The sequence below is a fragment of the Apodemus sylvaticus genome, chromosome 5 (assembly GCF_947179515.1).
Source record: "Apodemus sylvaticus chromosome 5, mApoSyl1.1, whole genome shotgun sequence".
Classification (NCBI taxonomy): Eukaryota; Metazoa; Chordata; class Mammalia; order Rodentia; family Muridae; genus Apodemus; species Apodemus sylvaticus.
In genome coordinates this window covers 78,782,243-78,854,331 of record NC_067476.1, presented here as the reverse complement: position 1 = coordinate 78,854,331, position 72,089 = coordinate 78,782,243, and the positions used below count along the sequence as shown (strand labels likewise).

The 72,089-nt window shown below is 36.4% G+C and overlaps 1 protein-coding gene across 1 annotated transcript; it reads right to left on the bottom strand.

Moving 5' to 3' along the window:
- Positions 1-50,649: 50,649 nt before the first annotated feature.
- LOC127684865 (vomeronasal type-1 receptor 90-like) lies at positions 50,650-55,891 on the bottom strand. Its single transcript, XM_052181663.1, has 2 exons — positions 55,805-55,891; positions 50,650-51,411 (listed from the first exon to the last, which is right to left on the bottom strand). The coding sequence occupies exons 1-2, from the start codon at positions 55,889-55,891 to the stop codon at positions 50,650-50,652; spliced, it is 849 nt and encodes a 282-aa protein (XP_052037623.1).
- Between the last annotated feature and the right edge of the window lie 16,198 nt (positions 55,892-72,089).

Sequence of the window (72,089 nt, the reverse complement as noted above, 5' to 3'; positions counted from 1 at the left end):
AAGGGAGGCTTTCCTTTTAGAAATATTTGAAAAACAAAATTATTACTAGAAATAATCAAGCATTTACCAGAATGATAATATTAATTAATAATATTGGTATGTGTCCCTATTATAAAAATGCTCATGTATTATTTACATAATATCTTATCTTCTGAAATACAAATAATTAACTTTAGCTTACAGATGAAGAAATAGTCACAGTTCTATCAATTATGAGGTCTATGTATTTACTGAATAACACTGTACTAAATCTAGGATATATTTTTTCAGATAATTTTCACATTCACTATTTTCTAACTATAAAATATATTCTCTTGCTTAAAATTAAGATTGCAAAACTATTTAAAAACTTAGGACAATAAGTCTCTTAGTGTTTGAAGCACTTAAAAAGTCTACACACATATGATTTTTCTGTTTGTTTCTCTTAAGCTATAAAGATACACATGGTCAAGTTCTGAAAATGAGATCAATTTAAAAATTATGTCCATTAATGGAATTTTCCTTTACATTTTCTTAATAAATTTGTATGAAATCAAGTATCTCATTTGAAGAAAAAAAGAGAGAGATTCAGAGAATAATGCAAGAACATCTAAGAAGCCAATCTAAATATACTTTCTATGCTTTTTTTTTTAATCATTTTTGGAATAACAATAACTTTCTGCATACAAAGTACTCACCAGAAGTGACCTGGGACCTGTTAGCAGCAATGTGTCTGTCTTTTATCTCTATGTGAAGTGCATATTGTTTCTCCCTCATAAATGGTAATGTCAAAAGGTACTAGCAGTTATTCTATACTACTTGTGGAGAGCCTCTACTGCTCAAAATTCAGGAATGCCCCTGAATCAAGAGATAATGAAAGTCTAGATAATTACTTCACATCAGTTTGCAGTAGGAAGCATGGCTATAGAAAATCAGTGACTGCTCATACAGGTTCTTGCTTGAGTATACACAAAATGAACATCCCCTGCTGATGGCAGTGATAGATTACTTTTGATCAGTTGGCATACATCTCTAAAAAAATAGTTACTAGATGCCAGGGTATTTATAACTGACTCTTGGAAAATAAAATATTCTGTCATGTTTGCAAAATCTACAGTAAGAGATAGAACAATACTATACAATTTGAATGTCAGATAGGGATGGAGATGTCAAATTTGTAGTGTTTAGTATGTGGTACTTGGTATTTCACATGTTTACCTACAAGAATGAGTCAGCAGAAGTCAATGTTTTCCCATATTCTCTACAACTAGATGCTTTGTACATAATTCATTGGAACAAAAAATTAGACTACATTGACTCAAGACTGTCAATGAATCATGGAGGTCCATTCCTCTTAAAACATAGGTTCTGTCTTCAGAAGAATGTAATAGGGTTTTGCAACACCATAGGAAGAACAACAGTATCAACCAACCAGACCCCTCAGAGTTCCCAGGGATTAAACCACCAACCAAAGAGTACACATGGAGGTATCCATGGCTCCAGCTGAATATGTAGTGGAGGATGGAATAGTCTGGAATCAATAAAAGGAAAGGCCCATGGTCCTGGGAAGGCTTGATTCCCCAGTGTAGGGGAATGCCAGTATGGTGAGGTGGGAGGGTTTGGGAGGGAGTCAGAGCACCCTCATAGAAGCAGGAACTGGTAGGATGGGATAGGGTAGTTTCAGAGGGAAAACCAGGAAAGAGTATAACATTTAAAATGTAAGCACATAAAATTACATAATTAAAATATAAATTATATATATTATAATTAAAATATAAATTATTTTTTAAAAAAGGAAATTCTTGGGGACAGGAAGTCATACTGACCTGAAGCTAAATTTTGAATAACTCTCTTATTAGCATATAATGCCTAGGTATTTACAATATTGAAAGTGTTGGTTGTTGTTTTGTTTTGATTTTGAGACAGGGTCTTACTATGTATCTCACCTTGTCTTGGGGTATACTATGCAGTCTACACTGGTGTCAAACTAGGAAACTTAACTCAGTTTCCTAATGTTTGGATTCTAAATATTTTCTACTGTGCCTGGTTTACATTAATAAAATTTAGTGATCCAAACATAATGGGTCTTTTGTTCCACATTGTTGATAGAACAAACTGTAATACATGTAATTTACCTAATTCATAAACAGTAAGAAATAATTGCTACAATTATAATTATTTTCTTTCTGTATTCATTTAATACTGTCTTTACTAGATTGCAGCACATGGTATTGGGATTTGTTTTTCCTTGATAAATTCTGTATATATATTCATTATAACATATATACTTTCACAAGCTCAAACCAGTGAGAAGTCTGGCATGAAGTAAGAAAGGGTTCATAACCCTCTATTTCTTAGGAACTATGAACAGTTCATGACTTTTGGAGGAAGAGAAAATCAGTTTTCTTTAATAGTAACTCATGATAGAATGATCACATTCAAGTAAATTGTCCCACATTGTCCCAAAGTTATATGAATGGTGCTGATAAAATACATAAAGTTCAAAAAGATGGCTTGGAATTTGAAGGAGGATCTGGGAGAAATAAGGTAAAGATCTGCAGTTAAAATGGACAAAAAACATTGTATGAATTTCTAAAAAGAATAAAATAAAAATATATTATTCATTGGTATTGATAGAACTCACTGTTTAAAACCAAAGCTATGGCAAATTCATCGTTTATATAAGTTTGTACATTGACAATCAGGAAAGACATACATGACCAGGAGATAGTAACAAAATATTTAAGCATTTGTGGTATACAAAATAATTTTTTTTCTAATAGAGAATAATATAACTTTGATTCAGTTTAGGACTAATGAAAGAGGCAATGACTAAAACTAATTGTGCTGACTTTGATAAAAATAATAACCCAAGAAAGAAAAAGTAACAAAATGTTTTTGTAGCATGCAATTCAGATATAAAGTAATTTCAATAGAGAGATCCATTAGGGGAGAAATATCATATAATAGTGAAAACAATGAGTCAGTTAATATTTTTAATGAAAAGCAATATATAAAAGTATCAATTTGGCAATTCATTGAAGGTTCCTTGCTTTGAGTCTTGAATGTCCCTCACCTCCAACAGTGGGGAGAGGGAACTCGTAGAGTCTACCTCCAGTAGAAAGACAGGGTATTAAGTGGAGGGATGAGGTTGCCATCCGACAGTCAAATACTGTGATCCAGTATTGTTCCTGTCTAAAAGAATGGCAGGAACAAAAATGAAGAAGAGAATGAGGGAAAGGAAGTCCAGTGACTGCCCCAAATTGGGGTCCAGCTCAAGGGGTGGTTCCAGGACCTGACACTATTACTGATGCTATGGTGTGCTTACAGACAAGAGACATGGCTGCCCTCTGAGATACCCAACAAGCAGCTGAAAGAGTCAGATTCATATAATTACCCCCAACCAGTAGATAGAACCCGAGACCCCTGTGGTTGAATTAGGGAAAGGCTGGAAGAAGCTGAGAGAGAGGGTTATGCCATAGGAAGAGCAGCAGTCTCAACTAACCTGGACCCCGAGATCTCTCAGACACCGAGCCACCAACCAGGCAGCATACACCCACTGATATGAAGCCTCTGACAGCAAAGGACTGGCCTCAGTGAGAGAAGACATGCCTAACCCTTGAAACCCTTGAGGCCCCAGGGAGTGGGGAGGACTGGTGGGATTGGTGGGTGAGATCCTCTTGTAGATTGGAGAGAAGGATGGGATGAGGACCTGTTGAGGGCAGACCAAGGGGGGGATAATGACTAGACTGTAAAAAAAGATTAAAGATTTTTTTAAAAAAAAAATGTCAGTTTAGAACAATCTGCTATTTTGAATGTTATAATGCTAGAAATGCTTCCTACTCAAGTTGATATTCACCATACATATTAGATTCATTTTTTATTCCTTACTTACTGACTTTGAGCTCTCAGCTATGCCCACAGACAATGAAGCTCATTTATGGTTTCAAGACCTAAAAAATGTACAGTGTAGGAGAAGACCATAAGCCAGCCATTAAAATAATGTGATATTTTAACATTATGGTCAACTTTTTATAGGAAATAAAATATGTGCTGTACAGTGAGTAGTGGAAGGAGTTAGGATGAAGAGCAAATGGAGGTTCATCTTAAAAGATTTGTTAGTGTTGATTACTTCAGGATGCACAGTAACAAGGCATGTGAAACATACATGTTAGATCCCAGTTGTGAGGGAGAAAAGTCACATTATGAGAGTTAACACTGGTATAAAAAAGAGTAGTACTAAACTAATGGGAGATCATGGGGATCTGATGTGTTTTTAAAGAGATGAGCAAATCTTTGAATGTTTGTGGAGAAATAACTTTGACAGGATCCTGGCAAAGGGGAGAAATTTTTCTTGAACTGAAAAGTGTTCAAGAAACAGATGATGGTAAGGTAAACTGAGAAAGAGTAGTGTAGGTAGTGTGTGCATGTGCATGTGTGTGCGTATGTGTGTGTGTTTATGTGTGCACATATGTGTTTATGTGTGTGTACATGTGTATGCATGAGTGTTTCTTAGAATGATGCTTTTTCAAAATATTTGCACTTTGAATATATGCTGGTGTTTAAAATATTTTTGATACAGTTCAGCTTTGGATAGTGATTATTTTCTAATCTCAAAAAAATAAAATAATATTTCTAATATTGTCTTAAACCCTAGAGTACATGTATTAATGATTGGTCAGAATGCCAATACAGTTTTTAATTTCATTCATAGAATTATTTATAAAAACAATTAATCAGACACAGGCACACAGATTTGCCTGGCATAAGAGAAAACTCATAATAAAGCCAGAAGTCACTATTCCTGCTGGCAACAATAGAAGCTGCTGATTACTATAAAAATAAATTACTAGATTAAAATAAAAACATTTGGATTGAGTTTATGTGTTTTTCACTTAGGAGAGCCATAATTCTTCAGCTGTGGTGTGTTTATGTTTTAAACTATGTCCATTTGTATTTTGTGGGTTTGTTTTGATGATTAAGTGAGGTAATGCTGTGCAAGCATGTAAAATATTAAAGTATAAACACATCTAAGATGATGTACTAGACCAACATCACCACTGTGGTTGTATTAAATTTTCATGTGGCCATGAAAAGAGTGTTTCTGCATTATCTTTTTAATTTTCTTTGCAATATGATCTTAATTACCATTTTTGTCATTTCAAAGCAAATACTAAACCACAAATCTCTTTTTTTCCATTCTGAACTCTACTGATTTCAAAGTTCTGATGAATTGATAATTATTCTGTATTAGCAGTTATTTATTAAATTGTGCATATTCCTTATCCAAAGTGATTCCTCAGGAGGACAACTTCCTAGGATGGCTTCAGAGCATGGCATAAAGAAGATGACCCATCATAATGGCTGCAGCCCTTTCATAGAAACTCATGATAATATAATGGTATGATCAGACGGTAAGCATAGGTATTAAAAAAAAGACAGAACTAATAGTGGTACTTGGTATATGTATATGTATGTGTATATGTATATGTTTATATGTGTAAAGTATAGTATAAAGGACTTACCACTTCCAATTGGCTGGGGATGATAACCAGTTTTCATTGTTAAGTTGACTATATTTAGGATAACAATGAAAACACTTCTATGGGAATGACCATGAAGATGTTTACAAAACATTTTAACTGCAGTGATACTAATTCTAAATTTGAAAAGTACCTTTATATGGCATGAAAAGGAGCAAACGAGTTGAGTATCAACACGCATCTGATGTTTGATTGGAGATACAAGGTAAGAAGTTGCCTGAGACTCCTGACATCATACCTTTGCCAACACAGTGGGATATATATCCTTTCAGATTGTATACCCAAATAAATGCTAGCTTCTTTCGGTGGATTTGTCAGCTATTTTGCCACAGTAATGGTGAATGTCACTAGTGCCTATAGTGTTTCTATGTGAATGGTGAGTGCCCTGCTCATCTCAGCTTACAAAATGCCATTTTTACACTGTTCCTCAGTGTTCTGGCCACTCCAAGATCTCTCCCATGTGAGACTTACACAAAGAGTATTTCTATGCATTAGATTTTTCTATTCCTTTAGGATTAACAATATCCCTAGTTACATTCTGGGTCACCGTATCTGCAGTGTATTTCCCTTTGTGGGTCTCTAGCTCTGTAATGGTTGTCACCATTGTCCTCCTTTTATTAAAGAGCTGCTTACGTGGCTACTACTTGCTTTGTTCCTGCATGTTTTCCTCACATCCAGGTAATTAGCTCTTAAAACTCACTTATTCAGTGCTTAATTCCCAAAATCTGACAGAGTTCCTAATGGATAAAGAATCATTTCATAAATGTCTGTTAGGGTGAGAAAAGCAGGCAAGTTGTTAGCATTCCATTTATTTATGCAGAGCTTCCTCTAATAATATTCATAAGCTTACTTACCTTGACTCTCACATGAATCTTGTCAGTATACTCATATTAATAAGTATTTCTTAGTATGAATGAAAATATTAGTGTCATTATTGTTACATTCATATTTAATTACTAAATTTATAATATCAGTTTTTCTTATAACTAGATTTTAAAATCTTAAATACTTTTAAGGATTGGATATTGGGATTTCTCTCACTTTTTTTATAGGGACATGTAACATAAACCTTATGTTTATATGATCATTCTGAGATATAAAATTCTCCAGCCATAGCTATCTTCAGATTGTATGAGCAGCACAGATATATACTCACCTCTAGGTTGTTTATATCTAGACTATTTCATAGTGCTCCCAATAGACACTAATTTCCCATTTCTTCTGTTCCATGCTGCCAGATAATACCACTTTACATTCTTTCTTTGATAATTTGGCTTCTCTAAGGACCTCATATAAGAATAATTCATAATATAAAGCTTCCTAATAGGACTGGTCTTTGTTGTCTCATCTAATACTGTTATTTCATCGAATTAAAATACTTGCTAGTTTTCCTAAATTCTAAATATTGAATAATATCCCCTTGTGTCTACTAGCCTCTCTCTCTTCATATGTTCACACAGTGTTAGTGTAAATGGATGTACAGCCACCCACTGTAGCATGACAACCTAGGAAGGACCACCTTCCTAAAAATAACTGACTCTCTTTCCACCACATAGATGTTACAAAACATTGATAGTTGGACACTGCATCAAAAGTATATATACATTTTTCAAAGTGTATACAAGTACAGTGAGGTTTATGAAAGAAAACACCCACTTTACTTATATTTGAGACCCTTACATGTGTTTCCCTCATCGATCTGAGTCTCCTTTGCTTGTGTTTTATTTCTCCCTTTGGAAAAAGGACTGATAGCCAGATTGATGGGGTTGTAATGAACAAGTACCCGTCACTTCTTTTGAGTGAATAATTTACAAGCCTTATGGAGTTCATTCCCTACTCTGCTCCTATATTCAGTGACTCTCATGTTCGAGGAAACAAAGTTCCCAATATTAATATTTTAACCGTATGCTGGTCTTGTCCTAGGGAAGTTCTAAGAGGAATCATTTGTCATGGCATACAAACAGAAGTTTTGTGCCTAGGTTTAATGGCAGTAAAGTTGATACTTTAATCCCTAACTGACGATGCTTTTTGTTTCTTGCTTGATTCAGAATGCAGATGGGAAAGGGATGTGATTAATTATAACTCTCAAAAGCCCAGCGAGTAGCACTGAAGTCAGGGATTTCTCCTGTACCTCCTCATTATCTTTGTCTCTTTGTTGCTGATGCTTTTGTTGCAAAGCTTTGCTCATCCAACTCCAGCTTCATTGTCATCCACATTGGCCAGATCATAGCAGATAATTCTTGCCATGCCAAATGTTTAATGTCAGTATTTATGATTTTATTCCACAGAATATATCAGCATAAATAGAATCACAGACCAACTGACTGATGAAAGAGAGGTGTTAGAACAAAGTTGTATATACAACTGCTTCCTTTATGAAAAGGTAATTCCCACCTCAAAAAACACAGAGCCATGTCTTCCCCAAGTAATATATCACTTCTATTTACTTGAATTTTATATATTCCTTACATAAAAATAAATTTATAAGGTAGTTTGAATATGTATTTTTTAAAAGAAAACAAAATAAACATTAGAAGAACATATATATGGCTTGCTTCATTTTAGATAATTGAATGTTTCTTAAAAACACAATACCACTGATTATAACAACTTTTAAATCAGATTATGATTAAAAAATGATTTGGTCCAGCAAGAGATCTTAGCAGGTAATGGCATTATACTTTAGCATATGATGAAAAGGATATTTTGGAATACAGGTAGTACCAGAACTTTTAACTTAACAATTGCCAAGTTTCTGGGAGGGAGTTATGTGATTATATTTGAAAAAAACCTAAAGAAGAAGTATTATTAAATGACCTAAATATATGAGTATTAAATAGATTAGTTTATGAATCTATAGCATGAAAACCAAAATAAGACTAGAAATAAAAATTCATAAAGTATCTGTCTGTAGAAAGAGTAAAATTACATATGAAGAATGTATATTACTTGAAGAAAGTTCATTTCTTGGGTATGCCGTAAGAGTTATGAGCAACAGAACAAAGAAAAATGAGTAAATATTAATTCAAGTGAACAAGTTTCAACACAACTGAGCATAGGCTTAACAAAATGTAAAGGAAACCCTGGAATCTGAGAACGTACTTACAAACTGTGTGTCTGAAAAGGGATTGATGTTCAAAATATGTGATAGACTCTTATAACTGAAATGCACACAAGTAGCATAGCCTTACGATGACACTGTGGCAAAGCACAATTTCCTGTGTTCTTGGAAACCATAGAGTCTGTGCTTTGATATTTGTTTTAGAATTTTGAGTTGTGTGTGCCTGTGTATGTGTATGTATATATTGTAGGAATGTGAACATGAGTGAGCAAGGACCAACAAATCTCACATAATGTGTCAGACCCTGGAGCTTGAGTTATGGTGATTCTTAGCTGTCTCATTTGAGTGCTAGGATCTGAATCTGTGTACTCTGTAGTATTCATGAAGGTTTTTAATTACTAAGCCATCTCTCTAGCTCCCATGGGAGACAAATTTTTAAGTGTCTCCTTGAAAAAACAAAAAAGTATGTGATACAATATCCCTATTAATTATTTTAATTTACCCAGTCTATCACATATGCATATTTTAAAACAATGTATTATACACAATAGCTTTCATAATATTTTTCCAATTAAATATTAAAATAAATATTAAATTTGAAGAAAACAAAAAGGCAAAGAACTTGAATCAATATTTCTTATGTAAAAGCCATTTAAATCCCTAAGTCCAGGTACTTGTTCCAGTCAGGGTTACTATTTTATGATGAAACACCATGAACAAAAACAATTGGCAATCAAAAGGATTAAGTCTTAGACCTCTACATCACTGTTCATCATTGGAGGAAGTCAGAGCAGCAACCTAGGTCAGCAGGAGCTGATTGAAAGGTCATGGAGATGTGTTATTACTGGCTTGTTCTTCCTGGTTTGGTCAGTCTGCCTTCTTGTGAAAACTAGAACCCCAACTACAGTGTTGGCATCCTCAGTGTCTGGGTCCTCTCCTACCAATCACTAATTAAGAAAGTGCTCCCAACAACTTGAGCAGGCTGATCCCTAAAACTGTTGCCTCTCTGTGGACTATGCCTCCTTACTGGGTTGCCTTGTCTGACCTCAGTGGGAGAGGAAGTGCCAGTCTCTGTAGACACCGAATGTGCCACGCTAGAGAGGGTGCCTCCACCCTCTCAAAGGAGAAGGGGGAGGGTGGGAGGAACTTTTGAGGGGGGACCAGGAGGGGGATAGGAATCAAATTTAAAGTGAATAAATAAATAAATAAATAAATAAATAAATAAATAACTCTCCTCCCCCTAAAAATGCCCTGTGAGCTTTCTTTTTTTTTTTAATTTTTTTTTATTATTCGATATAATTTATTTACATTTCAAATGATTTCCCCTCTTCTAGCCCCCCCACTCCCCGAAAGTCCCGCAAGCCCCCTTCTCTTCCCCTGGCCTCCCACCCACCCCTTCCCACTTCCCCGTTCCAGTTTTGCTGAATACTGTTTCACTGAGTCTTTCCAGAACCAGGGGCCACTCCTCCTTTCTTCTTGTACCTCATTTAATGTGTGGATTATGTTTTGGGTATTCCAGTTTTCTAGGTTAATATCCACTTATTAGTGAGTGCATACCATGATTCACCTTTTGAGTCTGGGTTACCTCACTTAGTATGATATTCTCTAGCTCCATCCATTTGCCTAAGAATTTCATGAATTCATTGTTTCTAATGGCTGAATAGTACTCCATTGTGTAGATATACCACATTTTTTGCATCCACTCTTCTGTTGAGGGATACCTGGGTTCTTTCCAGCATCTGGCAATTACAAATAGGGCTGCTATGAACATAGTAGAACATGTATCCTTATTACATGGTGGGGAGTCTTCTGGGTATATGCCCAGGAGTGGTATAGCAGGATCTTCTGGAAGTAAGGTGCCCAGTTTTCGGAGGAACCGCCAGACTGATTTCCAGAGTGGTTGTACCAATTTGCAACCCCACCAGCAGTGGAGGAGTGTTCCTCTTTCTCCACACCCTCTCCAACACCTGCTGTCTCCTGAATTTTTAATCTTAGCCATTCTGACTGGTGTAAGATGAAATCTCAGGGTTGTTTTGATTTGCATTTCCCTAATGACTAATGAAGTTGAGCATTTTTTAAGATGTTTCTCCGCCATCCGAAGTTCTTCAGGTGAGAATTCTTTGTTTAACTCTGTACCCCATTTTTTAATAGGGTTGTTTGGTTTTCTGGAGTCTAACTTCTTGAGTTCTTTATATATATTGGATATTAGCCCTCTATCTGATGTAGGATTGGTGAAGATCTTTTCCCAATTTGTTGGTTGCCGATTTGTCCTCTTGATGGTGTCCTTTGCCTTACAGAAACTTTGTAATTTTATGAGGTCCCATTTGTCAATTCTTGCTCTTAGAGCATACGCTATTGGTGTTCTGTTCAGAAACTTTCTCCCTGTACCGATGTCCTCAAGGGTCTTCCCCAGTTTTTTTTTCTATTAGCTTCAGAGTGTCTGGCTTTATGTGGAGGTCCTTGATCCATTTGGATTTGAGCTTAGTACAAGGAGACAAGGATGGATCAATTCGCATTCTTCTGCATGCTGACCTCCAGTTGAACCAGCACCATTTGTTGAAAAGGCTATTATAGACAAGTTTTAGGAGACATTTTCTCAGTTGAGGAATTTGAGGTTCTTTCCTCTTTAATGGCTACAGCTTATGTCAGGCTGTCATAAAATTAGCACAATAATCAACACCACTAATCAGGAAAATGCATCTCACAATCAAGGCAATATGGTAAACTGTGCACCAGTCTAGATGTCTACTGCTAATGAATGAATAAATAAATAAATAAATAAACACAAAACCAAAATAAGCACACACACACACACACACACACAAACAAACAAAAACAGCAAGAAGGGAAAAGCTTGCAAAGTATGCAAAAGAATCAGAATCTTTGTACACTATTGATAGGAAGGCAAAATAATGTAAAAGCCATGTAAAATACAATTTGTGTGTGTGTGTGTGTGTGTGTGTGTGCGTGCGCGCGTGTGTATGTGCGTGTGTGTGTGTGTGTACAATGTGATCTTATGATCTAGAATTCAAATATAGATATCTCTCTAAATGTATGAAATAAGGACTGTGAAGAGCTATACTCTATGTTCATTGCATCAATATATACGCACAACACACATGATGGGAACAATCTAAGTATATGTTGGAGGAATAAAGAGAATGTGTTGTGCTTTTAGATATAACATTAATCTTAAAAGGAGAAATTGGCCTTTCATGGAGCTTTTGACAAATGTCAGTATGCTGTGAGCTTAAACAAATCAATGCAAGACAAACACTGAATCATTTGTATTTGGTGAGGTAAAGGAAGTAGAGTCAGAGTAGAGAGGAGACTAGCACTGAGGAGAATTCTGGGAGAAAGGGAATGAGGAGCTGTTTAGTTGGCACACAGTCTAAGATATTGAAGGTGACTTAGTTTTAGAAGTCAGCCACAGCCACATAGTCTGGTTTCTACAGTAGCTCTACTTCATAATCAACTGAAAAATATAACCAAGTCACAAAAGAACTCACATGATATGCACTCAACAATAAGTGGATATTAGCCCAAAAGCTCAGAATACCCAAGACACAATTCACAGACCACATGAAGTTCAAGGAGGAAGACCAAAGTGTGGATGCTTCAGTCCTTCTTAGAATTTGAGAATAAAATACTCACAGGAGGAAATATGGAGACAAAGTGTAGCGTGAGACTGAAGGAAATGCAGGGTTTCTAGAGGGGAAACCAGAAAAGGAGATAACATTTGAAATGTACATAAAGAAAATATACAAGAATAGAAAAAAAGAAAAGAAAAGAAAAGAAAAGAAAAGAAAAGAAAAGAAAAGAAAAGAAAAAAGAAAAATATGTGTATATTATGATCTGGCTTTAGGTGAAATATTTTTCTCCTCTGTTCTCAATGCCCTATCTGGAATGAATCGATGTTTGTCCATATCTCCCTAGGAAAAGTAACACAACAATCATTTTGCACATTAATAAGCTAAAACAAAGTCTAGGTTTGTGCCATTAAAAATAGGGATATGTTCTTGTTGTTGTTAGATGCACCTCATTAAGTGGGAAAAACCAGCAAATGAGGTCTTTGGAGGAAAGTAAACATTCTGGGTCCCCAAGCTCAGAACAACTTGGAATATTTATCAACATCATTACCAATAAAGAATGACTACCAGGAAAGTTAAATGTGCTATGCATTGATTGATACATTTAAAACTTGTTTCTAAAGAGTAAGCTAATCCCCAATTCCCCACAGTGGGTTCTATGAAAAATACTGTTACAAATAATACATTGCACACCTAGTAAAATGTGTTTTAGGATGAATAATGTGAGACACAACAGTAAGAAAATTTCCACTAGAAGCCTTGGACTGATACACATAGGCAAGTGGAAGAAAGTTTGTTGAGTTTCAGAGCCAACTATCCTTTAGTGTGATGCTGTAGAAATTATTTCAACTTTTATAATTCAGTGTTACCATCTGCAATTAATGGATTCTAACAGAATACATAAGCACCAGTGTTGAGCTATTAACTATTTACTAGTTAACTGCATATTTTATGCAAGAGTAAACACTCTGTGAATGTATTATATACAATATAATTTTTGGTATCACTTATTTTCCTCATATTTGATTTTATTTTACCTTTTCCATTCATTAATTTATTTTGTATATATTAGATTTCAATTTTTAGACAAGTCTTTGCTTCACAATAAAATTGAGAGCAGTACTTACACATACCCTGATATTTGTACACAGACATTTGCATACACTCTTCAAATATCCATTGAATCTATAATCTAGGATGGTCCAACCTGATTCACCTCCTCCACTGCCCAAATATGTGCTGAGTTGAGTAGGGGGAATATTTTAAAACTGTTGTAATTGTGACTGAGGAAGAGTACTGATGCCATCTTAAGGTACAAAAGAACTGGCAGCTGTAGGAAGAATATCTGTTCAATCTATTAAGTAGCAGATACAAAGGTCAGAAAGAAATCAGAATTAAGGAAATTTGAAATGAAGAGGAGGCAGAAAATCTCATTGCTCTTTCTACTTGAGATGTAGTACTTCTCTTGCGGCAACGTCACTCCTTCAACTAAAATTGTTTGTTTTTGTTCAAAGAGCAATAAGAATTATATTTTACTAATAACAATCAGTGAGACAACTAACTTGGGACAGGATATGAACTATTTGTGGAATGGTATGGCAGATCATATTGAGATGATGTAATGATGGGGAAGTACTAGAATATGTAACAGCTCAGTCATCTTGATCCTTATGTATAACTCATTTTGGTTTGGTGTTAGAGTATGGTAAAATAAAAACAAAAGGAGGAAAGTGAGAGAAAGGAAGTTACAGAAGCCATCATCTCACAAGAGTCTGAAAGAGCAGGGTCAAATGTTTGCTTTAATAAGAAGGGATTAAATGATAAGATTTGCATTATATGCTGACCGTGGGGAATAGAAGCATTTATAGAGTAGCTAGCAGGTGCCGGGACGACGCTGACTTTCTTCTATGCAATGTGCCTCTGAGTTATCCAAAAGTCCATAAACTAGCAGCCACCACCATCACTTTTTAGATCAGAACCAGAAGGTTTCAGAGATCTCAGGGTTGTGCAGATGTTACAATATTTATCAGAACTCATAGTAGGAACTGATTTTCAGATTTTTAACACTAAATTCTTAAGCATCTGCTAAATTATCATGTTATATGGAATGGACTAAGAAAATGTGCAGCATCAACATGAACCTGATGTATAGTAGAAAGGACAGGAAGGGATTAAAAATAAAACTTTTTTTTTACATATAATAATGATGATGATGATGATGATGATGATGATGATGATGATAATGTGGAAAATTCAGGATATATTAACTCCTAAGAAGATTCCAGTTCTATTTCTTGTTTGTTTGTTTGAGGCTGAAGTTATAGTTATTGTGCTACCTTTTAACAGGGCAAACTATGTAAAACAGAGTCTGCGGGTAGAAAGACCAATCATGTGATAACTATTGGTGTGTGGTAAAGAGTCAGAGAGTGTGGTAAAGAGTCAGAGAGTGCAAATCAAATGCACCAGGAAATTCAGTTACATAAAGAACACAAGGTACTACTAAGTGAGGTAACACAGTCTCAAAGGATCAATCATGGTATGCACTCACTAATAAGGGGATATTAGCCTGGAAAACTGGAATATCCAAAACATAAACCATATATCAAATGAAGTACAACAAGAACGGAGGAGTGGCCCCTGGTTCTGGAAAGACTCAGTGTAGTAGTATAAGGCAAAACCAGAACAGGGAAATGGAAAGGGGTGGGTGGGAGAACAGGGAGAGGGAAGGGGGCTTATGTGACGTTCGGGGTGTGGGGGACCAGAAAAGGGGAAATCATTTGAAATGCAAATAAAAAATATATCAAATAAAAAAAGAAATGATTCAGTTAATCTTAATATCCTCACTTGTTGTGTATCCTAGGAAGACTGAAAAAATAGGATGCCATGATTCTTGCTATCATACCAGATATGAATATGTTTATAAGATAGGTTTAAAAATTGTTGCTTGTAATTATTTATATTACTATGACTACAAACATAACATTGCTATGTCATGTTTTCCTATATTTTATTAATTTCCTGACTTAATAGATATATATGTATAAATATATGTATTTGTATAAATATATATGTATTTATATATATGCATATATTTATATATACATATAAAGAGAGAGAGGAGAGAAAGACAGACAGATAGACAGAGAGACAGAGACAGAGAGATATTCTTTTAAAGCACCAATGCCAACACATTGTTTTGCTCTTTCTTGGTAAATTTTTATTATTAAATAATTGATTACAGAGAAGATCACAGCATGAGAATCGTAGTCTAAATGCCTCGTTAGATTCCTTTATTTCCATTCTGATTTGCTGCTGGGCAGCTTTGTCTAGACTGTAACCTTTCTAAGTAGTTAACTCCAGGTGTCTCATAGGGGTAAAATATAATAATAACAGTCACCTTCTGTCTGAACACAGCAAGCCCTCAATAAACGTTACCTACCATTGCTATCCTCCTTGATTTTCAGAAAAACTGTCAGCAGCTATTTGAATTTCAGAAAGATGAGGAGAATGGTGCTTCTTAGTTACCAGTGGGATGGTCTTTGGCTACAGTTAAATATCATTACACAACTTCTCAGAGTGGAAAAATAAAGCAGAGACAGTATGCTCAGACAAAAACTGTTTTCTTTAATGTCAGAGTGCCCCGTGTATTCAGGGTCTGTTTGGTATATAGGAAAAACATTACATCAGTAAGTATGAAGTACTCTTCCAAAATTACTAAAAGAACAAATAATACAGATTAAATAATGTGTGTATATGTTTTTATGTATGTATGTATGTATATGTTTCAAGATATTGAAAATATTTGATGTGTTGAAGTCAGTCTACTTTAGAACTAAATTTGTCAGTGTGGATTAAAAAACATCTTATTTAGAGAACCTACCCAGCTTTTAAAAACAATGAATTCATGAAAATCTAAGGCAAATGGATGGGACTAGAAAATACCATCCTGGGTGAAGTAACCCAATCACAAAAGAACACACATGGCATGCACTCACTGATAAGTGGATATTAGCTCAGAAGCTCGAAATACGAAATACCCAGGATTCAATTCACAGACCACATGAAGCTCAAGAAGAAGGAAGACCAAAGTATGGTTGCTTCCATCCTTATTAAAAAGGGAACAAAATATTCACAGGAGCAAATATGGAGACAGTGCAGAGCAAAGATTGAAGGAAATGCCTTCCAGAGACTGTCCCACTTGGGGATTCATCCCAGATATAGTCACCAAACTTTGACACTACTGTGTATGCTAAGAAAGGCTTTCTGAAAGGAACCTAATATAGCTGTCTCCTAAGAGGCCCTGCCAAGGCCATACAAATACAGAGTTGGATGCTTGCAGCCAACCTTTGCACTGAGTGCAGGAGTAGTCCCTAATGGAGGAGAAAGTATTGAAGGAGCTGAAGGGATTTGCAACCCTTAGGAAGAACAACATCAATCAACCAGATCCCCCAGAGCTCCCAGCGACTAAACCACCAACCAAGGAGTACACTTGGCTCTGGATACATATGTAGCAGAGGATGGCCTTGTCAGGCATCAATAGGAGGAGAGGTCCTTGGTTTTATGAAGGGTTGACAGATGCTCCAGTGTAGGGGAATGGAGGGCCTGGAGGTGGGAGTGGGTGGGTGGGTGAAGGAACACCCTCATAGAAGCTTGGGGAGGGGAAGTAGGAGAGGGGGTTTCCATGCAAGGGGGAAACTGGATAAGGGGGAAGTGGATAACACTTGAAATGTAAATAAATTTTTAAAAAAAGATAAAACAGCTAAAAGTCAAAAAATAAAAAAGTAATTACTTTCAGTGCAAAGAAAAAACTCGCAAAAAGAAAGGAACAGACCTTGAAAATAATATTATAATTTAGAACTCATCAAGCTTCCAAAAGCCGTTTTCCGTGTTTGGCAATTTTGCAAAGAAATTAAGAGAGTACAGATGAGAGATTGACTCTAGACAGGGAGAGTTAGGGCATTGAAAGCACATTCTTGAAGGGGATAGTCAGATTTTGGCCACTCCATCTCCTTCTCACCTGTCCCCAGCTACCATGAACTTAGCAGTTTTGTGTGCCACATGTTCTCATCACGATACCACAGGTCCAAAGGAATTGGTCAATGGATTATACACAAAGCTTTCAAAACAAAGATCAGAAAACCTTTCTCTGTTAAGTTGATTTATCCAGTGTATTTGTTGTAGTATCTTAAAGCTTGCCAACACAAAGACAATAGGCTGGTTAACCAAAGGAACGAACAGTCTTGTGAACATAGCATAGAATCTGCAATTCATAACTCAGTGAAATATCCCCAGACAGGAGCATGAAAAAAATAGAATATATCCTGCTGTCATGGCCCCACTTCCCATCCATCTCAGCCCAATCAGCCTGATCTTGACTGGAGGATCCTGAGAGGGAAAATAAGACCTGAACATTGGGAGTTGACAGGAAAGACAGAAGAGACCTCAGGCAGCTGTGAGCACAAGATGAGAATATGCCCTTAGGAGACAGCTTTAGTAAGAAATCTTGTTTAATAGGGGGAATAAGGGCTGCATAAATCTTTGGAGAATGTGTAAAACATTGGCCAAGTACAGTGCATAGGATGCCTCATTCATGTATGGAGGAATTTCAGTGGTGCCAGAGATTACCTTATAAGGGGAGAGGAAGTTTAACCTTCCTCCCAGGCTACATGATTTTCCTCTGGATACAAATGTGGAGACACTCGGACACACAGGCCCTCGGCAGGGGTGCCACATTGAGTAAGGAATAGAACACTGCAGAACTTTCAGCAGCACATCACTTACCAGAATTGACATGCTCTTACTTCTTAGATTCTCCTTGTAGACCCCCACAATAAGATTTCTCTTACTTGCGTCATTATCATACTGCTTATTTTTTCTAGCTTTGTTTTATAGGCTGATAGTATATCATTTTCTATGTGCTGGAATTCTATAGAACATATACTTCTGCATTAGTTTGTTTAGTGTAATGTCTTAGTCAGGGTTTCTATTCCTGCACAAACATCATGACCAAGAAGCAAGTTGGGGAGGAAAGGGTTTATTGAGCTTACACTTCCACATTGCAGTTCATCACTAAAGGAAGTCAGGACTGGAACTCAAGCAGGTCAGGAAGCAGGAGCTGATGCAGAGGCCATGGAGAGATGTTACTTACTGGCTTGCTTCTCCTGGCTTGCTCAACCTGCTCTCTTAAAGAACCCAAGAGCACCAGCCCAAAGGTGGTACCACCCACAAGGGGCCCTCACCACTTGATCACTAATTGAGAAAATGCCTCACAACTGGATCTCATGGAGGCACTTCCCCAACTGAAGCTCCTTTCTCTGTGATAACTCCAGCCTGTGTCAAGTTGACACACAAAACCAACCAGTACAGTGTAACACAGCCTTTCCTTAATACATGTTACTCCAGTAAGACTGAAACTCCTTAGAAAAATTGCTGCTTATGTTAATATACAACTGTCTCTATATGTATATTTTATCTTTTGTTCTGTGTTCATGCATTTGAAATATGTGCATAGATACACATATGGGGGCAGTTTCATTCCACTTTATTTGTTCAAGTTGAGGTCAAATGTGGACATCAGATGTCTTCCTCAGTCAATTTCCTTTTTTTTAATTTTTAAAAAATATGTTGCTAAAATTATAATGTGTGTATGCATATGTGTATGTATGTGTGTGGGTGTGGGTGTGGGTGTGTGTGTGTGTGGGAGTGTGTATGTGCATGTGTGTAGGTCAAAAGACAACATATAAAAGTTACTTCTCTCCTTCTACTAGGTAGATTTCAGGGTTAAAACTTAAGTGTCTAGGCTTGGTAACAGGTTCTTTTACTCCCTGGGCCATCTCAGCAGCCTACTCCAGCAATTTCTGAAACAGTCTTTCATTGCTGTTGGTTGTAAGTTTGTTTACACTGATTGACCAGTGAACCTCCAAGATATCTGTGTCTGTCTTTTCACATGGGCCCTCTGGACCCTGGCAATTATACTACTATAAAAAGTACTGTTCTACCATTGTCTCATCCCTGTACATTAAATTTGAATGGATAAAATAGTTCAGAAAGCAAATTAATTCATCATGGGAACAAAGATATCTTTAGGTTTGTATAGCTATTATATGAGGTAGCAAGTGAAGAATATATTTTGTATATATTACAAAATATAATCTTAAGAATTAAAGAATTTAGTAACATGACAAAAAACATAAAAGCATATTTTTAATGTAGTTATCAGCCTAAATCAGATAAACAAGCTTAGTATCTTCAGAATATATACTAAAAGCTCTATTTTGATTTTCTAACTTTTAATTAAAACAAATTATTACATATAATTATGTGTGCGTTACTCTGTGTTTGCATTATGTGTTATTGTGCAAGTACTCCAGCATGTGCACAGAATTTAGAAGATGACTTATGGAAGTTTTTGTTCTTTTCTTCTACCATACAGGTCCTATAGATCAACTCAGATTCCCTAGCTTGGCAGTTAGCACAGGTACCTGCCGGGCCACCTCCTCAGCCTTGTGCCACAAACAAAGTTGGAAAAAGTTTTCCTACCTGACTCCTGTACTCTCTGAGGTTCATTGAGACTTTGCAGGAGACGTTATAAAAAAAAAAAAAAAAAAAAAAACTCTCTTCAGCATCAACTCCACTATTCATCGCTTTGAGCAGCACAATAAATAGAAAGAACATGAATTGAGTCTTTCTTTTCCCTCTTAGCTTTCTCTAAGAGCCGAAGTGAATAGGTGTCAACTTTCTGTTGTGGCCCTGGCAGTTCTTACTTTCAAAGGAACAATCAGAAGGCAACCCTTTCAGAAAAATTGATCTACTGAAGTCTGAAACGCTTAAAAATAAACTGTCAGTTCTGTCTGTTTCCTCCCAACATAACCTGTCAACCTCACCTCTGGGTTATTTTCCAAACTCTAACAGCCTGGTATTCTATTTCAACAGCTTCTGTGAGCTTCCTTCTTTGTAAGGAATTATTGTAAACCCTGACCAAATATTTCATAAATTGTAGTGAGATCTGAATAGAGATAAAAGCTGACCAGTGCCCCTGCTGACCTGGTATCTCCACCCACGGAGCTGCTCTGGCACTACTACCCACAGTGGTCTGAGATTTGGAATAGGAAAGAAAATCACTTCTGTATTCAGTTAGGCCTACTTCAAGTCGTCAGACTTAGTACTTATTTAGGGTTTCTAAAAGACAAGTTCAAATAGTTTCATAAAAAGTTGCTGTTTTCTCCTTGGGAATATTCTATTTCATAAAAGTCTTATTCCATGGCATAGTTCATAAATTCTTACAAATTACATATGCACACAAGTATCTATGCCACAAATCAAATCTGACTTGATAACATCATCTGTCCCTAACACATAAAATCTGTACAGTAGAAAGATTGTCATTATCATTTTTCCTAATATTAAGCTTCTTATTAAAAGACCTATTTGTAAGACCTATAAGCAACAAGTTTATTGCAGATTTTAACTGAATTAAGTAATTAATTTATGTCCGAGAGAAATGCATTTATAAAAAGACTTTCACCTCTCTTTTAGAAATAAAACACAGAAAAACATTCAGAGAGATAATAATAGCCAGTTTGTAGAATATCAATAATTTATAACCCAACATTAACTAGTAGGTTGGTATTTTTCCATTTGTTTTCAATATATAGGTTTCATAAGAAAAAGGTGGTAAAAGTCAGGCTTTCTTCAATTCCAGGTAAGATGAACAACTTTATTTTCAGAAATGTGGGTCTCATGTGTTATCTTTTAAACAAATGATGTGTTGCCACTGGGCTGGTTTTTAAATCTCTCTTCATCACAGCACTATTTTGTTGGGATAAAAGACTATCTCTCTGCATGCCCTGGGAATTCTATGGCATAGTATCTATCTTCTTGCATAATGTCCTCCACTCTATGACTACCTTCTTAACCCTTTCTCTAAACTTCATGCATCTTTTATATGACTGACTATGGCCCCTTTCAGATTAAACTATTTTCCCATTGCCTTCTGTAGCGGTTTAGCCCATGATACCCTTTTAGTAAAACCAATTGAGCAGATGAAACTCAGGGATGTTGATAGGAAGGCCAGCACTGCAGTTTCTCTGCCATTACTTCTATTCTTTCATGAACAATACACCAGCTGTCACAAATTTAAATCATTCACCCATTTGTATGCGATTCATTTTCCCCGTGAGACCTAAAGAATCGCCAAACAACATTAATTCCACCTTTCATTTTTTCCCTTTTCCCTAAATTTCTTTATACAAGGGATCTAGCCTAGGCATGTTAGTTGTTCAAGTAAGATATGTAAATTCAAATATTTGAATAAAAATTGCATAGTTGTGAATAAATCTTTTGGTCTCCACACTCTAATTTCCATTAACAATTTTGTCACCATTGCAATGTACTTGCGAAAAAAGAAAAAACAAAACAAAAAACCCAAAACAGAACAAAACAGAAAAACAAAACAAAAAATCAGGAATGGTTATGAGCAAATCCTTTCTTGCCCATATTTAAATAGACATACTTCCCTGAAGAAGTAAGTCATTATTGCTATTCTGCCTGTGAGTTTGATTTTTCTCTAGAATAAAAAAGGTCCTCCTCTGAATTGTATTTTTCAGTCTTCTAAACTTCTACTAGCGACAATTCTTCAAACTCTGTTTATATTTCCTCATGGTTCTAAAGGTATTCTTCCTGACTCTGATACATATGTTTATGTTGTGAGTGTATCTCACACTGTTTTATACATATATAGGCACTGCTTGTGAGTTCTCCTACTATTTAACAGTGCTATTTATAAGTTAAATTAGTTATGTATTATTTCTTTGCTATAAACATTTCTGTAAAGGAAATCTGTGTATACCAGAGAATCAGTCAAATTCCCTTTCTTTTGTCTATTTCTTCTCCCTTCTCTGTCCCTGTTTTTCTCTGATTGGCAATCTTTCTCTTCAAATAGGCACAACTTTGGCCAGTGAGAAAGATTATATTTTTTTAATACTTTTGAGTATCTCATTTTATCTGAGAACTTTAAATCAGATTAGATTGAAATAAACCCTATCTAGATCCAGACCCCATACAACATTTGAGTCTTTGTCTTTCCCCCTGTGCAATACAAGGGTAAAAGAAATTTTCTATGATCATAACTTACTGTCACATCCCAACTTTTCATATACATATGAGTAAACATAGAAACATTTAAATTGATAGTGGCATTTCATATACTTGGCATATATATTTCACATTAAGGTTTAGCATAAGCCTACAGAGACTTGATGTACCTGGATGGGGGGATGACCAGGGGACATACCTTCTCAGAGGAGTAGGGGAGGGGAGAGGGACTCTGTGAGAGGGAACCAGAAGGTAAGCGGCATTCCAGATGTAAGTAAACAAATAAACAAAAAGACAAAAGAATTAAAGGGGGATCTATATTATATTTTGAATAATAATACATTCAAAATGGATCAAAGATTCTATGGAATACTCCCCAAACCTTAAATTGCTAGAATAAAATACCTCACGATACATGAAGATGCAGGGACTTTCTGCAATGTTTTTTTAGGACAGAAAATAACTACTCAAATGAGCAAATGAGATTTTATGAAATTATAAATCTTCTGCTCAGCAACAGAAATTCTTAGCAGCCAAAGAGACCTTATAATAAAAGAAAAATTTTGTCAATGACATATCTGGCAGGTAATTAATATTTAGAATCTATAAAGAACTCTAATTTGAGGTTGTGGGGACCCTCCAGAATGCACAAGAAACCTGGGAGGTAAGAGAATCTCAGGACTCAAAGGGAGGAACCTTAGATGAAATGACAAGTAGGGAAAAGGCATTCAAAGAGCCCACCTCCAGCAGGAAGACAGGGCATCAAATGAGGGATGGGCCATCCCACAGTCACAACTCTGACCCACAATTTTTCCTGTCTGAATGAATCACAGGGATGGAAATAGAGAGGAGCCTGAAGAAAAGATCCAGAGCCAGACTCAATGTAGGATCCAGCTCAAGGGGGAGGTCCCAAGGCCTGACACTGAGGCTATGGAGCACTCACAAAAAGGGACCTAGCATGAAGGTTCAATTCAGAAGACCCAACAAGCAGCTCAAAGAATCAGATTTTGCCTCTAACCAGTGGACAGAAACATCTGACCCCTGTTGTTGAATTAGGAAAAGGCTGAAAGAAGCTAAGGAGGAGGGCAACCCTCTAGGAGGACCAGCAGTCTCAATTAATCTAGACCCCCGAGATCTCTCCAACACCGGACTACCAACCAGGCAGTATAATCCAGTTGATATGAGGGCACCAACACATATACAGCAGAGGACTGCCAGATCTATGCTCATTCATATACAATGTACCTATCCTCAAGAGACTGGAGGCCCCAGAGAGTTTGGAGATCAGGTAAGGTTGGCAGGGTGGCGACATCCATGTAGAGACAGGAGGTAGGGAGGAGGTATGGGATATTGAACAGTTCAAGGGTGGACAGGAGTAGGAAATAAAATATGGAGTGTAAAAAAATTAATTAAGCAATTTAAAAAAGAATTCTAATAGGAAAATAAATCAAATGATTTGACTAGCAAATGGGTTAATGATATTTCTTTGAGAAACAACAACAATCAGTAAGTATTTTAAAAATGTTCAAAGTTCTAAGCTATCAAAAACAATTTTGAATTATGAAATTGGTTTGAAATTTCATCTTACACAATAAGCATGACTATCAAGAAGAAAGCAAAAAAAAAAAAAAAAAAAAAAAAAAACCAAATGTGTTTACAAGGAATGTAGAAAAAAACTAAGCCTTGAGTTCTGCTACCACAGAAAGTAAAATGGAGATTTCTAAAAAAAAAATAAAAGAAGATAAATTTAAATCTACTGTGTGGTCTAGCTGTCCCATCCATGGACATACACTCAACAGAGTCTAAAGCAACAGACTAGCATGATCATAATACACTCAGGTCTATTTCAAAAGTATTGTCAATAGCTAAGATATAGAAATAGTCAAGATGCCAAAATGGAGACAAATTGATAAAGAAAAATGGGATGTAAACTGAAAAAGTATCAACCTAAGAGCCTGGTAAGATGGAGAAGCTCTGAATGGAAAAGTTGACTTAATTTATAAGACCTGTGGAAATTTCTGACTGGGAGACCTATATATCAAAGTCACTGTTTTTTAATCATTTCAAGATTGCAAAATTGACATGCAGTGGAATTTTCCGTCCCCAAAGTTTCCCCTTTTCTGTTTTATAAAACCCAAGATCCCTACACTATATCCATATAGTTTCCATTTCTACAGGGATACTGCAGCCTTTCAGTTTCTATGTTTAAAGAATAATTCTACTTCTAGATGCCTGTTTATTTTATTCAGAAGGGATCTACAACCACCACAATCTAACACATATAGCTAATGACATTTTATTCCCTTGTAAACAAGAATGAAATTGTAACATTTGCTTGAAAATTAAGGGATCTGGAGATAATTGTGTTATTCAAAGTAAATCAGCCACATAGGAAGGCAAATAAAACATTTTTCTTTCATAGAAAGAAATAGATTTAACTATATCTGGTTGGAATTTACAGATTTATGACATATGACATATGATAGGTGCTACAAGAGGTATGGAAATGGAAAAGAACAAGAGATGATACCAGAGTGAATATGAAGTAAGAGCCAAAAGAAAGATGATCTGGGATAAAGGACATGAAGAAAATGGAAATGAGAAATGGGAAAATGGGCCGGCTAAAAACATAAAGTTTAATGATACACACACACACACATACACACACACACACATGAATATATATGAAAATAAGTATATGAAATACATATATATATGAAAAATATATATGAAAATCCCACACTGAAACACAATTATTAGCATCCTCATTGACCTATCAATTAAAAAATTATATAACTGCCCAGCATTTAGAAATTGATCTTCTTTATGGTGAAATTTCTGAAGGTTTATTGGTAATAATAGGCCATCTCTTCATGCCACATGCCAGAAAATTATGGACCTCAAACATTTTGCTTACAAATTTCCTGCATGTGCTCATTGATTGCAAAGCACCACAGGTATCCAAAGCAATAAACCTTGCAAATATGTGCATTCAGACAACATATGCATAATTATTTTTCAGGAAACTAGGCAAATGCTGGCACACTTGCCACTCTATTCCTTTGGGGAAACAAAGATTTCCCTGTCATAATAGAGATGCAAATTCAACTGAGGCTGCAATACTACTAACAAATAGCAGCAAAAATAACTCTATCATTTAGTTGGTTAGAAGCATGTGTTTTTCTGTTGAACTGTGACAAAGCTAGAATATTAAGACATGATTGTAAACATACAAGTATATGTGTGTTTTAATTCAGATGGAAATTCAATCCATCAGTTCTTTCTCCTTATGACACTTTTTTCTACTAAGGTTTATTGTACTGTCAAAATCTAAAATCTATAAAAACATCATCAATTTTTTCTAATCCAATGTTCTTTTTTATATATAGTATAGTTAGAAATATATATCATTATATACATGCACACACATAGATGCACAGATACACACACACACAAAGAGAGAGAGAGAGAGAGAGAGAGAGAGAGAGAGAGAGAGAGAGAGAGAGAGAGGAGGTATTTTATTCCCTGATTATTTTTGCACAGTGCTATTTCATTTTTTTGCCCATGCTTAGAATGATACTATGTTTTAAATTTTTAATTTCCTTCTCTCCTCCAAGTGCCAAGTTCAAATGCATTTCCTCTCTAGAGACTCTAATAGCTTCTATGGGAAAGACACTCTGTCCTGTATTTCCACAATCATATAGAGTTATGTCTCCTATAGTATTAGTACTTACATTTTCTTTAAGAATGCACTTTTTGTATATTTGCTCTCTTGCTCTCCAGATAGACTACCAATTACTTAATCAAATGCTTTACTAAATATGCGAGCAATGTGTCATTTTGTAGATGGTAGAATTTCAAACATGCTTGTTTATATTATAAAATTATATTTTATTGTATATGTACTGTAATTTAATTAATTTGATCTATTTCCTGTATTCAACACCAGATAGCAGATCGAAAAAGATGAATGAAATTGAAAGTTTTAGCAAACAGTATGGGTTAAGAGAATGCAGATTTTCTACTTGAAATAAAACATGATTCATATCTTGGCTTATTTGTTTACATTGCTCCCTTACGAATAACTTCCATGGCTGTTAAAATAGTTAGAAAATACATGTGAAAAGTTTGTATATGCAGGAAAACCAGTGGTTCTGTTTATACTTTTAAACCCCCAAAGCCAATTTTATTCCATGCTAACAAAGTGAGACACACCCCTCTCCCTGTAAACAAAAGTTTAGGACTTCTTTGTAGAATTGGCCAACCTAATTGTGTTAGGAGATGTCTGTGTTTATACAGCTTGCTGGCCAGTTCTGTATATTAGGAAACTTGGCAGTCTTTTTTAAATCTGAGAAACTTGTCCTGCATTATGTTCATTTGTAAGGAGCACTGAAAAATGTCACATCGCCAGCAGAAGCTGTTATTGTTAACAGCATTGGCATAGTCCATATTATCAGCTCTCACGAAGTAGTCAACAGGTCAGAAAGATGATAACAAGAGTCTAAGAGAATAGTGTGGGATTTTACTCAGGCATGTTCCCTGCCTCATCTTTTCTCTCCATATCCTTCCCTTTTGCTATGACATTAATGAACAATGTACTTGTCACATTCTGCCTATGTTTAAAGAGAGTTCATGATGTCAGAAAAAGTATTCATGGTGTAAGAGCATGGATTTTTGATGAAATTCAAATTTCACGTGGTGGTGAAGAACTTTATACTGTGCCTTATCTATAGAAGTACTTAACCTCCATGGTAGTTAGATTTGATCATCACTCCTTGCTCAGCCCAAGGAGTGGCACTATTAGAAAGTGTGACCCTGTTGGAGTAGGAGTGTCACTGTCAGTGTGGGCTTTAAGATCCTAATCCTAGCTGCCTGGAAGTCAGTCTTCTGCTGGCAGCCTTCAGATGAAGATGTAGAACTCTCAGCTCCTTCTGCATCATGCATGCCTGGAAGCTTCCATATTCCCGTCTTGATGAGATAATAGACTGAACCTCTGAACCTGTAAGCTAACTCCAATTAAATGCTATCCATTTAAGAGTCACCTTGGTCATGGTGTCTGTTCACAGCAGTAAAACCCTAAGACAGAACATGATACCAAAGGCTAGGGTATTACTGTGATAGGCCTAAGAATGCTTTTGTTTGGAAGAATCTGGATTTGTGGACTTTGGATTGGGAAAGCAGTGGAATGTTTAAAATGGAGCTTAATGACTTATAATAGTAGGAATATGGAATATTTTTTTTCCTAAGAGTGATTTGAATTGTGGGGACCTGGCCTAAGAGGTTGCAGTGGAGAATTTCAATATGTGGTCTAGAGACTGTTTTGTGGTATTTTGGTTAAGAATGTGACTGCTTTTTGCCCTTGTCTGTGGAATCTGCCTGAAGCTAAAGTGAAGTAGCTAAGCTACTCAGATTAATTGCACTGACAAAGGAAGTCTCAGAAATACCCATCATAGACTTTGTTCTCTGATTAAGTCTCATGAAAAGAGTTTTAAGCAAGCATAACAAGCTGAGAAAGGAAAATATGAACTATATTGTTTCAGTATTAAAGGGGCACCAGAAAGTGAATACTGTGTTTAAGGACATTAAATTGAGTTAAGGGAGTAGTGACCCTGGGGCAAGATTCCACCCAAATAAGTTTAGGCCCAGACATGGTAGAACAAACCTTTAATCCCAGGAAGCAAAGACAAGCAGAGATCTCTTGAGTTCAAGCCCAAACTAGAACAGAGAAAGTTCTAGGTGAAGAAAAGCTTATATCCAGGCTTGGTAGACCAAAACTTTAATTCTAGTGCTTTGGAAACAGACATGCAGATCTCTGAGTTCAAAGTCAATCTATGAAGCAAGTTCCAGGACAGCCAAGCTCAGGCAGTGAAGGAGTTGGTAAACAGAAAGCTGATGATAATATAATAAAACCAGCAGGCCATGACTCAGCCCCAGCAAGCAGCAGAACTCTGCAGCTTTGGCCATGTAGCTCTGGTGTTATTAGAATAGAAAGGATTACTGAGACAATTGATGCTGGTTAGCTTGAGATAAGAAATTAGTGGGGATTAAGAAGAGACCAGTATCACTGAGGTGAAATCTTCTGGAAAGTGTTTTCCGAGAGTACAATGAAGCTGTTTTCCAGAGATAGTGAAGGTTCTACCTCGTGCTGCAACTGTACTTGGTAATGTGTAAGAGTCATCCAGGTGGTACTGGTTTTGAAGGAATGAATAGATCATAAACAACAGCTGAGGCTTGGTACTGTGAGAGGCCATAGAAGGTTCAGCCTCAGTTTTAGTTGAGGGCCCAGGACTGAAGGAGCCATGCAAAAGAGTTGAGGCATGATACAATGAAGGGAGTCTATGAGAGGCTATTGGTGAAGCCTAGTTCCAGTGGAAGACACTAGTATATTAGATATGCCAGTACCATGTGATGATCACCTATGACAGCAACAGTAGTGGAGTGGAGTCAACTAAAGCCTCAAGTGCTACAGAAGGCAGAGCTGGAAAAGTGATGCCAAGCCTTTGGAGGAGCCCAGAAGACCATGTGTGGATCTCAGACATTGAATCAAGAATCTGTAACATTGAAGTGGCCTTGAAAAACCCAAGATGTTTGAGATGCTGTAGCTGTGGGCTATCTGCTGAGGAAAGTTGCTAAGAGGGACTAGAACCATCCCAAGAGAAAGAAATTTGTTGCAGTCAAGAAAGATGAAAAAGGAGCTAGAGATCTGAAGACTGCGTTGACATTGGCTATGGAGATACAGAGTTTGGAGTTTGCCTAGCTGGTTTCCTATCTCGCTTTGGGAATTACAGTTAAGGAACTGGATGAATCTCAGAAGAGCCTTTGAACTTTTGACTTTTAACATTGTCGAGACTGCTATAGAATATGGGGACTTTGGAAATTGGAGTAAATATATTTTGCATTATGCTATGTTTAGGTATGGCCTCCATAGACTCATATATTTTGATAACCTTATGGGATCCAGGGAGAGTGGAATGTGATGATTTGTATATGCTCAGTCCAGGGAGTGGCACTATTAGGAAGTGTGGCCCTGTTGGAGTAGGTGAGTTACTATGGATGTGGGCTTTAAGACCCTCATCCTAGCTGCCTGGAAGCCAGTATTCTGCTAGCAGTCTTGAGATGAAGATGTAAAACTCTCAGTTCCTCCTGCACCATGCCTGCCTGGATGCTGCCATGTTCCCACCTTGGTGATAATGGACTGAACCTCTGAATCTGTAAGCTAGCTCCAAAGAAATGTTGTTATTAGTGTTGCTTTTGTCATGGTATCTTCTCAGTAGCAAAACCCTAACTAAGACACTATCATTGGTCTCTGGTTACGTAGATGGAAAACTTGGCTGCCAGGGAACCAATATTTTCACCCAACCTGTAGAAACAAAAGCAGAAATATATTTTGTTGAAATGGCATAATAAGCCAGTGATGAGACTAAGGTGGTGACAGATTTATAACATCAATAACCAGAACAGCAGAAATGAAACTGACTGTGCGTACTTTCTAAGTAATTTAACTTGCACATGTATATCTTGAGAGAATATTATCAGCTACATTTAAAGATGAAAAAGGCAGATTTAGAAAGGCAGAAACATGACTAACATCTGAGAGTTAGTAAGTAGCTAAACTACAGTGATTGTACTTACAAATCCAACTTCTTTCCAGCAGCATGCCATGAAGCTTGTGCCAGAAAATGGTAATACTTTGGATGTACACATAACCCTGGCAGTACTTGAGTCTGTTACAGATAGATAGCCTTGCATTAATAGATTTTTCACAGTCTTCTTGGTAAATCAGCTTCCAACTTTGCATAGTCTTTGTAAAGTTGTTTTGGGTTATTTTTTTTTTTTTTTGGCTAAATGTTTCTTTATTACAGCAGCTACATGTGGATTTTAGTCCCTTTTGAAATGTCTTTTCCCCAGAAGCATATCAGCCAACAATAACAGCAGCTAAATTCAGCTCAGAGCACAAGATAACTGATTTATTTTGTCACTGGCACCTTTATGAAGTTCATTTGCTGAGAGAAGATCTGGAAATAAAGCCTGTTTTTCATTTCTCACTAAAACCATGGCAGTGAATATCTAAAGTACTGAAAGTGATCCAGAAGCCAAATTCTGGGCCGAGAAACATGATTCTAATGAGGCTGATTGCTAAGTGAACCCAATATGGTGGTTTAGGCTCACTAGACCTAAGCAGAGAGCCTCTCCTGCTCTCCAAGTGAATACATTAGAGCAGGGAAATACCTTGTACTATCTCACCACCATCTGGCATCTGGCTTCCCTAAGCTTCATTGTTTTGCCTTTGTTACTACCTAAATCCATTTTCCCTCAGTGGTATAAGGCTAATGGTATCTTTAAAAAGCTAAAATGTTTGGGGAGGCCTGAGCCTGTTGCAGCTCATTCCTCACTGAGAATTGAATGCATGCGGATACTACAGTGAAGTGAAATGTGCTTACAGGCATGGATGTTTCCTGAAAGGCTGTTCACTTGAACTAATGTGAGTATGTAAATAGTTCTGGGATGCTGAGAGTGAAAATGATATGAAACTTCTATGAGAACAGAGACAGAGTCTCTCTATTCCCCTCCTTTACACCTTCCACAGAAGAAAGGATGCATTAGAGAACGCCTTAGGCACCACTCAGCAATCATGTATGAAGATCCTAGCACAGAGTAGGCATCATAGTGACTAGATATAAAGCAGAGAAGCAAAAAGGCAGAAGTCCTGCTCCCAAAGAGATCTAAAATCTAGAAAAGTAATGTTGACTGCCCAGGGTAGAACCCGTGGTTTAAAACACCTGCTAGTGGTAATTAAATCTTATTGACTGAATAAAAACAGGAAAGGTGTACTAGGAACATAAATGTATCTGCAAATGAAGATTCATTTGATTGGATTGTCACAGAGCCATCCTTTATAGAATAAACCCTAGGACAATTGTGGGAACTGTCACTGAACTGCTTTTCAAAAAGTTAAAAGGACAATGAATAGTGTGCTGATGTCTTTCACCTCCGAGTGTGATTATTAGGGAAGAATATTTATAGACATGATCAAGGTAAAATGGAATTTATTAAAAGGTTAATCTTTTTAATAAGCTCAATATGGCCAGCGTCATTGCTAAAACCAGATATTTGGATACAGTTTGGATACTGACACAGAAAGGGAATGGATTGTAATGGCACAAAAAGACTGTGAACACATGTGAGCCAAGGGGAAATGGGCACATGGTTCTTTCCCTTGCTCCCCTTAGGCGGTATCAGCAAGAGTACACTTTAATCATTTCATACTCCAGGGGACCTGGACCTTTGGCAGTACATCTCTATACTCTGAACTGGAACATTTGTGCTATGCCATTATGGCTTAAGGAGGGAAAAATCTTGGTTTTCATTTTTTTCACAAGAGCAAAATGCAGAAATCTTACAGAATGATGAGTAGTTCATGGAAATTTCTGATGGTGTATCACTGTTAGCAAAGAAATTCTGAGTTACCTTTCAATTGGTTACTTTCATATTTTAAGTGTAAGTGTGATGTGATGCATATGTATGTCTGTGTGTGTGTCTGTGTGTGTGTGTGTGTATGTGTGTGTATGTGTGTGTGTGTTGAATGTAAGCATGGGTACATCTATGCATGAATGTGTATGGTGAATGTGTGGGCGTGCATTCACAAGTGTGTATATGCACATGGAGGCCCAGAGTTAACATTTGGATCCTCTTTAACCACTTTCTTTTTTTGAAATAAATATTTTCTTTATTTACATTTCAAATGCTATATCCTTTCCTCATTTCCCCTCCGAAAACCCCCTATTGTATCCCCCCCTCACCTGCTCACTAACCTACCCACTCCCACTTCGCTGACCTAACATTCTTCTACCCTGAGGTAATGAGTCTTCATGAGTCCAGGGGCTTCTCCTCTCATTGATGTCCGACCAGGCCATGGTCTGCTCTCCACGTGGCTGGAGCCATGGGTCCCTCCATGTATACTCTTTGGTTAGTGGTTAAGTTACTCTTTCTATGCAATTACTGAAGTAGGATATCAGTAAACCCCAAGGTTCTTGGTCTTGTTCCTGCATCATCGGTTTCTACTTTCTATGGTTGGAATTATAAGAAGTCTGGCAGGGCGGTGATGACTCATGCCTCTAATCCCAGCACTCTGGGAGGCAGAGGCAGGCAGATTTCTAAGTTCAAGGCCAGCCTGGTCTACAGTGTGAGTTCCAGGACAGCCAGGGCTATACAGAGAAACCCTGTCTCTGAAAAAAAAAAAAAAAAAAAAAAAAAAAAAAAAACAAATCCAAAAAACAAGATGTCTGATAATCTCCAGAGCATTTAAACAGTTTCAATGAATCCTTACTCGGTCTTCTTACTTGTTTGGGAAAAAAAAAACATATTCTAATGGCTAGACCATCTTTCCCCATCCCTACATTAGTTTCACATCTACTTCACCACAATCCTCTATAAGGAATATCAATAATCTATATGTAAGTGTGAGCACATGCATTCCTAGTCCCTCAAAGAACTTAAACTCAGGGCTGAATCCCCTCTACAAAATAACTAATTCAGCAATGACCAAAGGGATGGCTGAGCAACTACTCTTCCAAATAGAGCATTCTTCTTATGCCTCATGTAGCTTCAGTGGATATTTCTTAAATTGTGTTTTTTCTAATAAGAACAGCTCTTCCCCCCATCATCTTTTCCTAAAATATATGTGGTGCTTATTAAATCAGACAATAAAGCTTTGAAAAAACACTATGACTGAAAAAATATTCTGTAAAAAATTGCATGTTCTTTTTGCAAATCTAATATCATCTTTACTGGATTTAAATAACCAGTGGTTCAAACAGAATGGATATTTATCTCTATCTCATTCCTTATCCTAGAAGAGGGGATAGGTGGTAATAAATTTTGAATATGTATAAAACGTAACAATGACATTTTATCTGGAAATGTACCAATATTGAGAAAAACAAATGATTTATTGAGTTTATGGACATGTGAATGTTGAAGGATGCATATCAAAAAAAAAAAAACCTAGCTTCATATAATGGAAGCACAAGGAATCAATGCTTAGAAAGAAGAGGAATTGATGCCCAGTTTTTTAAAACTGGGCAAACTTATGGATATCACCCTATTTTAAAAGCCACTTCTTCACAGTAGTGTAGGAAATCATGATGATGTCACAGAGATAGCATCAAATGGCACATGAAATATGCTATATGAAGTGAGCAAACTATCATGATATGAAAGCCTGGGACTCTAGGAAGAGGAAATGGATGGGAATAAGAATCCCATGCTGGTCAGTTGCTTGTATTGGATACATGGTGATCAAATGTTGATCAGGTAATAAATTGTGGGAGCATTGATTCCAATCTTTTCAGCTTTTGTGAGTATAATTATTTGTATGTGTTATATGAAACTGCTAGCTGACTAAATTAAAAAGGCAGGCCATCTATTTGGTAATAACAAAGCAATGGTCATGTTTTTCAACTACTATCTCTTCCTCATCCCTCTCCAAGAAACCTAGAACTGTAATTGAATAATAATATAACATGCCTATAAAATGAATAGGTTACAGATATCAAGAGACCTGGTATGAAAATTATAGAGAAAGAGGTCAGCAAGCCTACTTAGTATTTAATTAGTTAGTTAGTATTAAATTAAAGTACATTATTAAATAATATTAATCAATAATTAAATAATGACAGTGGAGCAAATTTTATTTTTAGGCATTAATTCCCTACCCTCCTTTCTTCTAAAAGCTACCTTTTCTCTTGTTAGAAACACTGTTTACCCAGATTGAACTCAACCATATCCTACCCCAGATTATGTTATCTCTGCTTTGGATGCAAAGACAAGTTCTTATGTATTTACATACTACTTATATGTACATACTTTGGAGTCAGTTTTCTAAAGATCTTTCTAAGAAAGAAAAACAAAATATTTGTGCCGTACACACGTGTCAAAACAAACTTGTCAATGGTGTGCCTGCTGCTAGACTGTCAGTCTTATTTGCATAAGCAGATACATATAGACCATCTTCTGGGTGAACATTAATTGCTGTTCCTAAACCTGAACAATGCCTTTTGCATTTCTCAATCCACTTTCTTAGATAGCTAGTGCTATTTGCACTGTGTTACACTTAGTGCCGTTTTCACAGAGGCTTCCAAGCACTGACCTTGATATATTTGTACTGTAACTATAACCATGAGATTATTCATACAAATCAGTCTGTGCTGAGAAATTTGTAAAGATTTAGTGTAAGAGAAAAAACTTGTGAGAAAGTTCACATATTTATGAACTTTTTGCAGTTATTACTTTGCAGTTAGAAACTGAAAAAATACTGTTCCAGGATGTGTGGTCATGTTCTTGGTGTGCATTCTTAGGCCTCAATTAAATACCCTGAACTACATTTAATGCTAAAACCTTAAATTTATTGTTTTTTGTGTTTTAAAGTGTACACCATTAACTATGGTTATATCAGTTTAAGATGATGTGCACAGAAAAATTACTATGAATTGACATTTTCTTTATAATTTCATGTGTTGATAATTCACTCATCTACCCATTTGTCAGCATATTTGGTACAGGACTTGCTGAGAGCCATTTTGCCTGCTTATGTGGAAGCCTGCCTGTAAGGTGGAGAGAGAGTCAAGTTAGGTCAGGGCTTGCAGGCAGACTTCCTGGTCTGCTGAAGTATGGAACAAGAGGATATGTGTGAAGCTCAAGGTGAGGGGCTTAATGTTTTGTTAATCATGGAGGAAGGAACAAGGAGGAATAGGAAGGCATCCAGATGAATATAGATTTTGAATGTATGTTAGCCATTGTCTCTACCATCTTGTGATATCCCACTCTGCTGAAAAGTATACAAAGTTTAAGAGAATTAAACTGGAGGCTACTGCAGTCATGATCAGGTAGCCCTACCAAATTTTACCCTTTGTCTCTGAGTCTTCCTTTCTGTCTTTCCTATAATCATCCTCACTGCCCTCTCAGAGTACTGTTTAACTTTGTACTGACTGGGCCAGTACAAAGATGCCATTTCTTTCCAATTAATTTGAGAACTTTAATCTTTTTCATTTAAAATAGATACACACTTTTTGATTGCCAGAGTCAAGGTTCCATCATCACTGGCCTTACTCTCAGAGCTATTTGTAAGTAAAAATACTTACATACATGCAGCACCATATTGTCAAAGTTGAGTTGAAATCCAAGAGTGTAGCCTATACACTAGAGACATGTTAGACAAAGAAATGAGTCATGGCTTTGGCAAAACTGAATTTTAGGACACATTTCATCATGTTAATGGTTTATGGCCTGTAACTTAAGAGAGTTTCTTTTAGAATTTTTAAATTAATGTTTTCAGAACAAACTTGATCACATACAACTGAAATATAGAAAATTTATCATGAAAAAGGCAGAAGTAATATATGCTCAAGGAGCTAGCCAATCTTGGAGAGATTTAACTGATACATTAATTATATTTTACTCAAAAAAGGAAATTTTCTTTGTCCTTGTATTATTGTTCTACTGGCTTTTTGTAATCCTAGCACTCCTCCCTTAACATTTCCTTCAAGATGGCTCAGTCTCTGAATTCCTACTTTAGTTTCTGCTCAAATAAAATATTAATATTCATATCAAAATTTAAATGAGTTATCTGGTTCAAAATGTGCATTGCAGGATTGATGGTTTAATGGCCAACATAAAAATGTATAAGTTAAGACATAAACATTAAAGAATGCAAATAGTAACTGTAATCTGAAATTGAGTGTTTAAATCTCTCTTTTAACTTTAGCTACTCATATGTTAAATAAGGCAGGTGAATAATATCAAAGATTTTCTGCTTTGCTTAATATCGCATAATGATAAACACTTTGATTTCATGTTAAATCTTCTAAATGAACACAAAAAGTCGAATGTAATGGCCACTTATTTTAGACATGACATTCTCCACTTTAAGTTTTAAATTAGTTATTTGCTTATTCCTTGACTATAGCACTCTTTCCTATTTATGTCTAACATCTACTCTACATTTTCATAATTTTTTACAAGCAATGTGAGTTTATTTTCTAAATCACTTTTTCTCTTTCTATACTTCCTTATGCTCCCTGTATGCTTTGTAGAGTCATAACAAAATTCAAAACACATTTTCCAAATGCTTAGTATAGTACTTATGTGACCACTTGAGGCAAGATGAAGGTGATGGATAATAAGGTGATTTAACTGAACCCCAGAGACTGTTTTTTGAGTTTGAATTTGACGCCAAGTGGCTTTGGAGGCCAAATTTCAGATTCTGTCATTGAAATCAAGCTACCTTTTGAAGTGTAAGATCAATGCATTTATTTATTTTTAACCTTTAAAGCTCCAGTGTAGGGGAATGCCAGGACTGGGAAGTGGGAGTGGGTGGGTGGGAACACCATCATAGAAGCAAGGGGAGAGGGGACAGGATAGGGGGTTCAGAAGCACAAACCATGAAAGGGGATGACATTTGAAATATAAATAAAGAAAATATACAAGAAAAGAAAAGATTTCCTAAACAGAACTCCAATGAATCATGCTCTAAGATCAAGTATTGATAAATGCGACCTCATGAAACTGGAAAGCTTCTGTAAGGGAAAGGACATAGCCAATAAGACAAATTGGCAACCCTCAGATTGGGGAAATGTCTTCACTAACCCCACATTCTATAGAGGGCTAATATTCAAAATATATAAAGAACTCAAGAAGATAACTGACAAAAAAACCAAGCAACCCAATCAAAAAAATGGTATATAGAAGTAAACCAAGATTTCACAGCTGAAGAATCTGGAATGGCTGAGAAGCACCTAAAGAAATGTTCAATGTACTTAGTGATCTGAGAAATGAAAATCAAAATGACCCTGAGATTCCACTTTACACCTATCAGAATGGTGAAGATCAAAACCTCAGGTGTTGAAGAGGATGTGGAGAAAGAGGAACACTCCTCCATTGCTGATGGGCCTGGAAACTGGTACAACCACTGTAGAAATCAATCTGGATGTTCCTCAGAAAATTGAAAATAGATCTACCTGAAGACCCAGCTATACCACTCTTGGGAATATACTGAAAAGATGCCCCACCATGCCACAAGAACATATGTTCCACTATGTTCACAGGGCCTTATTTCTGATAGCCAGAAGCTGGAAACAACTTAGATGTCCCATGACATAAGAATGGATACAGAAAATGTAGTTCATTTACACAATGGAATAATGTTCAGCTATTAAGAATGAGGACATCCTACATTTTTCAGGAAAATGGTTGGAACTAGAAAATATTATTCTGAGCAAGGTAACTCAGACCTGAAAGGGCATGCATGGTATGTACTCATTAAAAGTGGATATTAGCCACCAAAAAAAAGTATAGAATACTCAAAATACAGTCCACAGAACTCAAAAGGTCAACAAACTGATGGGCCCAAGTGAGGACTACTCAGTCCCACTTGGGAGGGAGAAGAAACTAATCACAAGTGGGGAGGGAGGGAGGGATCTGGGAGGGAAAGTAGAAGGGGGAGGAGGAGTCAGGGGAAGAGGGGTACCTGATTTGGTATTGGGTGAGGGAAAAGGACTGAGGGCCAGCAGAAGTAATAGAAACAGGAGGTAGAAGGTTGAGGGGACCCTCCAAATGCACCAGAGACCTGGGAGGTAAGATACTTTCAGGACTCAAAGGGAGGAACCTTAGAAGAAATGCCCTACATTAGGGAGAGAGAACTTATAGAGCCCACCTCCAGCAGGAAGACAGAGTATCAGATGAGGAGAGGGAGGCCATCCCACAGTCATAACTTTGATCCATAAGTGTTTCTGCCTGAAAGAAGTGCAGAGATAGAAATAGAGAGGAGCTTGAGTAAAAGAAGGTCCAGTGACAGGCCCAAAGTGGGATCCGGCTCAAGGTGAGGCCCCACGGCCTGACACTATTACTGAGGCTATGGAGTGCTCACAAAAAGGGACCTAGCATGACTGCACTCCAGAAGACCCAACAAGCAGCTGAAAGAGTCAGATGCAGATATTTGCAACCAACCAATGGGCAGAAATATCTGACCCTGTTGTTGAAGTAGGTACAGATTGAAGGAAGCTGAGGAGGAAGGCAACCCTGTAGGGGAACCACCAGTCTCAATTAATCTGGACCCCTGAGATCTCTCAAACACTGGACCACCAACCTGGCAGAATATGCCAGCTGATATGAGGCCCCCAATACACATACAGTAGTGCACTTCTGGGTCTGTGTTCATTCAGAAATGATGCACCTAACACTCAAGAGACTGGAGGCCCCAGGCTGTTTAGAGATCATGTGCAGTGGGGTGGGGACATCCACCTGGAGACAGGGGGTGGTAGGATGTATGGGATGTAGAATAGTCAGAGGGTGAACTGGGGGCAGGGAATAAAATATGAAGTGTAGAAAAATAAATAATTAATTAAAAATTTCATGTCACAGTATTTGATTTTGTGGATTTCAAATTTAGCCAACGCGACAGTTTGTTTTAATGGGTATATTGTTGTAGTTTAGACAGATAAGAGAATAAGACCCAACTGATGAATCAATTTTGAAAGCATTGCTTCAGTGTGGAGAGAGATCCAAGGCATGGATTTTCCATTTAACATCCAGTTATGTGCAAGGACTAACTCCAACACACTCATAAGAAACTATTTTCAAAATTTCACTATTGAAGCCAAGGCTTCTCTTATTAAATCATGACTCTCTTATTAAATCATTTATATTTAAATATATAAAACTTTACCATTTTCTATGTTCTAAACTTTTTACACCAGTAACAAAGAAAAAATAAATATGCTATAGCATGTTTTAATTTTGATTGTTCCTCTGAAAATCTGCATCGTATAGCTAGTTTAAAAGTAATCATAAGATACAAGAAAACAGTCTGTAAATGAGAATTTGATTTTATGATTTCTCCTCAGTGACTGTCTTTTCAAAGTAATAATTTTATTCTTTGAATATTTCATATAAATTATAGAGTGTACATTTATTTTATAGATATATATTCAAACATTTTGATTTTGTGTATATATATATATATACACATATATATATATATGGCTGCTGTGATTTCATTTGATTCATGTAATGACCTCACTTAGTATGGTGTTCTCCAACTCCATCCATTTGTCTAAGAATTTCATGAATTCATTGTTTCTAATGGCTGAATAGTACTCCATTGTGTATATATACTACAATTTTGTATCCATTCCTCCGTTGAGGGACACCTGGGCTCTTTCCAGCTTCTGGCTATTATAAATAGGGCTGCTATGAACATAGTGGAGCATGTATCCTTATTACATTCTGGGAAATCTTCTGGGTATATGACCAGAAGTGGTTTAGCAAGGTCCTCTGGAAGTGAGGTGCCCAGTTTTCTGAGGAACCGCCAGACTGATTTCCAGAGTGGTTGTACCAATTTGCATTCCCACCACCAGTGGAGGAGTGTTTCTCTTTCTTCACATCCTCACCAACACCTCCAGTCTCCACAGTTTTTAATCTTTGCCATTCTGACTGGTGTAAGGTGAAATCTCAGGATTGTTTTGATTTGCATTACACTAATGACTAATGATGTTCAGCATTTTTTAAAGATGCTTCTCAGTCATCCGAAGTTCTTCAGGTGAAAATTCTTTGTTTAGCTCTGTACCTGATTTTTAAATAGGGTTATTTGGTTTTCTGGGGTCTAACTTTTTGAGTTCTTTGTATATATTGGATATTAGCCCTCTGTCAGATGTAGGGTTGGTGAAGAACTTTTCGCAATTTCTTGGTTGCCGATTTATCCTTTTATTGTGTCCTTTACTTTAGAGAAACTTTGTAATTTTATGAGGTCCCATTTGTCAATCCTGTAAGCTATTGGTGTTCTATTCAGGAACTTTCCCCCTGTACCAATGTCCTCAAGGGTCTTCCCCAGTTTCTTTTCTATTAGCTTCAGTTTATCTGGTTTTATGTGGAGGTCCTTGATCCATTTGGAGTTGAGCTTAGTACAAACAGATAAGGATGGATCTTTTCGCATTCTTCTGCATGCTGACCTCCAGATGAACCAGCATCATTTGTTGAAAAGGCTATCTTTTTTTCCACTGGATGTTTTCAGCCCCTTTGTCGAGAATCAAGTGGCCATAGGTGTGTGGGTTCATTTCTGGATCTTCAGTCCTATTCCACTGATCTGCCTGCCTGTCACTGTACCAATACCATGCAGTTTTTAACACTATTGCTCTATAGTATTGCTTGAAGTCAGGGATACTGATTCCCCTAGAATTTCTTTTGTTGTTGAGAATAGTTTTAGCTATCCTGGGTTTTTTGTTATTCCAGATAAATTTGAGAATTGCTCTCCATATCTATTCAATATAGTACTTGAAGTTCTATCCAGAGCAATGAGACAACATAAGGAGGTCAAAAGGATACAAATTGGAAAGGAAGAAGTCAAACTATCACTATTTACAGATGATGTGATAGCCTACTTATGTGACCCAAAAGCTCCACCAGAGAACACCTATAGATGATAAACAACTTCAGCAAAGTGGTGGCTTATAAAATCAACTCAAGCAAATCAGTAGCCTTCCTATACTCAAAGGATAAGCAGGGTGAGAAAGAAATTAGGGAAATGACACCCTTCACAATAGCCACAAACAATATAAAGTACCTTGGTGTGACTCTGACCAAACAAGTGAAAGATCTATATGACAAGAACTTCAAGTCTCTGAAGAAGGAAATGGAAGAAGACCTCAGAAAATGGAAAAATTTGCCATAAGTAGCATTTTAATACACGTGCTTGAGATAAAAATTACACTCTGAAATTTTATCACACAACTTTTAATAAATAACATATTCCAATTCAAATAGTAAATTGTGATTTTTATATTTGATTCAAAGACCAGAAGTGAAAATATCTATTTGCACAAGTATCCTCATTTTGAGCATTTCTATTAGCACTCATATATAGACATATCCAAGTTACTTTATAAATTATAAAGTATCAAGATTCCTGGCACCTTTCAAAAAATGCATGACCACTTCTCTCTTCTGTAGAAATCTGCAAGATAACAAATTGATATATTCTTTGATCCTACAAGTAAATACAAGTCTGTATCAAAATGATGATAACAATAAGGAATCGAGTTTTAAAATGATGATATTTGTTCTTTTTCATATATTTTGTGATCAAGTGGGGCAATGTCAGTTATGAGGAGATCATAAAAAATTATTTCTTTCCCACACTTACACACCTTACACCAATTTCATAGATAAAAATGTCATTTATGTTCCTGACTTATTATCTATACATTAAGTAGATGTTATTCTATGATGCTTCTTAAAAGTAACGATAAAACAGAAATTAACAGTTAAAGAAAAGTTCCCAGTCTGGCATATTTAAACTATAACAAGAAATGTTATTTCACACAAGTAATATCTGATGCTTTTTTTGACACATCTATACTACTGGGATATGTAATCCTAACATTTAATTTATGAGAGGCATATGGGTCTATCTTTCTTAGCAACTTCTGTTTATTCTGAAGCTGGCAATATTTCCCTCGCTGAGTCTATAAACCTGGAGACAGCAAGTAGAGAGAGTTAGCTATAGGAATAGATTGCGAGACACCATCCTTCCCTGATCTAAAATCATCTAGTCTACGGCCTCGGAGAAACTATCAGTTGTCTGCTCCAAGTGTCGTAAATCATGTGTGAAAATAGGTTTTGTACATGTCTCCATAGGCTCACAGTCCAACTGATCCTCCTGTTGCTGCGTGGGCTGCAGATGGTAAATCATAGACTTGCCCTGTCACTGGGGTTGGTGTTTGAACCACAGACAGTTCTGGCTCTCTCTAGGCCTGAAATATTGCCATAAAACTGAAACATATAAGCAGAGCCAAAGAGAAATCACAATAGGAAAACTCACACAGAAGTGACATCCACTGTTAGTGTTCAAAGTCAGTGGTTAATTTCAAAAGACAAGTAATCAAAAAATGAAGTTACATTAAAAATAACATGTAAAAGGCATGTTGAACCTAAGGGAGAATTCATTTGAATATAAGATTAATAAATGAACAAAGATGAGAGTAAAAATAAATTGTCATGCTGGAAAGCAATTTCCTGCCTCACCTTGTTAGTTGTAATATCAAATCGGCTATGATTCGTTGCTGACATCTCTGAGACTCCATTTTCTCATTTATAAAAACAGTCAATGAACTACAAGAAAACTGAATTATGATGCTACACTGAGACAACTGGAATGATTTGTATATTGACATTAATACAATATTGATTGAATCAATGTTTTCCATTATTAATGCTATCTTCACAATAAAAAGAGTCCCTTATTCTCATCTCAGCTTCAGTGGAAGAAATACCTGGGATGAAAAAGAGTTAGAAGAGATGTTCAAGTAAAAGAAATGCAAGTGTAGAGTAGGAAAAAGTCACGTTAGAGGCATAACTAGTTACTAATGTGTTTCTCCCCTTTTATTTTAAATCGTGAATAAGTCATTTGGTTTCCATGAGTTTGTTGCAAGAATACTGGAAATAAAGTTTGATAGGCAATAGTGAAATTCTCCCACATTCTATTTTAAAGAAACTAAAAACAATATCTGTCAAACAATATTTCTATAAATTTCTATAAAATTTAGAAAAATATTTTAAAGATGAAGAAAAATGCATTTCTCATCAATGTTTAGCTATATAAAAGTTATATAATCATTCTATGGAATTATTACTTCACTTTCTGAATAGGCATGACTATTATCATCTGATTCTAAAGATAAGAAATATGAATTTTTCTCTTAATATATAGGAATTTGCAGGACTGTAAGTATGTGTGTGGCCTAAATAAAACTTATTAATGGATAATTATTGTTTAATGAAGTGGCAAAGTCTCCAGCCATGATGTATGTCATTGAAGATAAAGAATGCTGAGAAATGTTCTGAGTCTGTTGAGCCTTCAATGTTAATGGTATACTATTGGACATATTTATGATTAAATCACTATTGTTTGATGAACCATTTTATCTTAAGTGGCAGTATTGAAAAGAGTAATGAGCCAGGAACAGGGGTGTAATAAATTTATGGTTTTTTTTAAGTTAAAAAATTGATCCCAATTAATAATAATTAAGTTCAAAGAAAATACTGGTATAACACAATGATGATTAATCCTAGCCCATTGTAAAAGTAATTCAGTTTGTATACTTGAATCACTCATAAATAGATATCTCCCTTTGAACACCAATATTATATTTTTTTAACATTGCCATTATTGTTCAAAATTAAGATTGTAAGGATTCAAACAGAAAATGATGCTAAGTAAAAAGCCTATGACTATTGAAAGTAAGAATGGGCTGAATAAAAAAATATCAATTCATATTTGAAACAATCACAAATTCTTAAACCCTTTACTACATTTACTTTACTATGCTAGAGACTACATAATTTGGAGATATTATTCATATTTTCTCTCATCAGTTCATGGAATGCTTGCTTAATTTGGACTTGAACTTATTTTATGGCTTCATGAACAGAAAGGATGCACTGCTCTTATAATAAAATATAAGTCTTAATGTCTAATTTTTGCCAGGTCTAGAAAATACTTCAAGATGGAGACTAAGCTGTTCATTAAGGATGTTTTCTACTATTTTCCAAATAAAACCATCTCTTGCTTTAATATTTTGGTTTGATTGATTTTTGCATGATTATATAATCCTGCTTCTGAACTGCCAATCCTGCATGGTTTAATCTTTGTTTACTGTCTCCATTAACTAAGCCTGTGTATATTCTTAGCCTCAATAAGCATGAGTATTAAAATGGATGAAGAAGAGCCAATACTTCAAATAAAAACATCTGTTCAAATGTAAATCACTTTCCTTTTTTTAAAAAATTTATTCGATATATTTTTTAATTATATTTCAAATGATTTCCCCTTTTCTGGTCCCCCACTCCTAGAAAGTCACATAAGTCCCCTTCCCTCCCTCTGTTCTCCCACCCACCCCTTCCCACTTCCCCGTTCTGGTTTTGCCCTATACTGCTACACTGAGTCTTTCCAGAACTAGAAGCCACTCCTCCGTTCTTCTTGTACCTCATTTGATCTGTGGATTATGTTTTGGGTATTCCAGTTTTCCAGGCTAATATCCACTTATTAGTGAGTGCATACCATGATTGATCTTTTGAGACTGGGTTACTTCACTTAGTATGATGTTCTCCAGCTCCATTCATTTGCCTAAGAATTTCATGAATTCATCGTTCTAATGGCTGAATAGTATTCCATTGTGTATATATACCACATTTTTTGCATCCATTCTTCTGTTGAGGGATACCTGGGTTCTTTCCAGCTTCTGGCTATTATAAATAGGGCTGCTATGAACATAGTGGAGCATATATCCTTATTACATGCTGAGGAATCCTCTGGGTATATGCCCAGGAGTGGTATAGCAGGATCTTTCAGAAGTGACATGCCCAGTTTTCTGAGGAACTGCCAGACTGATTTCCAGAGTGGTTGTACTAATTTGCAACCCCACCGTTGCTATCCTTCAATAGAATAATGTTCCCCTGGATATCATGGTAACCTCTTTGGAAAATAATATAAATTAAATCACATCTTTAATTAAAAGCCTATATTAAGGTACTATTTTGAACTGCTAAAGCATGCTTAAAGAGTTATCTTCTGTGGAAAACTTTAACTATAAGCATTAGAATATTCTCAGTATTTATGAATTAATTACTACTCACCTAGAGACAAGAATCATTAGAGTAATTATATATGAAATCATTTTATATCTCACAGCTCTAAATGGAATGTTTCTAACAAATCCCTCAATGAACCCATGGAAGAGGAGACAAAAAGTGTGATGAGACAGAGGGAAGAGAGGACACCAGGAGAACAAGAGCAAGGTCCTCAAAATTAACTAAGCTAAGCTCTTATAAACTTACAGAGAATGAAGCAGTAAGCACTGGGCCTACACTATTCTGCAACAGGTCTTCTGTATGTGTATTATAGCTTTCAGATTGTTGTATCATTTCATGGGACTACTGAGTATATGAATGAGTACATGAATGAGTACATGAATGAGTATATGAACGAGTACATGAATAAGTGTATGAATAAGTATATGAATGAGTACATGAATGAGTATATGAATGAGTACATGAGTGAGTATATGAATGAGGACATGAATGAGTATATGAATGAGTATATGAATGAGTATATGAATGAGTATATGAATGAGTATATGAATGAGTATATGAATGAGTGGGTCTCTGATTCTTGTGCCTTCTCTTGGGCTCTTTTCATTATATTCTTTAGATTGTCTTGTCCAACTTTTATGTGATGGAATTCACAATATGTTATTATATTTTTTTATGTATTGTTGTTATACCTTAGAAGCCAGTACTTTTCTAATGAAAGTCAGAAATGTAGTAGACAGTGATGGGAGGGAAGATGGAAAGGACCCGGGGAGGAGCAGAGGGAGGGAAAAAAGTAATCAAGATGCACAGTATGAGAAAATAAACTATTTACAATACAAAGGAAAAGACTTGTGTACTGCATGTAGTAAGAACTCAGTCTATACTCTGGACAGTTTTCCTAGCCTATAATGATTCTGGGTGAACTTGGAGGGTGCTGTTCCTGTCAGAGTGACTTGCATAGACAACATGCTTCATCCTGGTTATGGAATGTCATTTACATGAACTAAATCGAGGCTAGAAAGAATATTTTCTTCTCACACTCCCCAGACGCTAGAAAGCATAGAATATTTGTCTTGTTTTGCTTTGTTTGTTTTGTTGCTGTTGTTTTTATTGTGTTTGTTTGATTTTGGTTTTGGTTTTGGTTTGTTTTGATTTTGGTACCATCCTGGCTCTTTATTAATCTTTCCAAACCATAATTCCTTAAGTTTTCATGAAATTAATCCTTTTATGGCTTTTAATGTGATTAGAGGACACAGTATGCCACCAGAAACCCAAACATGGTGTATTAATGGACTTCTGGTCATTTCACACTCCCAGAAAAGAATCCAGCTAAAGAGTCCCTCTGCCTATGCCCCATTCCACCACCATTCAATTTTACCTCAATATCAGTCTGGATGACCTATACAACAATTTAATTTTGGAGTTTATAGACTTACACAAGTCATATTAACTTCAATTCCACAAGCCATTAGCCACTCACATCCATGGTCACCCTCCCCACTTCACTATCACATCCTCTACCTCACATGCTGGCTGCAGTCTCCGGGCCTGTTGATTCTGTTCTGTACTACTTTCCATCTCATGTGAACTCAACTCTCATTAAGCTTTGCTACATTTTTTCCTGTATTAGTGAACTCATCTTGAAGTCTCTGATTCAGCAGCTGCTCCTGTAGTTTCTACAAGGGCATCCACACCTAAACTCTTGCTTCTTGAGTTCTAGACTCTTAGTTTTAATGTGCTGCTGACCCCAAGCTGCTCCTCCACGTGTGTCACATTCAGTTAAATCTAGATTCACATGTATTCTTTAATCCATATACTCTATTTCTAGATAATCATGCCATGAAATATCCTGTTATCAATGTCAGAATTGTCACATGCACATTTGGACAATGTTTCTGAGCATCAGGAGCAGTTATCTATATTCTGTCTGTATGAGCAACAACCAAAATCTTGAGCCATGTCCAAGGGAAGATGCTTGAATCTTACTCAGAAGGGGAAATACAATAACATTCCGAGGTGGATGGATGGAGGAAACTGATTGGGAAAGGAAATGGGGAGGGGAACTTGGAGTGGAGATCAGATGTAGGCATTTCTGTGGAGAGCTGGTCCAGAAAGTGAAATGAAATCATCAAGGAGGAGGTAAGGTGCAAGGGATGGTCAGTCCCCTCCAGGACTTGTGATGGTGGAGTCCTGTTTATAATGGGATAGTGGAGGATCCAGGGAGCCTATGAGGGTGACTCTATTTGAGACTCCTGGCAGTGAGATGAAGCCTGTAGTGGCCAACTCCTGTAGCCAGGCAGGACTGCAAGTGGAGGGATAAGGACAGCAATCCACCCACAAAATCTTCAACCCAGAATTTGTCCTTCCTAGAAGTGTAGGGACAAAGATGGAGCAATGATTGAGGGAATGACTGACTGATGACTGGCCCAGATTCAGACCAATTCCATGGGCAAGAACCAAGTCCTGACACTAGTAATGATGCTCTGTTATGCTTAACATAGGAGCCAGCATAACTGTCCCCTGTGAGGCTCCACCAAGAAGATGACCAAAACAGATGCAGATATTCACTGCTAAACATTAGACAGAACTTGGGAAGTCTCATGGAAGAGTTGGGAAATGGATTGAGGGACACGGAGGAGTTAGGAACTCTACAGAAAGACCAATCGAGTCAACTAACCTGCACATTTGGGGGCTCTCAAGGACTGAACAACCAACTAAAGAGCATGCACAGATACACAGCCTGACCTAGTGCCACCCCTCTTCCCTACCTTTGCACAAATATGTAGAAGATGTACAATTTGTCTTCATGAAGGTCGCTCAACAACTGAAGCAGTTACTCTCTATTGCCTGACTATTCCTCTAATTGGGCTACTGGCCTCAGTGGGAGAAGGTGCCTAGTCTTAAATTGACTTGAAGCACCAGGGTGGAATGATACCCAGGAGGGACCTCCCCCTTCTCAGAGGAGAAGAGCAGAGGAGATGGGAGGAGGTGGTAGGGGTTGTTGGGGGTTGGGGGTGGAAGGATGTGGGCATTGATTGGGATGTAAAGTGAATAAATAAATTTATGAAAAAAGAAATCCTTGTATATCAACAAGACAGAGATCAAGTTTTTGAAACAATTTTTTTGCATAAAACCCATTATCTTGTTTATTCCTACTATATCTATGTGAATTTCAATTTCAAATCCACACCTAATGATTCCTATTTACAACAACATGCAAGTGATTAGTTAGGCTAGTCCACTAATCTAACCAACTAAGTGTATGTCTATATTTTACATAGTACAATCCCCTAAAGAAAACATAATCTTATTTCTTTCTCAAACTTTCTAATTCCTTTTCCAAAAGAAATAAAACAGTGACATTGAAGTCACAAATAATCTCCATATGTTTTGTAAAAGTAATTGAGTTCTGTGATCCAAGAAACTAAGAAGATAGTTTTACCATACCTAAAAACTCAGTCTATAAATATGCTATGTGAATATCATAATTTAATAGCTTGTACAAAAACATATGCTCAATATACATGCGGTTTTAATATCTTGCAAAGCACCATGGAGAGTAAGTAAAAGCACTGGCGTGTTTGCCTTTCAATGCACAGTCCCAAAATATGGCCATATCTTGCAAAATCAATAAAAGAAATAATAAAAATAGAATATCATGACAGAAATACTGGAATAGAAATTATTAGTAAGTTTATGTAGTGCTTCATATAATTCTTTGTTATCCTTAGGAAGCCCCACATGTTGTATTCCCCTTACGTTACCAAGAATATACTAAGAAGAACATCAAATTGCTAAGTTCTCTACTGAACTGACCTTGCTAACAGGCAATATTATGATGAGGGTGTTTATGCAAGGCAACAAATATGCCAAACCTAATAAAATATTGGCCTTTGGCGCATGGCAGATACATATGTTTATGTGTTTATATCTTCTTTATATTTTTATATAATATTATACATATACACTCAAACATATACACAGGCACACACACACTCACAAACACACACACACATACACACACATGCAGTCAAAAAAATTCCCTTGGCTGATTAAAATAACTTTTGTTAGTTCAGAGACATATTGATTATCAATTAATCAGTGCTAATTTAGTATAAATAATAACTAACTAACTAAATAAATAATAATTTTGAACACTAATTGTTAAAACCTCAATTTTTAGGCTTATTGATTTCATTTATTTTATTAGAACAAGCTAAGTCTTCTAAGTGGTAACAGCAAAAAGTGAACCTTACATACTTTCCCTGAATTTATATTTTGTGTGCACCAAATTTATACCTACGTTCAAATACAAATAAATTATGATTGACTGAAGTCAAGAAGAATTTAAGAAAATGGTAGGGGTATAATTGACACTAAAAACAACTTGCTATTTCCAGCCACTATGCTGAGAACTTTTGCATATTTTCCACCAAGACTTTAAAATATAGGATGAAGTTATATTTGGATTATAAGGGAAGAAACACAATTTCATATTTATCAAGAAACATTGACATTCCTGATCTAGGGAAGGTGAATTGGATCTCATCTATTTTAGATTATAATGAATGCTTTCTTTTATTATCCCAGTGTGTTGAATTTCCTGGAAGTGTATAACTTGGACTTTCCTATGAAAGAAACCCTAGCCCAGATCCCTCACCTTTAGATCAGCTACAGTGTTCTCACTGATACTTCCAGGTCATCTTTAAGCCAATGACTCAACACTCTGGGTGTGTCAGAACTACACCACTTGTGCCCAATTCCCACCTCTTCGGACAAGCCATTTCTATACCATGCTTCACCATATGTCTTACTGTATGCTTTTAGTGCAGCTTTATTTCTGAGACCCTTTCTATTTTATAGTTATTCCTTCTCTTTACCAAGTCAAATCCAGTTAGTGGCTTTGAAATCTCTCTCTGGTACTTTACTCTTTGTCACTTATAGGTTCGTCCATCTACGTGAAATTCCATTTTGGTCTTAGCTTTTGCAAACATCAAAAATTATATTTCTTGCTCAAAAACTGCTCTTATAAGGTAGATAAAAAGATAAAATTTCAAGACCCAGTGAGTGTGAAGGAACTTAACATCGAATAGAACTGCATTAGTCACTTTTTATTTCTGTGATAAAACACACTGTTACCAAAATAACTTATAAAAGAAAGCATTTAATGAGGTTTATAGTTCCAAAGGGTTAATTTCCATTAAGACAGAGTGAAGGCATAGTGGCAGAAACAGCTGAGACCTCACTAATCAGACCCACTACCCAGATGCAAATTATGCACTAGGGATTGCAGGAGTTTTTTGAAATCTCCATCCCTTCCACAGTGATAAACTTTTCCCAACAAGACCACAACTCGTTCTTCCCAGCCTATAATCAACTGGTAACCAAGTACGCAAATGCCCAAGGCTTATTGAGGAACAGGGCATCTCATTCAAACTGCAACAAGAACACTGACCAAGAATATTTTTTTATTTTCTATATTCATTGTAAGTTGTATGAAGAATCTTGCTTTGCTACTTGAACTATTAAACAGTTTAAGAAAAATCTGTTTTTTAAGGGAAAAAAATTATTGGTGCTGCACCAGCATGGCACCTTATAACAATGTGAACCTCCAGATCCAGGGGACCCCATGACCTCTTCTGACCTCTGTGAATACCAGGAATGCATACATGCATCCATGCCAGCCCAAAACTAATACATATAAATAAAATAGGCATATTGCTTTTAAATAAGAAAAATATCCCTTTTAAAAAATCAAGTAGCATAATTTTTTGCCTATTTTTGGCATAATGTTTATTTGGTTATCAGAACTGATTTGTACCAAAGGAGTAATTGTGGGATAAGCTTTCATCACAAACTTTTGAATAGTCAGGATGACTGGGTGGTACATCCATAACAGAAGTGAGGTGGACGAGATGATGAAGTACACCCAGTATGTGACCACAAAGAAAAACACCAGCAGCAAAATGGTCTGGGTGGCTCTTTTCTCCGGGGATGCTCTCAGGTGATTGATGTTATGAAGATGTTTGCATTGCCTCTGATGTCTGAATAAGACAATCACCATGTATGTACTCATGGTCAGCATGAGTCCTATGAGGAATATGTCTAAGGTTGTCATTGTTAAAATCAATCCCTGGATTCTGTAGGTCATGGGAAAGAGTGAGCAGTATTTAGTGACCTTCACCTGGTTGGTGTCACTCACATTGGTATAAGCAACAACATAGAAGATCCGGTTACTGCTGAATGACAAATTGAAAGACCAAAAATAGGAGAAAGAATAGATCATGTATTTTTTTAGATTATGTTTAAATTTTGCCAAAAGTGAGGCACTGGGACTGATCATGACAGCCTGGACCACACTCAGAAGGCAGGTGATACAGATAGAAAGGCCTCTCATCATCCTGTTTATGTAAGAAGTTGCCTTACATATGAAGTCATTCATGATGTTCAATGACATGAATAAATCTGTAAGCCAAACATTCAAAAAAAGGGGGGGGGAATACAAAAGCTAAGTGTGAAAGTTGGTGGGCCTCCTTGGCAGAGTACAGAGTCCCTTAGTCCCTGATTCATAATGTCATATATAAGTGAAGTAAAGTACAACAGTTAGCAATAAAAAACAAAATGGTCTTGAAAATCTAAATGTTGTTGTCTGGCAGAGATTTTTGTGCTAATGCATTCTAAATCTTAAATAGAAAAAATTCTAAATTCTAAAACATGAAATGAGGATCCATAGTTAGGATGGGGAGTTTAGATTTACAGTCTAACCTGAACCCATCATTGTTTGAAAGAAATGAAGACCATCCCGCAATTACTTCCACTGGGCAGGAAGATGAGGTAGAGAGCCCAGTCTCCTTAAGGCCACAGGTATCAAGAGCAGAACGGTTGCCACCTAATCTTCTAGTTCAATAACTAGGCTTACACATCAAGGTGAATTGTCTGAGGTTTGTGCTAAACCTGATAAATAATCCATGAATTCTCAACTGTATTTTCTTTTTTTTTTTTTTTTTTTGAACTATGTCATCTTTTTTTTTTATTCGATATAATTTATTTACATTTCAAATGATTTCCCCTTTTCTAGCCCCCCCACTCCCCGAAAGTCCCGCAAGCCCCCTTCTCTTCCCCTGTCCTCCCACCCACCCCTTCCCATTTCCCCGTTCTGGTTTTGCTGAATACTGTTTCACTGAGTCTTTCCAGAACCAGGGGCCACTCCTCCTTTCTTCTTGTACCTCATTTGATGTGTGGATTATGTTTTGGGTATTCCAGTTTTCTAGGTTAATATCCACTTATTAGTGAGTGCATACCATGATTCACCTTTTGAGTCTGGGTTACCTCACTTAGTATGATATTCTCTAGCTCCATCCATTTGCCTAAGAATTTCATGAATTCATTGTTTCTAATGGCTGAATAGTACTCCATTGTGTAGATATACCACATTTTTTGCATCCACTCTTCTGTTGAGGGATACCTGGGTTCTTTCCAGCATCTGGCAATTACAAATAGGGCTGCTATGAACATAGTAGAACATGTATCCTTATTACATGGTGGGGAGTGTTCTGGGTATATGCCCAGGAGTGGTATAGCAGGATCTTCTGGAAGTAAGGTGCCCAGTTTTCGGAGGAACCGCCAGACTGATTTCCAGAGTGGTTGTACCAATTTGCAACCCCACCAGCAGTGGAGGAGTGTTCCTCTTTCTCCACACCCTCTCCAACACCTGCTGTCTCCTGAATTTTTAATCTTAGCCATTCTGACTGGTGTAAGATGAAATCTTAGGGTTGTTTTGATTTGCATTTCCCTAATGACTAATGAAGTTGAGCATTTTTTAAGATGCTTCTCCGCCATCCGAAGTTCTTCAGGTGAGAATTCTTTGTTTAACTCTGTACCCCATTTTTTAATAGGGTTGTTTGGTTTTCTGGAGTCTAACTTCTTGAGTTCTTTATATATATTGGATATTAGCCCTCTATCTGATGTAGGATTGGTGAAGATCTTTTCCCAATTTGTTGGTTGCCGATTTGTCCTCTTGATGGTGTCCTTTGCCTTACAGAAACTTTGTAATTTTATGAGGTCCCATTTGTCAATTCTTGCTCTTAGAGCATACGCTATTGGTGTTCTGTTCAGAAACTTTCTCCCTGTACCGATGTCCTCAAGGGTCTTCCCCAGTTTTTTTTCTATTAGCTTCAGAGTGTCTGGCTTTATGTGGAGGTCCTTGATCCATTTGGATTTGAGCTTAGTACAAGGAGACAAGGATGGATCAATTCGCATTCTTCTGCATGCTGACCTCCAGTTGAACCAGCACCATTTGTTGAAAAGGCTATCTTTTTTCCATTGGATGTTTTCAGCCTCTTTGTCGAGGATCAAGTGGCCATAGGTGTGTGGGTTCATTTCTGGATCTTCAATCCTGTTCCATTGATCCTCCTGTCTGTCACTGTACCAATACCATGCAGTTTTTAACACTATTGCTCTGTAGTATTGCTTGAGGTCAGGGATACTGATTCCCCCAGATTTCCTTTTGTTGCTGAGAATAGTTTTAGCTATCCTGGGTTTTTTGTTGTTCCAGATGAATTTGATAATTGCTCTTTCTAGCTCTGTGAAGAATTGAGTTGGGATTTTGATGGGTATTGCATTGAATCTGTATAGTGCTTTAGGCAAAATGGCCATTTTAACTATATTGATTCTGCCGATCCATGAGCATGGGAGGTTTTCCCATTTTTTGAGGTCTTCTTCCATTTCCTTCTTCAGAGTCTTGAAGTTCTTGTCATACAGATCTTTCACATGTTTGGTAAGAGTCACCCCAAGATACTTTATACTGTTTGTGGCTATTGTGAAGGGGGTCATTTCCCTAATTTCTTTCTCAGCCTGCTTATCCTTTGAGTATAGGAAGGCCACTGATTTGCTTGAGTTGACTTTATAATCTGCCACTTTGCTGAAGTTGTTTATCAGCTGTAGGAGCTCTCTAGTGGAGTTCTTTGGGTCACTTAGGTAGACGATCATGTCGTCTGCAAATAATGATAGTTTGACTTCTTCCTTTCCAATTTGTATCCCGTTGACCTCCTTATGTTGTCGAATTGCCCGAGCTAGTACCTCAAGTACAATATTGAAAAGATAAGGAGAAAGGGGGCAGCCTTGTCTGGTCCCTGATTTCAGTGGGATTGCTTCAAGTTTCTCTCCATTTAGTTTGTATTTTCTTTAACTCTGCTTTAGAACCTACCTAATGTATATAATCTAGAGCCAGATCAAAACACCTACAGTAATATTTCCAGGGACACTAGGCTAATGAATTTAGAATGCATCATTAGATATTTCTACTTGGGAATATTTCCTAAGGATATTATTTACAATATCATAGGGATAACCAGAGGGATGGGTACATAGGCTTGGGGGTGGCAACTCCTTTCAGGCCAGACCAAATATAAATGGTCATACCTTGCAAAGTAGAAAAGAAATAGATAAAATAGCACAAAGGAATGGGAATGATGCAATGGCCATCATCATATAAATTTAAATGATGCTCAGAAGGCTACTTTTTAATCTCTAGGAGGCCACACAAGTTGTAACTCATCTTTTTCATCAAGACTATATAGTTTAAAGAATACTACTAAACTCCTAAGAAGTTCTCTATAAGTCTGCTCATGTTTGTAGATAATATAGTGATGGGGAACCTTGCACTAGACACCAAATATATCATACCCAATAATATATTTCACTATGGGACCTGGAAAAATTCTGTGGCTTTCTACTTGACTTACTTGGCACTTACTTCTTTGTATAGCCCATCTAGTAGTGTTGTAATCTTGCATTTTCAAAGATAGATTCAGTGTACTATCCAAAAGAGAAATCCTTTTCCTGGGGACCACAGCAAGATCACAGTAAATATATCAGCTGCCGACTAAGATATATGGAGATACCTACAGATAAACAAATGCTGCTAAGCTGTGCTTGCAGCAAGGAGCCTAACACCGCATTCCTCTGAGAGGCCCTATCCAACAGCTGACTAAGACAGATGCAGATACCCATAGGCAATCATTTGATGGAGTTCAGGGACTGCTATGGAAGATTAGGCAAAGGATCGAAGGCCTTCAAGATGGTAACCTCATAGAAAAACAAATATTGTCGACTAGCCAGGACCTCTGAGAGCTCCCAGAGACTAAACCACCAATCAAAGAGCATACAGGGGCTTGTCTTAAGCCCTGGCATATATAAAGCAGAGGGCTGCCATATCTGACCTCAGTCTGAAAGGATGTGCCTAATCCTGTAGAGACTTGATGCTCCAAAAAGGGGAGTATACCTGGGGCAGGGGAGTGGAGAGTTGCCCTCTCTAAGGCAAAAGCAGAGGGGAATGTGGGAGAAAATCTGTCAGGAGGACACTAGAGGTGGGCAATATATGGGATGTAAATAAATAAAATATAATTAAAAATAATATCAACTTCCATCAAGTACTTAGGCTTCTTATGTAGTCAAGAATCATTTTGATAGAGCTCATTTGTCCATGGTGGCAAAATTAGGGCTGCTGTTAATATACTACAAAAACAGAGGACTTTTTGTAGCTCCTAAGTGATATACCTTGTAATCCTACTTATTCCTTACCTTATTTTAAGTACAACTTAACATATGCTTCAAATATAGATGAAAATGTTTTTTTTATTTCTAGATATTTCTAACATTCAGAATAAAGTTTTGGTAAGTCCCCAACTCTCCTGTAGGCAGGAGATGTTTCAAGTGACAGAAAAAGTTATAAGTTATCAAACTTTTTGCCTTGGGATAACAACTGCAGATACTAGAAAGGTCATGTATTTATTAATTTCTTCTGAGTAACAGAACTGTGCCATGCACCATGAGTTCTCGATTGTAGCTGCTATGGAATACACCACTCAGATCTTCCTTCAAAGAAGCAGAGAGAAACTCACCAGCACACTGTTCCTTGCTAAGGCAGCAGTTTTTGTATCTTCTCCTGATATCATTTCCAAGTCACAGGATCTCATGGATTTTTCCATCGAATCATTGAACTTGAAGTGTGTAAGAGAGCTGCTTCATTAAAGAGAATGGGAGAAGGTCTTCATTCTGCCTAAAAGCATCCTCACTAATCTCCAAGGTCCTTTCTCCCTTGGGCTGCCCCAGAGCCTACTGGAATGCTCTCAGCAGCACAGCAGCGGAAGTTCTTCCCTTCTTTCACAGATGCCAGATCTGCATTGTGGGCAAACAAATCTATGATTTTCCTTTTTCCTTCCCACATGGCCCTTCAGAGGCTTTTTCCCTTGATAAATTTCTTATAAATCTAATTCTCTATTGACATCTTCTTTTTATAGGCCCTGAACACCACCTTACAGCAAAAACAGTTTCTCAAGTCTCACAAAACTATGGTATGTGTGGAAAACCTTTGCTTGGTTGTAAAATGTGTTGGCCATAGAGATAAAGCAAGGCCCAATCTTTATGAACTAAGAAGCTTTGATTTTTCTACTTATTTTGGAAACATTTTATTCTTTAAATATGTGTGGACAATATTTAGAATGTAAGTAAATAAAACAGTTCAAAAAAACTATACCATGGAGCACTGAGGGTTTTCCTACTAGATTATTAAAATGTATTTTAATAAAATAAATACCACTGATGGAAAAATATGTTCTCTGAAATGTCAAATAGTATCTAATTTATTTTAGAGGAACATTGGCAGGAAATTATTTAGCATATATCTATTATATGATATATATCCATATATAGCCATATTTCCCAACCATATGTTAACTGTCTTTTTTTATTTAATATATGATTTTTCTTCCTTTCACTAATGCTACATTGGGTTTGTTCTCAATATGAATTTTAACACTTTTTAGGAGGAACTTGGGGAATGATTGTAGCTATTGACAAAACACTTCAGCGTCTTGTATGTGAGATACACAATTGTAGTCTCCTAGTTTTACTTTTCCTCACACACTTTACCTTAATACTACAGTATACTGAAAATATTCAATTTTTCTATATGTCTCTTATACTCTCCCCAAACTCTCCAACACTTTGAATTCTTAATCTTTGAAAATAAGGTTTATAAATATATATCTGATTTATTAGAAATTAAGTAATCTGTCTTAGCTAAATAGAGTTTGTCATGCAAATATAGAAGGTAAATCAATCTAGAATGCAATTTTAGAATTAGGTTGGATATAGAACTTTAAAAGATTCCCTAATTTTGCTTGTCAGTAAGCACAGTGGTGTATGCTAAGTAGGGATGCTCTTTGTTTTATAATGGGACCAGTCAAGGAGAATTTGGGTCTGTTACTTTTTATACTGAATAGGCATATACCCTGACACAGAGCCACAACCTAAATCCTTATGTTACACTTCTGGGTACATCTTTTTTCCCCCCTCTTTTATTGCTAACAGATTTTTAGTGCCTCCTCCAATGAAATAAAGTTACTATTTAAGTTGCATAGACTACCTCATTCAAAGGAACCTACTTTCTTTAAATAAAGGGGAAATTAGATGCGAAGCATAAATTACAGTGTGTCAGGCAATTCTGAATCTATAATTAGCAAAGGTATATGTGTTTCTTTAGACAAATACAGATTCTTAAGGCATGTATATAAGTTATCTGTTTGAGGTTTACTATCGTTCTTTAGATTTCCTTTGTAATCAGTGGCATTAGTTTTAATTTTTGAAAGAATTAATATTTTTAACTAAATGTGGAGAATCACTCAATTAAGATGCATCTATTGAGAAATATCCTATTTTGTAACACATTAACTAAATAAATAAAATTTAAGTGAAGTTAATTTTGTTATAATTTTATAGTCATTGTGCCTCTTGGGACAAAGAAAGATGTCAAATACTAAGAATGATATAAAAATGGCTAACTTCCCTTCTGGGTCTGAAAAAGGTCTTACTGATCACTTATTTTGTTGTGATTTCAGAGAACTTCTAAATCAAAAGGAGGGCTGCAAATGTACAGGACAATGAAGTACAGCAAGGCATACTGAAAGCCTGTTAAACACCAGGCAGGGAGACACATGTTTGCACAAATGCTATCTCTTTTAATTCTCCCAACAGCAGTTTGACATAATTATAATTGTTCTCTTTTAGAGCTATGGACACTTTGATTTAACAAGGTTAAGTGACTTAAGCAAAGGACTGATAAGTGGCCCAAATGGAATTCAGGTGTTTCAGATAGGAAGCCCTTTCTATTTCCACAAAGTAAGATAAGCTATATGACTCTTTATAATGGTCTCCGTTCTCATGAGTCTATAATGAAGTTTGACATGCAGTTATTGGTCTACAAAAATAATGTTACATCACTTAGAAGCAATAAGAACACTGGGTTAATGGTTTTTCCTCAGAGAGTTAGATAAGACGCAAGAACGGTCTCGTGCTCTAACCTGATCAGACTGTAGCTCTGGCATATGGTAGTTTGTAATATCAATAGAATGGGTGAGTCTCAGTCCTACAAAGACTTTGTGCCTTTATTCAGGCCAGTATATTTTTGTTTCATGTTTGTTTTCTTGTAAAATCTTCCTATACATCCAAATAATATTGTTAAGGTCAGTTTCAAATAGTATTTCTTCAACGAAGAAATTTGGAGGAAATATTATTAATTTTCCTGTAGTTGATTCTATTTAATAAACCTCACTATTATAGCTATTCCTGGTTATCAACTTTACATTTATAATTAACTAAAGCTGAAGAAGCTAAGTGAATCTGTGAGATATTATTCCGGATTGAAATATCTGACGTGGGATATTTCAACCTGGGCCTCATCTTCTGGTGGCAGCTTATATAAAGGACATGAAGTAAAATCGCTCTTTTTCTTTGCCTCCTAGTCCTCACCATTGCTGGCATGCCCATTCCTTCTCTGACATTAGTTCCTACTTCTTTGGAATTTTTGCCTACACAGAAGTCCAACTGATGCATTCAGCCTGATAAAACAAAGAACTATTGACTTCTTGACTCTTCCCGCTGGTGACAGCCATGGTTGGAGTAGAACACAGCCTGTAAGGCACTAATGAGTCTCTAATAAGTCTTTTTCTATGACTGAAGAATAAATAAAACTTTCATGACTCTCTAACTGGGTAAGTACTATTTGTTCTACTTGATGTCTGAAGATTTATTTTAAACTGTTCATAGAACTTCTAGCATAATGCCTGTATAAAGCAATTATTGTGAGGTCAACATTTTCTCTTTGAGACTTGGATAAAAATAGATTTCGTTTGTCATTCTAAATGTGATAATGAAACTCTTTAGAAATCAAATATTCATAATATTTTATAAACAAGTAAAATAGACAAATTAAATGAATTAAGGTAAATCCACATGATAGACTACTAAACAACATTAAACTCATTTGTTAAGGAATATTTATAGACACAGGATAGAATTGTTCAGTGAAAAAAATCAAATTATTATAACAGTTTGTATAATCTGAGAGTTTAAAACCATGCATGTTGCGACCACCCTTGACCAGCAAGAGATGACGAGACACCAGAGAGTTTCTTCCTCAAACAGTTTATTCGGGAACCTTGAACAAAGCTTCTTCTTCTTCCGGGGAGTGCCCACCAACCCTTTTTATGCTGTCCCAAGATCAAATCAGGTTAAGGCCCCTGTGAACTGCTGGTAGGCTGTCTCTATGCGGAAGGGGCAAGAAGCAGCAGGCTTTCCAAATAAGGTGTTGTTCATCTCAGGGGGCTTCTGCCAGCGAGGGGGCAGAAGGTGGAAACTTTAAGGCGTGGTGCTTAGCAGCTTCCTACACATGCATATATGTGCACACACACACGCGCACACACACACACACACACACACACTTATATATATATACATATATACATATATATATATATAAACAGTCTGTATGAATGGCTATGCAAACTGAGATCCATCTGTATATTGATATATGTACATTATAAAGAAATTGACTCACATATCTATGCATATAAAAATATTAAAGGAGCAGGCACCCAAGTAGTACAATGTCTAAACAACATGTTTCTGTCTAAATATTTCTATGCATTGATGCAGTTTCCAGATTTTATTTTGAATATAGTTTTATGCTCAGTGAAACCAATATTTGGAAGTTAAAATTAGATCAGATATACTACTTATTGATGAGAACTAGTCACTTCAATTAAGGAACTAATCATGTTCCAGAGAAAGTTTATTTATTTGATGTGTGTGTGTGTGTGTGTTATTTTATTTATTTTATTTTATTTTATTTTATTTTATTTTATTTTATTTTATTTTATTTTATTTTATTTTATTTATTTATTTTGGCCATACTTCCTGGAACAAGGGCTTCCAGATTGAGTGATGCTCCTGGGCTGCCTGCAGAGGACTGACTGGGTGCACTTTCCAGGCATGGAAAATAATGCAGCTTCTCTCGCACTTGAAAGACTTTTATCTGTTTATCTGTATAACATGTAAAATGATTGCTATTTTAAGACTGTGGAAAATACCTGACAAATATGACTGTTAATGGAGGAAACTGCATCTTTCCCCCCCTTATTTTTGGTTTTCTTTTTTTTTTTCTTTTTTGAGACAGGGTTTCTCTGTGTAGCCGTGGCTGTCCTGGAACTCACTTGGTAGACCAGGCTGGCCTCGAACTCAGAGATCCACCTGCCTTTGCCTCCCAAGTCCTGGGATTAAAGGCGTGCACCACCACCACCCAGCTAGGAAACTGCATCTTTGTCCAGGACACACAGCTGCTACTAATCCCTCACACAAGATTTATATCATTGATATATTTGTGTTTTCCACCATTTCTCTCCAGGATATGATCCTTTTTCTTTATAACATCAGCTCTAAAAGCACATACTCTTTCATCCTCTAAGCCATCAGCGATTTAAGTAAATTTTCCTGTGTCCTGGCAGCTATTGTGGATATAAAACATACCAGATTAAGGTACTATGTCCTTATCTCTGATATATTAAAGTGAAGAAAGAAAGAATAAAAAGAAATTAAAAGGAACCACATTCTACGTTTAAGTCAAGAGATGCCTTTGCGATGCTAAAATGGCATTTCCATGCTTCCTCTCCTGTTCTCACTGTGCTAAACTATATGTCTTGGAATTATTATAAATTCTCATTCATCACTTGTCTACAATGTTTTTAATGTTCTCTAATTTGTACTGAGGAACATTATCAATATATAAGGAGATTATAATGAAATTACATTAATACTTATAATACATGATATTTAATCAAATTTAATCAGGGCTTGTATAAGTAGGATCAATTCTACTATATAACCGTTACACTACTTTTCTTGGAGTTTTCTATTTACTTAATGAATGCTCTATGAATGGTAATTATGTGGAAAGACTCTTTCTAAGCATTGCACAAAACTTGGTGGAAGAAGTAAATCACTTACCAGCACAATGACTACCTTCCAGTTTGCTGAAATTTATAAGCACAAAGGCACAAGCCAAAATTATCACATGATCTAAGTGTAGTATACTACATATGATCAAAGTATGACGTTGGTATTGGGATGGGTCATCTATGACAAGCTGTCCTCTCAACACAAATTATGGTATGGCACACTTGCACACAAAGTAAACATAATAATATAAAAGAAAGAAATCAGAAGTTTACAGTAGATGTTAGTGGAAAAGTGTGTGGTTGCAGACAAAGAGACAGAAGAGCATAGCAAGGCCATTTGCCACAGGGCCTTAAAGGCCCTGGCACAGTACAAGGATATCCTTGTAGAAACAAGGACATCTTAGATGGTGGAGAGTTATAGTGAAAGATGGTTATACCATCTATGTTAGGTATTAAATAAAGCTATCCTAGCTACATAACAAGCATGAAAAAAATATGAGTACATAAATCCGGCAAATAGAAAAGAGACTGTGAGGTTCAGATATATTGAACTACACAATTAATTGCTAAAAATCGATATTTTTAATTATATATGATTTGTGTACATTACAGCTTTTGTTATTAACTAGTAGAGATCATAGAGAATGTGCACCTTCACAAATGTTTCAAGATGAAAAGGTATTCAAAAAACCGAATACCTCATTCTCTTCCACAGAACTGGACCAATCTGAGGGTAAGCAATTCAAATAACTTAGTCAAAGGTACCTTCTAGATCTATTCAAAAGAGAAATGTGACTGGAACCCAGGACTCCTGGCTCCTACATAATCTCTTCATGCAATATTCTTACTCATCTATAATTAGAAAAGTTCAGAGGCTTGTTCTAATTAAAACAGTATCTGATTGGAACTCTTCCATGATATTGTGTCTCCATCTGTTCTTACTGATAATTGTAGATCATTAAATATTTCCTGAGGCTTACAATGCCTTACCCAAGTAAGACCTTTGAGTTCCTATGCATATTGATTCTCATGAAGACTGACATCTGTTTAGACTCATAAGCCTAGCCTGAGCAAGAAAACAGGGAGAGTAGCAGGCCTTCCAAATCAGTGAGCAAACTAACCCTTTCTCTGCAGCAATGAATATTTGTGCTCTTTAGATAGATGAATAGTCTCTGATATAACTTATTATTTCAACAGAAAGTATACTCATCTGGTGAAGAACATCACCAGCAGTTACTGCCACAAAGTGCAGGGAACTTCAAAGAAGAGGAAGCAGAAGGAGTTGGGGAGTCAGAGGGGAGAGAGAACCTCAGTAGAACAAGAACAAAGCCTTCTAAAACAACTTAGCAAAGCTCATATGAACCCACAGAGACCGAAGCTCCAATCACAGGGCTTACAGAGGTCTGAACCAGGTCCTATGTATACTAGAGTATTCACTTATTCGTTTAAGGGACTCCTGACTGAGTACGCAGGCAGAACCTTGATTCTCATGACTTCCTTTGGGGCTCATTCATTTTTCTGTTGGCTTAACTTGCCCAACTTCAATAGGATGAAATTTGTTTTATTTTATTATTTATTATTTTGTTATAAAATATATGAATATATAATATATATGTTATATTGTGTTTACTATTTTATATCATATATAAATATGTAAAATATACAAGAATATAATATATATATAGAGAGAGAGTAAGAAATAAAAGTGTTTCTAAAAAGAATACTAGTACACACTGAAATTTCAAAGAATAATATAGAAATTAATGGCAGTTAAGCACTAAACCTTGGGTGTATGCAGATGCCTAAAACAGTATTCTACCTCTTCAGATGGTTTAAAAGGGCATGTATATCTGTAGGCATGTCCTTGTAGATTGTTGTATAACGGGAAAATTATCATAAGCCTTTAAGAATAACATTTATCTTCTGACTATTTTATATACCATGTGAACACTGAAACAATAAACATGACATCAAAGAGAAGCAGCAATAGTATGATGATTCCTCAGTGTCTCATCTGGCAAGGAAGAGAATGGACAGACAGACAGATTATATATTCAGTTTGGAGAAAGTACTTACTATAAATTCATGTGATCAGAAATATAAGAATAAACTAATAATATCTGTAGAAAACATAAAATTGAATGTTGGGCTAATGTCTCAAAATAATTATATCTCAGGAAAAGACCAGACAGAAGCTAAACCTCTATAGAAAGATGGGTACCATTTTATCAGAGTGGGATTAGAGCAGGGTTTGTGTTGGGGGATGACATAAAGACCTGGGTAATTTTGTGACAAGGTCAATCAAAATACTAGTACCTAGTCCCACTCTTTAGGGTCAGGTTTGGTCCTAAAATTGAGAATCACCCCAACCAGTGTGCTGATGCCCAAGAGAAAATCATAGAGATACTGACTAGCATAAAAAATTCAAACACAGTTCTAAAATAACTTCCTATATGAAAAATAGTTTAACTCCTCAACTTAGATTATCTACGTTTATTTGATCTTCTACAACCATGTATTTGTTAAAATCCAGTCTTCCGAGTAGACAAAATCCATTCACTTGAATTTACACGTGTTTATTAGATTTTTTTTTTAGAAGTAAACCATGGAACTGGAAGCTACTTTTTCACTTTCAGATGATGGGGCCCTTCCCACAAGTTATCTCTATTTCTTTATCATTCAGATGCCATAAGCAATGGTGAGAACTACATGTTCTCATCATCATAATATTCCAGGCCCAGGTGTGTTTCCTCAACCTCCTCCATGCATTTTCTCAGTCTACTTGTAATGTAACCTCTCTTGTTCCTGCTTTTTAAAAAATTCTGACCATGTATCACACATTTTATTACGTAGGAATATTCATGCTTAAGAGTTAGGGTATATGCTGATTCCAGTGCGCATGAGCAGCCCTTGTCTCAGTCTTAATCAATACTTTTTACTTTTCTTGACTCAGTTCCAGATTTGACTTTGCACAAAAGTCTTCCAATACTCTATTTCCCACATTAAATTCAATGATAATCTTCTGATTAAAAAAAAAAAAGAAAAAAAGAACTTGATGCTTTTCACACAAGAAATTCCAGAAATAATTATTTTGTTGCCTATTTCTACAACTAACTAGGATCACCTAGCACAGAATAAATACATAGCAGGATAAGTTGGCAGTAAATACATGTGGGTGAATTATCTAATGGTTTTACAGAAAACATATCGCTACACATTAGTTATATGACGAGAAAAATGTATCCTAATGCCTAAGTTACCTATTTGTTTAATGGATCTTCGGAATCATTGGGCTGTTAAAATAACAAAGATAATCAAGTGTTACAATGCACGTAGATGGCTTAAAACACAGCTGGCACATTATAAATGCTTAATGAAGGCAAGCTTCTGTCATTTGTTAGATTATTTTTGTACATGCCTATGTCTAAATTTATAGGGTTTGGCTACTCTGATACAGTTGTTCCATAATGTGCTGACAAAGCAATGTGTAGACTTGAAGCCTATGCATATGTATGTAAGGAGAAATGTGTGTGATGTATGCATGAAATTTCTTTGTTGCTTCTCAGCTTAAGCAGAGAAAAAAAATCCCTCCCTTGAAGTATGAAGTTCATCTGATTCTACTCTATCATTTTCAAGGCAGTGATTTATATATCTTTGTCTTAAGTGTGACCTTGTTTATTTGTTTATTTACTTACTTTCCATTAAGAAAATAATGAGACAGCAAATAGAACCATGCCTAACTGGAGAAGTTTGCATTATCTGACCATGTAGGATAAGTGAGTAGATTCCAAAATTAAACAAAATAAGTTGTGTGTGGTGGTACACACCTTTAATTCCAGAACTAGAGAGGCAGAGACAAAGTCAGGTGGAACTCTATGACTTTGAGGTCAACCTGGTCTACATAGTTAGCTCTAGACAGACCATCACTGCATAATGTGATACTGTCTTCAAATTAAAAAAAGAAGAACAAAAAAGGAATAAAAATAGTTACTGACCCTTGATATCAATGCTAACTCAATAGCTCCCCCTATGACTTGTGATGCCCAGAAAGTTTATTTCTGAGTACATGTGTAGGTAAAGTATGACCTAAGGAAAGAGAACAATTAGGCCTCCTCATAAGAATTTTAGATCCTGGAACAATAGTACAAATGCAGACCAGAACACCATATGGCTAGTATTTTAAAATAAATCGAGCTAACCAACTGTGAAATAAAATGAGTTCAAGTCTCCTATTTTGAAAAATGTCCCTACATACATATCTTGGATGATGGTATAAATATAGACGTTCTTAGACACCTTTGAAAGTGGGAAAGAACTAGTGGCTAAGGGGAATGTAGGCCCAGATGACATTCTTGACCTCTATTGACCATTGTCTTCCTCTCCACTTCCACTGTGCTCCTACCCTGGTAGGAGATGCATACTGAAATCAAGGCACTGCACCTCACCTCTGCAGGTTATTTGCACATTTTCCTCCCCGGTTTCTAGAATCAGCTACCATGAGTGTGGAAAGATAGAGTGTGGTAGGAATGTTAACACATGCCCCCAAACACCCATGTCTTTTCTTGAGACTAACAATTGGAGAATTGTCCAGAAATATGATGTAATCTGTAGGTAGGCATATTATATTGGGTGTAAGCATTCTCACCCCTTAGACAAAGATACGGAAGAGTGACTCCTCCAAAGATGAGGTAAGGATTCCAGTGAAAGAAGCTCTCTTCACAAAAGATGACAGAAATATTGTTGTCACAAGTCAAAGCAAAATATTGTAAAGAGAGACAAGTACAATAAAGTTTAAAAACATCTAACATGTCTCTCCCCTAAGTATGTGTGTGAAAAAGGAAGATGATAAAATTAAAAATATATAGGGGAAAAAAGTAAGTGTGAAAGAGTTAAAATACACACATCAACTTTGCACACAGCCTCATTTTCATTCAGTGTATCTTATTTTGCTCCTTTAATTCAGCAAAACAGATGACAGTGGAAAGACCCTGGAAATCCTCATGATCTGCTTGTTTCTTGAACAGACAGATAAACAAACAAAGGCTCGCTCATGCTGAAGAGACTGTCACTGTGTAGAAGAGCTAGTGAAGCACCAGTCAACCTAAACTGTGTCTATCATAAGGCTTCTATAATGACAGGAGGAATTCAAATGTAACATCATTGAAATATCTTAGGCAAAGAAAAGCAAGCATTTAGAATAATCAGTATTTGATTTCTGGTTTTAACCTTAAAACTTTTAGCTCTGTGGATTTAAACTTTTTATTTTGTCTAGGATTTATCTGTAAGAATAAAGTTTCCTGAACAACTGAAGATTCAGTGTTCAAGAATATCTAGACAAACCTTATTTAAAAGAGGGACATTTTTTTTTTTTTTCGTGATATTTTAGATTTCTTTTTTTTTTTTTTTTTTTTTCAGTGTATTTTTTTTTGTCTTTTTTTTTTATTTGATATAATTTATTTACATTTCAAATGATTTCCCCTTTTCTAGCCCCCCCCCACTCCCCGAAAGTCCCGTAAGCCCCCTTCTCTTCCCCTGTCCTCCCTCCCACCCCTTCCCAGTTCCCCGTTCTGGTTTTGCCCAATACTGTTTCACTGAGTCTTTCCAGAACCAGGGACCACTCCTGCTTTCTTCTTGTATCTCATTTGATGTGTGGATTATGTTTTGGGTATTCCAGTTTTCTAGGTTAATAACCACTTATTAGTGAGTGCATACCATGATTCACCTTTTGAGTCTGGGTTACCTCACTTAGTATGATGTTCTCTAGCTCCATCCATTTGCCTAAGAATTTCATGAATTCATTGTTTCTAATGGCTGAATAGTACTCCATTGTGTAGATATACCACATTTTTTGTATCCACTCTTCTGTTGAGGGATACCTGGGTTCTTTCCAGCATCTGGCAATTATAAATAGGGCTGCTATGAACATAGTAGAGCATGTATCCTTATTACATGGTGGGGAATCCTCTGGGTATATGCCCAGGAGTGGTATAGCAGGATCTTCTGGAAGTGAGGTGCCCAGTTTTCGGAGGAACCGCCAGACTGCTTTCCAGAGTGGTTGTACCAATTTGCAACCCCACCAGCAGTGGAGGAGTGTTCCTCTTTCTCCGCACCCTCTCCAACACCTGCTGTCTCCTGAATTTTTAATCTTAGCCATTCTGACTGGTGTAAGATGAAATCTTAGGGTTGTTTTGATTTGCATTTCCCTAATGACTAATGAAGTGGAGCATTTTTTAAGATGCTTCTCCGCCATCCGAAGTTCTTCAGGTGAGAATTCTTTGTTTAACTCTGTACCCCATTTTTTAATAGGGTTGTTCGGTTTTCTGGAGTCTAACTTCTTGAGTTCTTTATATATATTGGATATTAGCCCTCTATCTGATGTAGGATTGGTGAAGATCTTTTCCCAATTTGTTGGTTGCCGATCTGTCCTCTTGACGGTGTCCTTTGCCTTACAGAAACTCTGTAACCTTATGAGGTCCCATTTGTCAATTCTTGCTCTTAGAGCATACGCTATTGGTGTTCTGTTCAGAAACTTTCTCCCTGTACCGATGTCCTCAAGGGTCTTCCCCAGTTTCTTTTCTATTAGCTTCAGAGTGTCTGGCTTTATGTGGAGGTCCTTGATCCATTTGGATTTGAGCTTAGTACAAGGAGACAAGGATGGATCAATTCGCATTCTTCTGCATGCTGACCTCCAGTTGAACCAGCACCATTTGTTGAAAAGGCTATCTTTTTTCATTGGATGTTTTCAGCCTCTTTGTCGAGGATCAAGTGGCCATAGGTGTGTGGGTTCATTTCTGGATCTTCAATCCTGTTCCATTGATCCTCCTGCCTGTCACTGTACCAATACCATGCAGTTTTTAACACTATTGCTCTGTAGTATTGCTTGAGGTCAGGGATACTGATTCCCCCAGATTTTCTTTTGTTGCTGAGAATAGTTTTAGCTATCCTGGGTTTTTTGTTGTTCCAGATGAATTTGATAATTGCTCTTTCTAACTCTGTGAAGAATTGAGTTGGGATTTTGATGGGTATTGCATTGAATCTGTATAGTGCTTTAGGCAATATGGCCATTTTAACTATATTGATTCTACCGATCCATGAGCATGGGAGGTTTTCCCATTTTTTGAGGTCTTCTTCCATTTCCTTCTTCAGAGTCTTGAAGTTCTTGCCATACAGATCTTTCGCATGTTTGGTAAGAGTCACCCCAAGATACTTTATACTGTTTGTGGCTATTGTGAAGGGGGTCATTTCCCTAATTTCTTTCTCAGCCTGCTTATCCTTTGAGTATAGGAAGGCCACTGATTTGCTTGAGTTGATTTTGTAACCTGCCACTTTGCTGAAGTTGTTTATCAGCTGTAGGAGCTCTCTAGTGGAGTTCTTTGGGTCACTTAGGTAGACGATCATGTCGTCTGCAAATAATGATAGTTTGACTTCCAAAGAGGGACATTTTTAATTTACAAAATTAATCATCATAAGTGTGGTATATATTTTAAGCTACTATACTTCAAAAATAATACAAAGAAAAATTCATGCAGTGTCAGTTTTGAAACTGTCAGATAACTAACTAAATCTTCACTTATACCTCTCCCAATGTTATTAAATGGGTATGCTTTCTGTTTATAAGTTATCTCTGAAAGTTAAGGGATGGAGTAGTCAACACTAAAGGCAGACCACAGCATCTCTTATTTTCATTTCATTACTTGCATCCTTATTTTGGTTGGAAATGTGTGTGCCCCTTGGTTGATGGTTCAGTCCCTGGGAGTCTTGGGGCATCTGGGTGGCTGAAATCATTGTTCTTCCCATGGGGTTGTAAGACCCTTCAACTCTTCTGTTCCACCCTCCAGCTCCTCCATTGGGGACCTCATTCCCAGTCCAATAGTTGGTTGCTAGCATCTGCCTCTATATTTGTAAGTCTCTGGGAGGACCCTCTGAAAACAACCATTGCATGCTCCTTTTGGTATACACTTCTTGTCGTCCTTAGTAGTGTCCAGGTTTGTTGACTGTTTATAGGATGAATCCCCAGGTAGGGAAGTCTCTGGGTGGCCTTTACTTCAGTCCCTGCTCCACATATTGTCTCCCTTATTGCTCCTGTGAGTCTTTTGTTCCCTTTCTTAGAGGAACCAAAGCACCCTTACTTAAGTTCTCCTTCTTCTTGAGCTTCCTGTGCTGGGTGAATTGTAACTTGTTTATTTTGAGCTTTTGGGCTAACTTTTGCTTATTAGTGAATGCATACCATGTGTGATCTTTTGTGATTGGGTTGCCTTGCTCAGGGTGACACTTTCTAGTTCCATCCATTTGCCTAAGAATTTCATAATTTAACTGTTTTTAATAGCTGAGTAATACTCCATTGTGTATATACACCACAGTTTCTGTATACATTCCTCTGTTGAGGGACATCTGGGTTCTTTCCTGTTTCTGGCTATTATAAATAAGGCAGCAATGAACATAGTGGAGCATGTGTCCTTATTACATGTAGGAGCATCTTCTGGGTATAGTGGTATAGCTGGATCAGCAGGTAGAGTACTATGTCTAATTTTCTGAGGAATCACCAAACTGATTTCCAGAGGGAAAACCATACATTTTTAATTGCTATATTAAAAGCTGTGGGCTGACATATGCATTATAATCATGAGTTCATCTGCTTTATGCACTTAAATTGGTAAGGCATGAAGTCTTGGCTTCTGTAGTTGCGTGCATGAAAAGAGTAGAAAATCAAGACAGTCAATGTTTCAGAATGAATAGGGGATATACCCATTAGGATTAGGTTACACCTCTAACTGAGGAAGTATTTACAGAGGAAAGGATACTTTCCATCAGCAGTGTATCTAATGTTAGGTTATCCATGCTACAACAGATAACCCCATGCACAGAAGACAGCACTAATTGGATTCGATGCTTATAATAATAGTAATAAAAATAATCTAATGGTGATTATGATGAAGACAACAACCATTTTAATTTGGGAGAAAGATTTGTAGAAGTACCTAGATGAAGTGAAGAGTGGGAAAGTAGAGAAAAGTACTAATCTAAACACATTATTTTCGTGTGTCACAGAGAGAAAAATAAAGATAAGGTATTATACAACACCACTGGGAGATATAAACTGAATTGACTTTATTTTTATAATCCAAGTCCCCTTCTTCTTAAACAAACATAGAGAGATATTTAAATATTTAGTGTAAGGGCAATCCAAAACTATTGCTCCTGACCTAAAGCTAATAGAATGGATTCCTGCTTGACCTAAGGAAAAGTAAAGACCAGAGGTCAAGCTCTCTCCTCACTGTTCTAAAAACATCTTTTTAATATACCATAAAATCATAGTGCAGATTTGAGACAGATGATCAACAGAGAATGATTACAGAGTGTATCTTGTAGTTAGAGAGGATTTTGAAAAGGAATACTCAGGGAAAATAAGAAAGAGTCGTAAGTTTTCCTCAAGTGAATCTGACAATCATATCTTGCAATGTGTTACAGGTCTATATTTTATATTCACCATATTATATAGATCACTATGAGATAAAGAATGAAGAAAGACAGGTAATTGTCTGGATATATCTGGAGAGATTTTTGGTCATCAGAAGTGTAGTAAAGTATTTTTGGTGTCAAGTCAGCAGACCAAGGTTAGTCTTCAAAAACAGAAAAATGGAAGCCAACTTGAGTCAAAACAGCAGTCGTCTTGTTAACAACTATATTAAACATATTCAAACCCATGAAAATATTTAAAGTACAAAATCTTTTTTGTATCTTATGTTTTGTCTCTTGAAATTCTTCCCTCTCTATCCGACTTCTTTCTTATATCTGAAAGAACACACAAAACAGAGCCATCAGCAAGCAACTGAGCCCTAAAGCCACATTTTACACATCTATGTAAGAAAGTATATTTGATTAGAAAATATATGCCTAGAGAATTAGTAGGAATTTAGAATTTTAAGTATATTTTAAAATCTTCCATTTTATTAGATAAAATTATAAATATTTAGTTGAAAATGAGTTTGCATCCTGCTGATAATTTTATAGTCATAAAGTGATTTCCTTTGGTATTTTATAACACAATATCACTATAGGTAAGTTGGTTGTTATCACAGCATGTTCCAAAGCTCATTATTTTGAAAGAAAAGATAAAAGGAAAGTGAGACTTTTAGGATAAGGGCAATAAAAAACTAATATTATCTCCCTCCCTCTGCTCTTCCTTCCCCTTCCTCATTCCACAATTCTCTGCCCGCCCCGTTCCTTGCACCTACATGAACTCCATCCAAAGAATGTTAGCAAGATAAGGGAACTGATTGCTGTAGATCCCATTTGTAGTAGGACAAATCACTAAGAAGCCTTTTCATCACTTCCTTTTAATTGGAAAAGAATGTTTAAAGGTAAGTAAAACAAATGGCAACATAGTTCGAAAAATTATACACTATGTTGTAAATTGTATAAAGTAATGAGTATATAACTTTAATGTGGAACTTATTCTATTTGAACAATTATTGATATCTTTTTACTCGATGAAAACAATCAACTAAAAAATAATCTTACCCATGTCAGTATATGACATTTTTTTCTTTAACAATGCTATTCATGATTATCTCAAAGCTACTAAGTAAAAGGTTTTTAGAGGTATCAGCCATTTATGAAAGAAGTACTATACCTAAGAATACTCTAGAATGTATGAGCTAATTGAAAGTATCCTAAGAAATCTAAATGAGTATCAGGATTATGTTTATAATATTTCTGCACATTAAATTAAGTAGCAATATTGTTTAGGTATCTATGTACATTTTCTGTATTAAATAGTTGTTAAGGAATAATCATATAGCACAGGCTTCCTCTATTTAAGTGAAAATTCTTATTTTGTAAGTAAGATTTTGGTGTTATGCAACCATTACTAAAATCTAATTTTTGGTCATTT

Bases quoted from the DNA above. Each gene is read 5' to 3' on its own strand.
- LOC127684865 (XM_052181663.1), bottom strand. From the start codon at position 55,891: ATGGAAAAATCCATGAGATCCTGTGACTTGGAAATGATATCAGGAGAA. The intron at 51,412-55,804 runs GTGAGTTTCTCT...TTTCACACTTAG, and splicing joins TAGCAAGGAACAGTGTGCTG to CTTTTGTATTCCCCCCCCCT.